Raw genomic sequence first — 72,089 nt, forward strand, 5'->3', positions numbered from 1 at the left:
TTTGTTTTGATAACTGAATTTTTTACAGTGGTTTGAAATCTGCTTTTACATGCATGGACAGCTGCTAAACCTGCACATCTGGCTTAGTCAATTGGTGAAGCTACACATGAATTGTCACTGACTAATTAGCTCAGTGAGATAGAAATTGATTCTTAGTCTCAGAGGTTGTGAGTGCAAGCCTCAGCTGATGCAAAAGGCAGATTGTGTTGCTAAATTCCTAAATGTCTTCCAGTTCTTCTGCTTGTTGCTCAGAATTGCCTAAAAATGCCCGGACCCAACCCATCGCTGCGCAGCAACTATAATATTACATTGTCTTCCAAGGACAAAAAGAAAGCATTTAAAAGACTGTCATCTATATTTTGAGGTGTTGCTCTTTGTTCTATTTTATCCTACAGATGTGACATAATAGTATTATCAACAAAAATAACTGATTCACTCTTTATAGTTAACTTTATGTTTTTCATTACCTGAAGCATTTATTACACTCATTTTACTTTCATAGGCACGGTGTGGATCTTTGGTGACAGCTATGTCCGGCGTGGTGCCCAGAGAGCTGCAGAGATCTTTGAAAGCAACCTCAGCATGCTGGGCGTCTGTGTCTGTTGGTTTGGCTGGGGTGGACTGCAGTGGAGAGGCCTTTTCTCCTTCTTTTCCCACTCCCCGCGAGGAAGAGCAGCACCAGATGTCCTCATGATCCACTGTGGCGGCAATGACATGGGGACGGTCAGCAGTGTCAAGCTGGTCAGCATGATGAAGGAGGACCTGCACCAGCTTCACCTCCAGCATCCTGGCATTAAGATAATATTTTCTTCACTGACCCAAAGGTGCAGGTGGGAGGCTGGTGGCAATCCAGCAAAGATTGATAAGGCCAGGAAATGTGTTTACAGTGTTATGGCTACATTTGTTCATAGTTTAAATGGTGCCATAATTGAGCACCCTCACATCAGACATGACAGTCCTGGGCTAATTTTGAAAGATGGAGTTAATTTCACACCTAGGGAAATTATATGTTTTTAAGTACATTAGTTAATTGTCTTAAAGACCACCTCCAAATACAGTGAACTGCTTACTATTGGCAGTGTCACTGCTTTTGAATTTGGCCTGTAGGACACATTTTGGCAGGCCTAAACATAGCCCAGGCTGTCATGGCTAATTTTGTGTTTTATATTCTTTTTTTGTTAAAAAACAACAACATCTGTAGCCATAACACTGTTACCACTTCTGCTCTTCCTCATCCCTACAATCCCACCCTTTATCCCCTTTTCCCCTACCACCCCATGTACTCTGCAGCCAACCTGATCTCACAGAAATACGTGAAATGACCACGACCTCTTAACACTGCATTCCGTGGTGGCAGCACGTAATGGGTTGAAATTACGTGCCGGTACCACGGAAACAATGCCAATGTAAAGTCAATTAGGATCCTTTGTTGAGGTGGACACACGGATTCCCTGATTCAACAACGTCCTGTATACACACAAAAACACAAAAGTGTTCTTGATATTAAAACGGCAAATATATTCCTATGTTATAATTTCCCACCAATAATAATAATAATAATAACATGATAGTTCAGCTGTACTAGATATTTGATATAGGCCTATTCAAATATTCATTCCCAAAAAGCCGTTTCTACAGTACTAGCTAAATTATCTGAAATTAACCATCATCCTTACTTTTTTTTAACATAGTTCATCTAGGTGCAGTGTCATTACTAGTTCGGCTTTACTAGATATTTGATATATTCAGTACATGTATCTTTTTACAACTCTATTTCACAACAAGCTGCAAAAAAGCTACCGTCCCAAAAATGCTGTTTTTAGAGCACTATCTAAAATATCTGAAATTAGCCAACATCCTTGCTTTTTTCTTAACGTAGTTCATCTAGGTGCAGTGTAATTACTAGTTTGGCTTTACTAGATATTAGATATATTCAGTAGATATATCTTTTTACAATCCTATTTAGAACCCTACTTTGCAAATCAGAAGAACTACAACTATGTTGCTGATATGTCATTAGTCATACTTCTACTGTTATTATACACATATGATTATTGTCACATATGTATACTATCAGATATTAATATATACTTTCAACATATTGTACCACAGTAACCAGAACTATAATTATAATATTATTACTTTCATTAATGTTGTTGTAAGTTGTCATTACCATCTGTCCTGTATCTCTCTCTGTCTCTGTCTCTGTCTCTCTCTCTCTCTCTCTCTCTCTCTTTCTGTCTCATTGTGTCATACGGATTACTGTTAATTTATTATGTTGATCTGTTCTGTACGACATCCAGGGTCCAAAACTAACTTTTTCACTAACCAGCCAGGCTGGCTGGTAAGTGAAATTTTTTACCAGCCAGGCAGATATTTTACCAGCCAACCAAATAATTAATAATTTAAAGGAAAAAAAGTCAAGTCACTTAATGCTGCCAGTGGATGAGACTGGGGGGTGGTGGCGGCGGGAGCAGCAGCAGCAACATTAACCTCCGTCTCTTGGTCGTCGGTCGGTAAAATCTCAGCCTCAGCAGGTTCTTTTGCTTTAGTTGTTTGTTTTTTTGCGGGATACTCCGCAATACCTGGCCAGCATTGCCACATGATACTTTTTCTTACTTCTTCTTCTTCTACGGGGGTTCAGAGCATGGAGGTACATTAACAATAGGTTTGTTTGAGATGAGCCAGGCCTGTGCAGATTCGATCACCAGCGATTGGCGCACAATGCATGCTGGTTGGTTTTGTGTCCGACTTCATCCCGACTTGCTCTGACGTATTACAAAAGTGGACGGTGATAAAACCGCGAAAGCAAGGCGGCCGCAGTTTTTAGAGCCAGGTGCTGCAGTTGCTCTCCACCAACTGCACCGCCTGGCTCTCACCTGATCTAACAGCTGATTGGTTTAGATGTTGACTCAACAAGATGACATTTTAGATAAACTTTTCATTTTTGTTGAATTTTAGAGATTAAGATTGTTTTTGTCTGATTTGAAGGTTTATTCTGTAACAGAAAACATGTTGTGTGATTGATGGTGAAGTTAAGTCATCAGAGACTAAATAGCCCTACATTCATCATAAACTATACAGAGTCTACTGTAGATTAATAATGGACTTTTTTAATTATTGAAGTATTTAGCAACACAGAGACTTGTGGTCAGTGGGATGTGAGGATTCTTAAAATAACATCTGTAGCCTACAGATGTGAAGCCCTGACTGTATCTGACTGATCTTTAATGAAAGCTGTTGTCTTGTATTTTTTTTCCTCTGAAAATATAAACCTTATAGTCAAGCACTGTTTATTTAGCCTGTATAGTTGAGGGGACAGGACAAACTGATATGATGCTGATTTACAGGGGAATTCATATCAAATGGAGGATAAACCATGAAAATAAATTACAGATCACCTGCAAAGCATTTTAATAAATTATTCTATCATAATTAAAACAACTGGAGACTGAGAACAAACTGATATATGGGTCTGATCACTTTTTAAAAAAACTGACATCATTCCAGACAGGATCTAAGTGTGTCTGTGACTTCCTGTACGGACTGAAGGCTGCTGGAAACTGTCAGGAAACTGTCTGACTTCACCGCGGCTTTTTGTCACTGCCCCCCGCTGTGGCCGCCTGCTCTCGTCTACTTTCCAGGCAAGGAGCAGCTCATCTCGAACGAGCCTATTAACAAAGTAGTGGAGTGAGAGAGTGGTACATCCTGTCAGCCGAGGGGTTTCCTATCTGTGCAGCCGAGCACCGCAGCACCTCCATGGACTATTACATCCAGACGGTCCCGGTGTTTCCTCCGCAGGCTCCACTTCACTCAGCGTCACTCAGCTGCCCGACAAACCCGCTGCTTCTTCCCACTTTAACCTGAATAACAAACCGGGGCTCAGTGCTCTGGTTGGATCCAAACGGAGAGCCAGGGCTAGCTGGGAAGCTAGCGGAGGCTAACTGGCTGTGCTTCCCTCTGGTCATGCTGCGGCTAATGCTCCGCTAGCCTCACAGCTGCACCTCGCCAACGAGCCTAACAACAGCTATCCACCTGTGTTAACGTCATGACTGACGCACTTACGTGGCCAAAGATCGTCTCTGCCTGAAATACACATTACTCTGCCAGGAAACCAGCCGATACCAGCATCGTTCTCCAGTAACAAAAATGCATTTTTCGCTGGTAAAAAAATAACTCACCAGAGAGGTGAGTGGTCTTAAAAATTTACCAGCCAGAGACAAAATCTACCCGTAATTGGCGAGTGGCGAGTGTTAGTTTTGGACCCTGACAACATCTATTGCATGTCTGTCCGTCCTGGAAGAGGGATCCCTCCTCAGTTGCTCTTCCTGAGGTTTCTAGCGTTTTTTTTCCCCATTAAAGGGTTTTTTTTGGGGAATTTTTCCTTATCCGCTGAGAGGGTCCAAAGGACAGAGGGATGTTGTATGCTGTAAAGCCCTGTGAGGCAAGTTGTGATTTGTGATATTGGGCTTTATAAATAAAATTGATTGATTGAATTGATATGTATCAAGCTGCATGGCGCGGTCCCAGGGAATTGTAGTTTTTAAAACATATAAGTGTTTTTCCTAGATTTGGAAGTTGTAAACACTGAATTGAGAGTACACTGTGGACTTTAAGGGGATGGTAAACACACTTGTGTAATCAGATTTTAAATATCTAATTTCTAAATGGGTGAAAATTAATTTTATCCATATTTTACCCATATCTTACAGCACCCCCAGTTGTTGACTACACTCACATGATAGTTGAGGTCAAGAGCTCTCTATAACAGTTGGTCCCATGTCTGTACCACTTTTCCAATGATGTATTTGGTTTAGCTCTACAACAAAGTTTTGATTTTTTCATTGTTTGTTTCTTTGCTTGTTTTTTTTTCTTTTTTTACTGTAGATAATTACTAAAATGAGTCATCCTCAGACAACACAATACTACTAAAAAGTAGTAGGCTGGTTCTGTGGCGCTGGCTTGGGGTCCGCTCTCCCCTGGTGGAGTGGAGGGTGGCCGGGTTGCCGCGGCGGCCACCTCCCGATGGGAACTGCCCATTGGTTCGACAGCCCATTGGTTCGACATCCCATTGTTCCGAACATATTAAACTCATTGTTCCGAAGTCCGTTCCGAAATCATCATGATGCCCTGTGGTTAAGGTCTGGTTAGGTTTAGACACAAAAACAACTTGGTTAGGGTCAGGAAAAGATCATGGTGTGGGTTAAAATGAAAAAGAAAGTGACAAACACATAACGTTAAGCCGTGAGCCTGCTCCACCTCAAGCCGGTCGCGGTGCACCATACGCCCGCCGCGAACCGTTCAGCACTGCGGACAGTCGGACTAATGGGATGTCGAACCAATGGGCTGTCGAACCAATGACACGGACCCCCTCCCGATGCAGACGGCTCCATGTGATGGTGTTTCCTCTCTTGCTCTTCCATGCTCAGCCTTATTTTTTTCTTCTTATTTATTTACTTATTAGTGGCGTTTGGATTTGGTTATTGCAGACGGACGGCAATCTGAAATGGAATGAAGCCCACAGGCAGTAGACAGTAGCCACAAAACAGTAGTGGAACGTGCCCTATCCACCCATAGCTCAATGCTCTTAAAGCTCTACGCTATCAAAAGCTGGCAAAATACATTTATTTTATTTTATGGCCTTGACATTAACCTGTCATATTGTTGAGTTATCAAGGACACTTCCATGTTTTTGTGTGTATACAGGAATGTTAAAGATATCATTGAGGAAAACGAGGTTGACGTGACGTTGAATCAGGGAATCCGTGTGACCACCATGAAAAAGTATCCTAACTGACTTTACATTGGCATTGTTTCCATGGTACCGGCACGTAATTTCAAACCATTACATGCTGCCACCACGGAATGCGGTGTTAAGAGGTCGTGGTCATTTCACGCATTTCTGTGAGATCAGGCTGTCTGCAGCTCTCAGGGCCCATGCTGGGCATGGCTGTTACCACTTTCACAGGCCCAGTCTGTTTCGACTAAATGTTGACATAAAAAGTAGTAATTCTCACTATGATAAGGGGTCTTTGCATAAAATGCACTAAAATGTTAAAGTTGGTAAATACATGTCATGTTCCTTGATTGATAAAATCTTCATTTGGCCTTTTGCATCAGGGGAACACTAAACTGCACTGGTGTGTCAGTAATTTCACCTTATCAGTAACAGTACAGAGCAAGCTGTGCCCTAATCGAGTACTTAGTAATGTATGAACATTAGTAATGTATGTAATGCATTTAAATGTATTATGGACAATAATTCATCATTTTAAACTGATGAGTTTCTTCTTTGTGAGGTACTGTATGAAAAAAGGTGTCTTTATCCTGGAGTCAGTGCTGAAGTGATGACTCTCAAAGTGTTCACTGCACAGATGGGAAGTCTTGTTTGGAGTCCAGTTCTGTCTTCTCGTGTTGAGTGTCCACTGGTCCAGTCTCTCTGGGTCACCAAGAGGAAAACTTCACACAGACAAATAGATATTAAAAGTAATATACAGTACAGGCCAAAAGTTTGGACACACCTTCTCATTCAATGCGTTTTCTTTATTTTCATGACTATTTACATTGTAGATTCTCACTGAAGGCATCAAAACTATGAATGAACACATGTGGAGTTATGTACTTAACAAAAAAGGTGAAATAACTGAAAACATGTTTTATATTCTAGTTTCTTCAAAATAGCCACCCTTTGCTCTGATTACTGCTTTGCACACTCTTGGCATTCTCTCCATGAGCTTCAAGAGGTAGTCACCTGAAATGGTTTCCACTTCACAGGTGTGCCTTATCAGGGTTAATTAGTGGAATTTCTTGCTTTATCAATGGGGTTGGGACCATCAGTTGTGTTGTGCCGAAGTCAGGTTAATACACAGCCGACAGCCCTATTGGACAACTGTTAAAATTCATATTATGGCAAGAACCAATCAGCTAACTAAAGAAAAACGAGTGGCCATCATTACTTTAAGAAATGAAGGTCAGTCAGTCCGGAAAATTGCAAAAACTTTAAATGTGTCCCCAAGTGGAGTCGCAAAAACCATCAAGCGCTACAACGATACTGGCACACATGAGGACCGACCCAGGAAAGGAAGACCAAGAGTCACCTCTGCTTCTGAGGATAAGTTCATTCGAGTCACCAGCCTCAGAAATCGCAAGTTAACAGCAGCTCAGATCAGAGACCAGATGAATGCCACACAGAGTTCTAGCAGCAGACCCATCTCTAGAACAACTGTTAAGAGGAGACTGCGCGAATCAGGCCTTCATGGTCAAATAGCTGCTAGGAAACCACTGCTAAGGAGAGGCAACAAGCAGAAGAGATTTGTTTGGGCCAAGAAACACAAGGAATGGACATTAGACCAGTGGAAATCTGTGCTTTGGTCTGATGAGTCCAAATTTGAGATCTTTGGTTCCAACCGCCGTGTCTTTGTGAGACGCAGAAAAGGTGAACGGATGGATTCCACATGCCTGGTTCCCACTGTGAAGCATGGAGGAGGAGGTGTGATGGTGTGGGGGTGTTTTGCTGGTGACACTGTTGGGGATTTATTCAAAATTGAAGGCACACTGAACCAGCATGGCTACCACAGCATCCTGCAGCGACATGCCATCCCATCCGGTTTGCGTTTAGTTGGACGATCATTTATTTTTCAACATGACAATGACCCCAAACACACCTCCAGGCTGTGTAAGGGCTATTTGACCAAGAAGGAGAGTGATGGAGTGCTGCGGCAGATGACCTGGCCTCCACAGTCACCGGACCTGAACCCAATCGAGATGGTTTGGGGTGAGCTGGACCGCAGAGTGAAGGCAAAGGGGCCAACAAGTCCTAAACACCTCTGGGAACTCCTTCAAGACTGTTGGAAAACCATTTCAGGTGACTACCTCTTGAAGCTCATGGAGAGAATGCCAAGAGTGTGCAAAGCAGTAATCAGAGCAAAGGGTGGCTATTTTGAAGAAACTAGAATATAAAACATGTTTTCAGTTATTTCACCTTTTTTTGTTAAGTACATAACTCCACATGTGTTCATTCATAGTTTTGATGCCTTCAGTGAGAATCTACAATGTAAATAGTCATGAAAATAAAGAAAACGCATTGAATGAGAAGGTGTGTCCAAACTTTTGGCCTGTACTGTATGTGTTAGGTTACCTACTTCACAGACACCTTTACATTCAAACAATACAACTTAAATTACTTAAATGTTTAACAGATTAATCAATTTATTTTAGCAAAAAAAAAAAGGTGGTGGCCATCATAATCCTCATATTCTGTCTGTACATTATCTATTGTTGTGTAGCTACAGGCCTTTATCCTACACTAATTTTGTTAATATTTTTCATGTGACAGTCAAATGTGACATTGTTTTTTTTTTTAAATTACACACCTTATTGTAATTTCACACAGTTCGCCACTTTTTAATTTACCTATACAAGTAACATTATAGCCTTAATGTTACGTTAACGTTACATTGCTCATATGACAAATTAAACGTTAAAAATGCGTAACGTTAGCTAACTAACGTGGTGGACCTTTATTTTCAAACCTCATACAGACGCCTTTTGTTCAAAATATTATCTCCCTAAATGCCTAAATTCTAACACTTCTCTGTTAGGTTTTGACTTCGATGCATCCCCGATTAGTAATTGTGACATCTTGCTTGAAGGCTAACTGTTAGCTGGCTAGCTAGCTAAGCTTGTTTTGTATTGTATTGTCTGTTGCCCTGTAACTTGATGTGGATGTTGCTGATCCTGATCCAACATGATTTTACCTGTCCTAAATAAAGGCTTATTAATAATAATAATAATAATAATGATAATAAGCTGACAAGCTAGGTGGTGACCTCAGACACCGATACCCGCTAATCAGTGCTAACATATAAATCAAATAATGTTAGGCTAATACTAGAATTTTCGAATTTCACTCACCGAAAAAAAATGGAGCACAGACTTCTTGGACAGTCTGTTGGTACAATTAATTGAACAGCAAGCCACATTACTCCAATATTTGCCTGAAAAAGATATCCAAAAGGCACAAACACGGCTGAGAGGACAGGTTCAATGACTTGAACATGGCCGCGAATTAGCTGAGATGATGCCTAGCAGACAGCCAGCGGCTAGTTAGCATGCTAATAAGCCACCTGTGATGGTGCCACCTGTCACTCAAAGTGGCCACGCCTTTAATTATGTGCAACTTTAAGCCTTAATAAAATTTGAACAGATGACAGTTGTCATGAAAGGGGAAATTAGCTATAGAGACCAAAACCGTTTTTTTGTACCAGGCTGTAAATATGTTCATTTCTGCTGTAAAGTTGAGTATTTTAACATGGGGGTCTATGGGGACTGACTCGCTTCTGGAGCCAGCCTCAAGTGGCCATTCAATGAACTGCAGTTTTTGGCACTTCCACATTGGCTTCACTCGTCATCCCCGGAGGTTGCCACTTGGCTGTGAAGGGATCCCATGGTCAATTTTTCGGGAGGTTCATGAATCATTTAACAATTTATTTTATGGCCATCTGTTTTAATTATTTAAACTTTGTATGTAAAAAATCATATTTTTTCTTTTAGCATGGTGTACGGCTTTAAACAATACCCATGAGCCTCAGCCAACTACAGCAATGGAGAAGTAGCCAAGGAAGAAGGAGAAGTGTGAGTCAGAGCTGCAGCTAATTCAGAATGCTTTGGCTGAAGCCAGATGTCCGAACTTCACTGCACTTGTAGGCTTGTGGACTTTGCTAGCACGTTCCCGGGAAGTCTAAGGGTGCCGATGGCTGTCCAAATCCACAATTTAACCAGCAAGAGGACTTTCTGCAGACTTCCAGAAAGTCCACTCAGGGTGCAGATTTCACTTGAAGGTTGTCTCAACAGACTAGAGACTTTGAAGGGGGCGTGGTAACTGTCATTAATTTTTTTAATTTAACTCAAAAACTTATTTCACCAATACGCTGCCTGAACCCAGAGCCATAGAATATAACAGAGTCGCAACAACGAAAATCCAAAATGCTTGTGCTTTACTTGACTCATGTAGACTTCAGATAGTTCCCGTAAAGTTACTGGAGGACCATTTGAATACACAATACTGAGAGACAGAATTCCGATTTTTGGTAAGTAGCTGTCAATAACTGCATTGATTTACAATATGTATGTAGAACATCATATGCAGTTATACCCTTATGTTGTTTTTTAAAGTAAAATTTGCTAATATTTTAGGATTAGTGTTAATAGCTAGGGTTAGATAAGACTTTATTAACCCCACAACTGGGTAATTCACCCATTACAGCAGCTCAGAGCTCAGAGCAGAGTCAAAGGCAATAGAAAAAAAGATAAAAGTGATTGAGTGCTAAATAAGGATCATTTAAAGAAATATAAACTTGATATAACTTAAAAGGATAGTGCACCCAAAAATGAAAATTCAGCCATTATCTACTCACCCATATGCCGATGGAGGCCCTGGTGAACAACTTTTTATGTCGCAGCTGCAGCACACTTGGATCACTACGGATGAGCAGTATGGAGATACTTTGTGGATTCAATTTTGTGTTCTTGGACGTTAGTCTGGGGCGCTGTCTGCCATTAGGTGTGCTGCCCGTTCCCCTCGCCGATCTCCGCAAGGGATGTGAGGACTCTAAAACTTCACCAGGGCCTCCGTCGGCATATAGGTGAGTAGATAATGAATGAATTTTCATTTTTGGGTGCACTATCCCTTTAAATAATAGAAAATCTACACCTCTCACACCAAACCAGATACTGTATGCTCATTATTGATAGTTGCACAGGATGATTTTAATACATATGATGTGTAATATTTTTACTGTAAAGATATAGAAATGTATAAATATTCTTCCACAGGAAGTGGAAAAATATTGCACACTGGAATTTGTACAGGACTATTACACATTATGTACACAGTACACAGTATAAATATAAGAGATGTGGGTAAGGACATGCACACATATATATACACATATATATAGTAGGAGGAACAGCCTGCTGAACTCTCCCAAAACATAAATTGTAAGTAAATTGGACAGGTGGTGAGATGGGCCTCTGAGAGTCAGATGTTTATGGCTTTGCCCCCGGTCTCACCTCAAAGTTGATAAACTCTTTCACCGTCATCCTGGCGCCAAGAGTGGTAAAGGTGTCAATTGGAAACCCTCCAGATCGCAGTTTGCTGATTACCATGCTGGGAAAATCCAGCGTTTTGACAACTCAGACTCCAACTCACCTACCACCAAAGAATCATATCTTTGATAAAAACAGACTGTTTTCTTAAGAACTGAATACTATGCCTCCAATAAAACCACATCCTCTCTTCCTTTTGTCTCTCCACACTTCTGTCCCTCTATCTGTTATACAACACATCTATGGGAGTCACCCCAGCTCTATCTTACTCTCACCCTGGTGAAGGTGAGATAAGAAAACCAGGTGTGAGCCATAAATTCAGGATAAATTCCTGAGTAGAGACTAAGTTTATTTTGTTAACCAACTTGAAATGTCTCTTGAAAGTAAACTATATATTTTATCCCTGTTCTTGTAGTGTTTGTACACAAAACATTTATACTTGTGTTCCGCTGATATATGCAGTATAATAATCATATTAAATCTAATTTGATGCTAAGAGACGATTTTTTTACCATAATGGGAAGAGTATATGTCTATCGCACCTAACATGTTAAAGTAATCTTGCAAAATAAAGTTCATTAAGTTTCCTCCGAAATAAAGTAATGTCTAAACTGAGAGACCTGCCTTGCCTCAAACAGAGGAGGAGACCAACAGGTGACTACCAATGACTGTCAAGTGACAGCACAATGGGTCACTGAGCAGCAGCTGCAGTTTATAGACATATATATTTTATGTATCTTTGTCTTTTACTGCAATCAATTAATCTCTAATAAACTCAGAAATGTGACTAGGATGTCAAGCAGTTTGTCTGTGCCCTTCCTTCCATGTTGTCCTCTCATATATAGTCTCCACCATGGTGCTGTGTGGGGATGTTCCAATCAAATTTAGCGAGAGGTACTGTAAACAATACACAATTTTTTTCAACTGACAAGTAGATGAGAAAAAAAATATTTTGGCTTAAGTCAGCAGGAGTAACCTTAGATTCACTACAGACTACAACAACAAAATCTATGTAAGGTTATCATTTTCAAAAACTGCATTAGCACCTTCTATCCACCATTGAGAAGCTCAGTGTTTGGTTAAATGAAAATAAGGAACAGGGAAAGGCTTGCAAAACCCAGGGAGCTGAGATTCAGGGTGAGGGTGCTGTCTTATTGCAGGTAGAATTCAGGCGCCATTGCATCCCTCTGTCATTCTTGTGCTGAAAGAGAGAGGGAATAAAGACAGAGGAAAAAGGGTTAGGGATACCTATAAAGGCCTGGGTCTGAAATTGCCTTGGGAGATGAGATGTGGTCTTTGTTCCCCAACTAAAGGAACTTCATTAGTCGTGAGTAGTATGTTTAACATAGTATGTCAAGTGGCATCAGTTAGGATTGAACTTGATTTAAGTTGTCTCATGTATTTGGTTGTCTTTTTGATATGTAATGAGTGTATATACAGTACAGGCCAAAAGTTTGGACACACCTTCTCATTCAATGCGTTTTCTTTATTTTCATGATTATTTACATTGTAGATTCTCACTGAAGGCATCAAAACTATGAATGAACACATGTGGAGTTATGTACTTAACAAAAAAAGGTGAAATAACTGAAAACATGTTTTATATTCTAGTTTCTTCAAAATAGCCACCCTTTGCTCTGATTACTGCTTTGCACACTCTTGGCATTCTCTCCATGAGCTTCAAGAGGTAGTCACCTGAAATGGTTTTCCAACAGTCTTGAAGGAGTTCCCAGAGGTGTTTAGCACTTGTTGGCCCCTTTGCCTTCACTCTGCGGTCCAGCTCACCCCAAACCATCTCGATTGGGTTCAGGTCCGGTGACTGTGGAGGCCAGGTCATCTGCCGCAGCACTCCATCACTCTCCTTCTTGGTCAAATAGCCCGTACACAGCCTGGAGGTGTGTTTGGGGTCATTGTCCTGTTGAAAAATAAATGATCGTCCAACTAAACGCAAACTGGATGGGATGGCATGTCGCTGCAGGATGCTGTGGTAGCCATGCTGGTTCAGTGTGCCTTCAATTTTGAATAAATCCCCAACAGTGTCACCAGCAAAACACCCCCACACCATCACACCTCCTCCTCCATGCTTTACAGTGGGAACCAGGCATGTGGAATCCATCCGTTCACCTTTTCTGCGTCTCACAAAGACACAGCGGTTGGAACCAAAGATCTCAAATTTGGACTCATCAGACCAAAGCACAGATTTCCACTGGTCTAATGTCCATTCCTTGTGTTTCTTGGCCCAAACAAATCTCTTCTGCTTGTTGCCTCTCCTTAGCAGTGGTTTCCTAGCAGCTATTTGACCATGAAGGCCTGATTCGCGCAGTCTCCTCTTAACAGTTGTTCTAGAGATGGGTCTGCTGCTAGAACTCTGTGTGGCATTCATCTGGTCTCTGATCTGAGCTGCTGTTAACTTGCGATTTCTGAGGCTGGTGACTCGGATGAACTTATCCTCAGAAGCAGAGGTGACTCTTGGTCTTCCTTTCCTGGGTCGGTCCTCATGTGTGCCAGTTTGGTTGTAGCGCTTGATGGTTTTTGCGACTCCACTTGGGGACACATTTAAAGTTTTTGCAATTTTCCGGACTGACTGACCTTCATTTCTTAAAGTAATGATGGCCACTCGTTTTTCTTTAGTTAGCTGATTGGTTCTTGCCATAATATGAATTTTAACAGTTGTCCAATAGGGCTGTCGGCTGTGTATTAACCTGACTTCGGCACAACACAACTGATGGTCCCAACCCCATTGATAAAGCAAGAAATTCCACTAATTAACCCTGATAAGGCACACCTGTGAAGTGGAAACCATTTCAGGTGACTACCTCTTGAAGCTCATGGAGAGAATGCCAAGAGTGTGCAAAGCAGTAATCAGAGCAAAGGGTGGCTATTTTGAAGAAACTAGAATATAAAACATGTTTTCAGTTATTTCACCTTTTTTTGTTAAGTACATAACTCCACATGTGTTCATTCATAGTTTTGATGCCTTCAGTGAGAATCTACAATGTAAATAGTCATGAAAATAAAGAAAACGCATTGAATGAGAAGGTGTGTCCAAACTTTTGGCCTGTACTGTATGTCCAGTAAGTATAAAGTGTTCCCTAATACTGTATGCATTCAGCCACTATGGGATATGTCTGTGGGTAGACAAAAGTGAGTTGTTGTGTGTGGGAAGTAAACTCAACAACTGCAGGCACATTTTGGTAAAAACTAGTTTGCCAAGACCAAAAACGACAAGACTAGACGTAGAGCAGATGCAATTCACACTATATTTGTGCATCATGCTGTGGTCTAAAAGAGGAGCGCCACTGCACCACAATGCACCCCTGGACCTGTAACATCATTGTTATCGCCAGTGTAACATGATCCTCATCCTGCAACACTCCTGACATGAGGATGAATGCGTGAATCGCCCAGATCTGCACTCCGAAGGAAAGCCTTCATTAGACTGTGCAATATCGCCCACTACTTGATATTTCAAGTTAATGAACTGTAATAAATTTGAGCTCTCTGTGCTTTGATTAGCTGCTATGAAACATGACCCTCTTCCATTTTATAATGCCTATTAACATATTGACGGTAACTGGTAATATGCAATGTATTACATTTTGACAGTAACTTGTCCAACACTGTATGTTATATATTACATATTTAATATAATGACTCATATAATGAATATAAAATGCAATATAATACATATTAAATATGATTCCTTATCTCTGGAACTATTTGAAACATACCTTGCAAAGTTTTCAGACTCACCAAGGTCTACTCAGAACTGATCTGCAGCGTCCTCTATCACACAGTAGCAGCATCACTGCTGCAGGACTGAAGGACTGAAAGCACTTTTCCTCTAACTTCCCAAAGTTAGATAAAATGGTTTTAAGAGAAGAAAATTTAAAACTAATAGGCTGTTCAAGGTTAACATTATATGTATGGTATGTACAGTATGTAAAGTGCCCTAGCCTATCTGTTAACATTCCATAAATATACTAATTTAGTGGGGGACAATCCCCTAACAGGCTTTAATGCACATGTTAATGTAGTTAAGATTTGCTGATACTATAAAATTTGAATTTTTAGATGTCTTACCCGTTAAAAGTCTGTCACAACCGGTCTTTTCTGCTGTAACTCCATTGTGCTGCCAGCATGTGCTGCTTACTTCCGGGAACTATTGAGAAGCCTCAAGATCCACCATTGCTGTGAAAAAATGGTCCATTGGAGTGAACGGAGATGCCTCTGCTTATCAACTCCCTGATCATGTTAGAATATGGTAACTTTATCCACTGCTCATTTAAGAAGGAACACCACAAGAAACCGTGTTCTTTGTTTAGATTATTAAACGTATGGAGTGGATGGACCGAAGGCAAAGTCCACCTTACCGGAGGGCAGGGGCACAAAAACCCCAGGGAAAAAAAGACGAATGGCCTGATTCTAAGCCCCAAGGCAGCTTCCAGCAAACCCCATGGACCCCATGGCTGTGTTCTGCACCTCTACCAAACAAACCAGAGGGAGGGGGTCTCACTGGGGTCTGTAGGTTTTCTTCCAATGTCCAAATACCTTTGGATGTGGAGCCTTGGACTTTTTCCCTGGGGGTTCTGTGCCTCTGCCCTCTGGACAGATGGACTTGTCCCTGTGGACCATCCGTTCTAGCATTAACCCTACACAAAGTATCAGCAGATGACAACATTTTTAATTAACATTTTGAAGTGGAAATAAACAACTTTTCAACTAGCTAGGGTGCTTATGTTAGTTGACTCTAGCTAATGCTGGTAGCCAGAAACAAACATCTATATGCAATGTACATTTAATAGTCTAATCTAAACAAAGAAAACATTTTCTTGCAGTGGTAGTTCTAAAATGAGCAGTGGATAAAGTTATTTTATTCTGATATGATCAGGGAGTTGATAAGTAGATGCTTACTGCCAACTAAAAAATAATAATAAAGTAGTTACTGATAGTTGGGCTTATTAAAATACTACTTGAGTCATGTAGGCCAGAAATAATGATGCGGAGATATGTATTAGTATAGGCTGTAGAGGGAATGAAAATGGAAGCACAGGCTAGAAAACTGGCTGAAAAACAACAAAAGAAGGTCCTCTAAGAACCCGAAAAGTTGGTTCTCAGCTGGAACCAAAAAAAAAAAAAGGCAGGTTTTCCTTGACCTGAAATGCTAACCGTTACAACATCAGTGGACGCGTCATATTCTACAGGATGGGAAGAGAGGATGGAGAAGGCAATAATGGAGCAGTCAAGTGAGAAACTGTCAGAAAAAAAGAGTGCAGTGGTCCCACTGCACATGAAAGTTGTATTTTGTGTAGCATAGTTTATTTTATTTGCACATGCTGAAACAATGCACCTCAACAAATAATGTTCAATTGGTTTAAAGTGTTTTGAAACTGTGAAAGTGTGAAAGAGTTAGAAAAGAAGAGAAACCATAACAATGCACGTGGAACGGAAACAAGGACATTGAACCAAAACAATGGACATTGAAACAAAGAGACACTATTGCACTAGGCAAAGTTCAGAAATTAGAGAGTATGGTTCCTGTCTTCATTTCTGCAGACATTTCATCTGTGTTTTTCAGGGAGCTGAAAGGCATCGAACCCAAATCATTTGTTACTGTGGTACTAGCCTTGTGACCTGTAACACATACTTTATTCAGGAATTAGTTGAGCTTACTCAAAACTGAGAAAACTAAAAGAAGACCACCAGAAATAAATTAATGATTTTAAGTATATGCTGTTGCTCTGATGGATGTGTAAGTAGGCAACTGTTTGCTAACATGTAAGTGGTAAAAACTTGAGAGGCTGATAATGTGTCAAGGTTGTGGCTTTTATCTTTTGCTCTCAAGTCACCACAAAAATTGATTAGTGCAGTTTTGACAATTACATTAAGAAAACAATAAGCATTAGAATGCATGGTGACATACATTAAAGCTGCATTTGACATGTAGAAATACATTAGTTTTTGAAGAAATAATGTCCCATATCTCAGACACTGTTACAAAATTAAGTTCTAGTGTCTGTAAAAATAATGGACATAGCTACTGTGATGTCACCCATTGGTTCATGGACTCCTGTTTTGAAGCCTCGAATGTGGCATCTTGGCCGTCGCCATCTTGTTTTTTTGGAGCCAGGAGTGACCGTATTTGGGCAAGAGACTGGAGCTGTGGAGGAGTGATGGGTGGATCTGACTGAGAAGGCGAGGACACTATCGACAGACAGTGTTCTAAAATGCAAAGGGGTAAGTTATATAAAAGCCCTGTACATTTGTCACAAATGTTGAAATCAGCTATAGAGACCAAGACTGTTTTTTGTACCAGGCTGTAAACATGTTTATTTCTGCTGTTAAGTTGGGCATTTTAACATGGGGGTCTATGGGGACTGACTGCCAGCCTCAAGTGGACATGAGAAAAACTGCAGTTTTGGCACTTCCATGATGGCTTCCTTTTTCGGCCCCAGACATTCCTGCTTGGTCAGGTCACATGAGTACTTTCAGTTTGGCATTTCCACCACAGACAGTACTCTTAAATATGGGCAGGATACAGCACCCACTGTATTTCTTCATCACCAGTGACAGATGGAAGTCTGCAGCTTGTTTATTGTACATAGAACGGGGTTGCACGCTGACATTTCAACAAAATAGAACAGGCTGCAGTGAGAGTCTGTCTCAATGGGATATTTAAAAATAGCAGCTTTGTGCATTTAGTCCCTCTCAGGCTCTTTAGGGCGTGCTGATGGACTTGCTTTGTCAGTTCATGCATTGAGTAACATTACAAGAAAACGTTTCGCCTTAAAAGTTGTCAACAGTCGGCCCAGTGAATAAAGTTATTGTTCTCTCAGTCTACAGCTGCTGTGAGAGGCAGCAAAACATCCTTTCATTTTATAGTTATAGTTTACTAATATATGTAAGACTTGCCACGATATGAGCAGTGGTTACAGTAAGCCTCATAACCAGCCACAACTCAGCCCTGAGCAAGAGTGCCTTCTATTGACCAATAAACGGACTGCAGTGTTTCTAGCTCCACCTTTTAGTACCAGATCAGTGTGCTAGGTACCCCAACAGATGGGTGACCAAAAATTTGGGAAAAATGTGTACCAAACTGCACTGAACTCTATTGGACTGCTTGGTGGAAATGAGGCCATGTCGTGTTATTTCTGCCTGAAGACTGACTCTTAAGCATTAAAACCTTTCTGTGTAGATTTTTTTTCTCTTTTGTGGCTTTGCTGTCCTTGATGGTTTGGTAAACCTCAGCATGACTTCATCTAAGAGAAGTTTGACGAGTATGATGTCACACTTTGTTAAATAGCGTCCTCTTGTGGTCATCATGTGTCTGAAGTGAAGTTTCAGTGCGCTATGAAATTGTTTTTGGCAGAAAATATTCAATCAGACAATAGTTGGTTTTTTTTCCTTATTATATTACATCTAATATTAAAACACTTGTGATCATACTGTAGTTATGATGCCTCCTGAGCACCACTTCAAATGAACCCTGTTAGTGCCAAGATCATCCCTTTTCATTGTTAAGGCCATGTCAAATGAAGGGTTTCAGACAGATAGTGGAGTTAACTTCTGCAAGGGTTGGGATCAGCTTCATGGTGCATAACAGTGGGCTGAAAGAAGCTAAAAAATAACTGCCAATGTCATTGCCTATTTGTGTGACACAATGTTTCCTGTGTATCATGGCCCACAGCTAATGGAGGAGGATGATCTCTTTGGGAAATGACGTTTGCTTTACTCTGCAGAGTGAAAATATCTAAAAAGTCTGTCAGACTGCTGTTACAGTCGACAGTAGATCCACTGTAGCGCCTGCCTGCCCACTCAGCTCGGACACACCCACAAAAACACAGTACCTTAATTTCATTTACCTCCTTTTAGTTCATGACTTCTTTTACTTTTTGAGGATGTGAATGGCTGTCTGCTTTTTGGGGGCAGTGACTAACATGTCTGATGTGTCAAAATAAGAAAGACAACTCAACTTTTCTTCCTGCTGTCTAGATTTGTAAAGTGATGGTGCCCAAATGGGAAAATATAAGATTTCAGTATGAAATAGCTGTGATCTTTCCGTCTACTGATAATATGACCAGAACACATATCCTTTTCCACCAAGAGGTTCCATTCACTTTCCTGCACCTAATTTCGAACCTTTTGGACATTTCAGCTAAAAATAAATTGGTTCGGAACCCAAAACGGTGGTTCCTAGCTGGAACCAAAAAGTAGTAGTTTTTTTTTTTTTTGACCTGTAGTGTTAACCATGACACCATCAGTGGGCGTGTCATATTCTACAGTTTGGAAAGAGGATGGAGAGGGCAACAATCAGTAGTGTAGTGGCAGGTGATAAGGTGGCTGCACTACTAGGTAGATGGGTAAATTAATAATGAGGAGGAAGTGGGTATACTCTCTTATACATTCCAGTGGCTCTTTTGCTAATAGGTGGGTATACTATAAATAGCCAGAAAAAGAGGTGGGTATATCCTGTACAAATCTCAGAAAAAAGATAATAACACGCACATCCCAAAGAAATATTAAAAGGGTGCTGGATCATAAACTTAACATGCATCAAAAAAGGAAAAGATGATCCGCACACTGATAGAGCTCCTATTAATCCATTTATTTTCTGTCAAGTAACTGTTCGAGCAACGCAGGCTGTATCCTGTACACCTGTGTATATTCTCCACAACAACACTGGCAACAATAGAGAAGTTAAGTAAGAAATCATTGGAGAAAATGAGCTTGAAAATATCTGCAATAACAGAACAAAATAATAATAGCATTGTGCAACACCCTCCATAAATGACACATCTTTGATTACAATGGTTCTGCTCAAAACTGGTGGAAAGGCAGGCTGGTTCACTCCAATAGCAAAGAGTTCTAAACAGAATTAGTTCAAGAACCAGAACTAATTTGGTGGAGGGTAATAATAAGCAGGACAGAGCAAAAGAGAAGCACAGAAATTCAAGGGTGAATTTCCAATACTTATCTTATTTCTGTGTAATAATAATAATAATAATAATAATAATAATAATAATGATAATAATAATAATAATAATAATAATAATAATAATAATAATAAAGCTTTATGACTGCTAAACATTCTTGGAACGGGACACCAGGGGGCTTTAACTTTGTGGTGGTGATATGCTGACCTCTAAAGGCTAAATGTGTAATAGCACTTGACTTTTAATGGAAAAAAAAATTAATATTGTCATTCATTTCACCGTTGGAAAAGATCACAGTATAGTACAGGCAGCCTATTGTATTTAATTCAAAACTTAAAAAGCAAACAAACAAAAAAAGTGAGCTTTAAAATCAGAAGAAGCAGAAAAACAATCATAACAGCATGGACAAATCACCAAGCGTCACCAAGGGTCAGCACAGTGTCCACAGAGAATCAAATGAGTGAAACTGAATAAAATCAGCAGGGGACTATCATATGCTGAAGCTACTAAGTGAAGAGAATAAGACATGATGCAATGGTATGAGTACAAAGGGAGCTGCAGCAGAAAGTAAATGGAGCAGATCAGAATATCTGGGTGGACCAGAGGGGATTTTTGGCGTTTATTGCCATGGTTGTAAGTTGTGCAGTCGAAATACAGGGACAATCAGAACGGCCAATAGTTTGCACTGTGAAAATAACAAAATCCAGTAGGTGGCGGTAATGCTATGTATTTGGATGGCAACCACCGTAAACCCCACAGAAAAAGATTTTTTTTTTTTTTTTTAAATGATTTTTATTTAAAATGTACAGAACATGTATGCAACATTCACATTACCGGGTACCGGGAAATACAATACATTTCCAAAATGAATAATTGTATAGAAAACAAATATAAACATCATACAATACAAGACTGCACATTTAGTACAAAGGTAGTGCTTTAAACTTAAAGTTCTGAATAGAACTGTAATATCAAACAACAAAGGGAGACAAAGTAATAGAATAATAATAAAATAAAATAAACAACATACAAGGAGCAATATAAATTATCTATTTTTTCTGATACAATTGGAAAATGTTAAAGAATATACTCTTTTGTGCTTTTCTTCCTTTTATCAGTATTAAAGACTTCATGTGCAGTTTAAATTCATTATAAAAGGAAACAGAAACCAGCTGGGGGTGATTACATTACAACAGCATTAATCATTTTTTCCCAGATCATACCAAATGTGACATTGTCTCAAGAGATATGAGCTGGAAATGGTGGAATATTTTGTTTTATCTATTTGTGAATGTCCAGCCAAAATGTATGTATTAACTACATGAGAGAAATATATGGTCTGTGGTTTAATATCATTTTAACAAAATGAGCACGTATTAGGCCTAATCAAGGAAGGATAAATGGCGTTCATAATTTTGAAATGTGTTTCTTTCGTTTTGGGGGGTATAGGTAAAGTTAGATGGTAAGTTCTTAGTTTATTCATTGAGTTTTTATCAAAGTTGTGTAAGGTGTCATTTTTGTTTTGTCTACAAGTTAATAAAAAGAAGATTTCTTTGACTGACACAGATTGAATCTAATCGACTGCTCTGGTCTGGATCAGAGCGATATCTATCGCTCTGGTCTGGATCTCACAGGAGCGCTCTGATTGGTGAACAGGTCCTGGCGCCAAAACCGTGAGGCGGAAGAGTTGTAAACAACACAGGAAAGAAAAACAGGAGACGTCTCTGCTCGATAATTCAAGAAATAGATTTCGTAAAAAAGAAAAATTTTCGGCATCATTCAGGTACAAAATGGATACACAGTCATATCAGCCTGTACAGGCTGGGGTGGGGATGGAGGAGAATTTTTTGTCTCTGGACGATATTTTGCTGTCTCATGAGAGACTTCCCATCCGGACAGAGTGCCGCTTTCCCCGGCTGGGGTTTCTGGAGAAGTCCAGTGACACGCAAGACATACTGGAGGTCGGTGAAGTTACTGGAGACAATGTCATGATAGTTACCCATGTTTGTTAGTGTATTTATTCAGAGTTACCAGTATCGATCAGCAATACAGCTAAAAGAGAGACCAGGCACAGGTCTTTTGTTATGTAAAGACAGTTCATACAACCTCATTTAACATTCAGCAGTTTACTGTTAACGTTACTGTACTGGCATTGTCACATAGGTGGTCGAAAATTAATTTAGACTGCTAAAAAATTAAACAAGGCCACTCTTCAATTTAAAAAAATACGTAATAGTTGCGTTAATTAAATATCAACTTTAGTGACGTCAAGTCATCTTTCGTAGTGGACACTGATACGTTTTGCAGAACTCAGCAGTAAAAATTAAATAATTTATCACAATCAAATGTCTTTGTTCTATTATTGGTTGGCTGAATTGAACCTCAGCATCTAACAACAGAGATAACTTTACGTTACAACTCACATTTCATGACAACGTAACGTTACTTGAAGAAGTAAGTCGTGTTACATTTACCCATATTTGCCCACATATATATCGTCTTAGATTTTGGATATGGTAAGGTTATTAGTGTTGTCTTTTCCTTGCTGAATTTACCACACTGTTCAAGGTGTTGTATTATTTACCTTTACCCGCACAGCATTATATTCACATTACTGATGATTTGGTCAAATATATTGTGATATTAATTTGGACAGACAGACAGACAGATACATACATACATACATACATACATACATACATACATAACAGTGTTTCTCATACATTGACGAGACTGTGGCGGCCCGCTCATCAGAGCAGAACGCATTTTTAAGTGGAATACTGATATCCACTTCGTGAAGCATTCTTGGAAACACCCGGAAAACATCAGTAGAGAATTGTGTGGCTGTATTTAAGACAACTCTGAGCCTGCACAGCAACACACAGCACCATTGAAGTAAGCCCTGAAAACTTTTTCTTTCTCATTTGGCTCATGGTAGTTACATGTCACATCATGTTGATGTAGCGATGTGAAATACGATCCGGAGTTTTCATGGGCGACTTATTTTGAAAAGTGACCGGATACTCTCGTCTTTGCGCCTGACTTCCTGTTAGACTCATTTAGTCTGTGCAACTTGACGCGCCGTTGCGCGGCATCCGTCAAAAATAGCATTTCCTACCTGACAGAGTGAGCTACATTTATAGAGGTCTACTTATAACATTTATAGAAGTAATAGTCCATTCTGATAGATATTTCTTACCTGACAGAATGAACTACTCTACTTATAATTACATTTATAGAGGCTGTATGTCTGCTACTCACACGTATCTGACCCGAGTAGCTACTAAACAATGTTTTTTGCTAGGGTAGGTCATTATGAGTGGGAGGCTTAGTTCATCAGACTAGTGTGACAGGAGTGGGTAGCGCAAACTTTCAGAACACCGGCGCATATTTTTAGCGGAGCGCCCAGCCGCTTCTAGGCCGCTTCTGGTGGAGTAGCTTCCATTGACTTGAATGGCCGCGATTAGCTCCGGGAACCCGCGCTTCGGGTTGTGGGTTGCCATAAATGGGCCTGTCCCGGAGTCATTCAGCTAACAGAAGGCTTTTGATATCTTCTTCTTGAAGCCGTGTAAAGGCCCTGATACACCAAGCCGACGGTCGGCCGTCGGCCCTTCGGCGTCTGCGGTTTTTCGGCCGATTGAGCATGTTGAATCGGCGGCGGAGCTAGTCGGTGAAAAAGATCACTCTGATTGGCTGTTAAGTTTTATTCACTCGCCCCTGTAGCAAGTGAATCTGCCTGTAGTGAAACTGGGGCTAACCGCTGCTTCCTCCTTAGGCTCCACTTCACTCAGCTACCCGACAGATCCGCTTCTTCTTCCCACTTTAACCTGAATAACAAACCGGAGCTAGCTGGGAGCATGACCAGAGGGAAGCACAGCCAGTAAGCCTCTGCTAGCTTCCCAGCTAGCCCTGGCTCTTCGTTTAGATCCAACCGGAGCACCAATTTGCCCTGGTTTGTTATTCAGGTTAAAGTGGGAAGAAGCAGCGGGTTTATTCGGCAGCTGAGTGAAGCTGAGTGACGTGGAGCCTGCGGAGGAAACACCGGGACCGTCTGAATGTAATAGCCAGTGGAGGTGCTGCTGTGCTCGGCTGCACAGATAGGTAACACCTCGGCTGTCAGGATGTACCACTATGTCACTCCGCTCTCTCTCACGCAGGCGCAGAACGTACGTGCTACTTGGCCGTCAGATCTAGTCCATGTAGTGTGTTCAAATGCAACTGACACAGGGCGAAGTAAGACGACATAGACGATGCAACAGTTGGCTTTCGTCGCCGCTAGTTCTTTGATGTCGGTTTGGTGTGTCTGCACCTTTAAATTAAATGCTCTGATTCAGGGTGCCGTACTTGCAAATCGTGAGGGAGGGAGGGAGGGAGGGAGGTAAGAAGGAAAACAGTAATTTGGGTCTGTTTGTGTGTAATTAATTTGAGTCTTGCCTTTTGTTTTCTTTTCGTGTATTTTGTATTGTTTTGCGTATCTGTAACTGTTTGTGAGTGTGTGTGAGAGAGAGAGAGAGTTTTAAAAGAATATTTTGTTTGCACATGATTTAAAATAATAAAATAGCCCTCCAGAGGCAGACCAGTACATTAGTCATTTTTCTTTTGATTACTGAAATGTTTAACCACTAATCCGTAGCCGTATTTTAAGTGTAACACTTCACTATAACATACCACTAGTGTTTTTATCAGTAAAAACAGAAAAAAGAACATTTTTCACATAAAAAGTACAAAGATGTCGAAATCTATAACTTGGCTCTCAGAATTCACCAGATTGATGCCTTTAAATCAAATATATACAAAATTTTCTCCCGGGGGAGCATGCCCCCGGATCCCTCCACACTTTCATACTGCTCATCAGCTCAGTGAGGTCTTGCAGGGAAATGGGTGAAAAAGAGTCCAAAATTGATGGCCGGAATAGGGTAAGTGGAGAAGTGAGTAGAAGAGGGGGTAATGCTAGCCTGGAAATGAGTAATTTTATCTACTAAGTATGAGAGAAAATTACTGCAGTTACAGGCAACACAGTGCGTTCCTCACAAGATGGCACCTCGTCTAAAAAAATTAACATGACATTAACCTCACATTATCTGTTGTGCTTGCTGGCTCACTGTCCATTATTATCGTTAACAGCTGTGCTTTTTCCAGTGCCATAACAAGTCAGAATGTTTGCTGTGATTAAGTTAAATAAAAACGCAAAGAGCATTTCATATGAACGTGTTGCTTTAAAACTAGACAGAGTGGACACAGACCTATGCCTGCACAGACACATATACCTGCAGTATGCACCCCAGAGAACAGAGGTCTTGACAATTTATCCTCTTCTGAAGTCTGTTTCCTTAATCTCAGGGTACAAAGATGGAGCTTCCTCTGTGGCTCTCAAAGGGTTTGTATGAGAGGAAGAGGAGAGTGTTGACAATCGAGCTTCCAAAGGTGTACAGAGAGGGCTGGAGGACTGTGTTCAATGCCGACCCCAACGTGGTGGACCTGCACAAGATGGGACCCTACTACTATGGCCTGGGGTCCCAGATGCTGCACTTTGACAACCCAGAGAACCCTGAGATTGCACAAACGCTGCTGCAGGTGAACTTCATGCACAAACATCAACACAAAGAGTTCATTTAACACTAGAAAGTACCAAAAATCACTGATACTGAATGTCAAACCTCATTGTTGGTATTGGCATGAAACAATTTATAATAGCACCCAGGCAGGTCTACACTGTTGAGACCATTAACAAATAAATATTTAAATCCAGCAGGGGGGGCTTGTTTTACACATTACATTTAATTTACAATGATTTCATTAATTTATCAAGCACACAGCATGTCTCTGCAGACCCTTTAATGCAGGGTTTGAAATTAACACCCACCAAGCGCCAAATGCGGGTAGATTTTTGTTTGGCAAGTATATTAAAGAGGGCTATCCATCACACTGGCAGGTAAATGTTTATACCGAAACTGACATGTAATAAAATGTCTGCTGTGTTTTGGTGTCATTTAGGAACACGCTGCTCTGCTGTCAGTGTCGGAGTTTCACAGATACACACACACACACTACAAATGTGTTTTTACGCACATCTATACGGTGACGTTGTTGATCGTCTTGAGCTCTCCTAGTTTTGCAGCACTATTTACTGTGCGGGACATCAGCTGATCCGCTAAAATATCACTTGCCGCCAGTCTACTGCTCGCTACTGCGATGCTAATGTATAGCCGTGTGCGCACAATTATCACGGTAACAAAATATTAGCACGAAGGCTCTGTAGTCTGAATTAAAATGACAAACTCTTAATTGCCTCCCACATTATCAACGGCAGCACATTACATCTTCGCTCTTTCCATTTTTACCTTTAAGAATAAAAGCCATCATCAGATACACTGCATCACTGCTGATCAGAGGGAACGTATTCTCATACTGAGACTGTGGTGATGAGCTGTTCAATACATGAAAACGTTTTGCTTCAGATTTTGCTCTGGCCTCTTCTTTAAGTTTGTTTTCAACAATTTACCTTATTATCTCAATGAAATGTACTGAAACACATGTATATGTGACGCAAAGAGGCAATTTATTATTTTGGCCGTTAAAAAAAAAAGGCTTGGCTGGTGGAGTTTTTCTTCTACCAGCCCTCTACTCTACTTGGCCGGTGGTGAGTCAGAAAGTTAATTTAGGACACTGGGTACAAAAGAAACTTTAAGTGTTAAAATATAGGATCTTAACTCTTTAGTGGGACCCTGTTAAAATATTAGTAATAGTGTAAGAACATTGTTTAAAATGTGTCTGGAGAGAGACTTTAAGGGCCCTATTTAGATGGTCTAAAGCGGACAGCGGAGGGCGCATAATCTACAGTACAGGCCAAAAGTTTGGACACACCTTCTCATTCAATGCGTTTTCTTTATTTTCATGACTATTTACATTGTAGATTCTCACTGAAGGCATCAAAACTATGAATGAACACATGTGGAGTTATGTACTTAACAAAAAAAGGTGAAATAACTGAAAACATGTTTTATATTCTAGTTTCTTCAAAATAGCCACCCTTTGCTCTGATTACTGCTTTGCACACTCTTGGCATTCTCTCCATGAGCTTCAAGAGGTAGTCACCTGAAATGGTTTTCCAACAGTCTTGAAGGAGTTCCCAGAGGTGTTTAGCACTTGTTGGCCTCTTTGCCTTCACTCTGCGGTCCAGCTCACCCCAAACCATCTCGATTGGGTTCAGGTCCGGTGACTGTGGAGGCCAGGTCATCTGCCGCAGCACTCCATCACTCTCCTTCTTGGTCAGATAGCCCTTACACTGCCTGGAGGTGTGTTTGGGGTCATTGTCCTGTTGAAAAATAAATGATTGTCCAACTAAACGCAAATCGGATGGGATGGCATGTCGCTGCAGGATGCTGTGGTAGCCATGCTAGTTCAGTGTGCCTTCAATTTTGAATAAATCCCCAACAGTGTCACCAGCAAAACACCCCCACACCATCACACCTCCTCCTCCATGCTTCACAGTGGGAACCAGGCATGTGGAATCCATCCGTTCACCTTTTCTGCGTCTCACAAAGACACGGCGGTTGGAACCAAAGATCTCAAATTTGGACTCATCAGACCAAAGCACAAATTTCCACTGGTCTAATGTCCATTCCTTGTGTTTCTTGGCCCAAACAAATCTCTTCTGCTTGTTGCCTCTCCTTAGCAGTGGTTTCCTAGCAGCTATTTGACCATGAAGGCCTGATTCGCGCAGTCTCCTCTTAACAGTTGTTCTAGAGATGGGTCTGCTGCTAGAACTCTGTGTGGCATTCATCTGGTCTCTGATCTGAGCTGCTGTTAACTTGCGATTTCTGAGGCTGATGACTCGGATGAACTTATCCTCAGAAGCAGAGGTGACTCTTGGTCTTCCTTTCCTGGGTCGGTCCTCATGTGTGCCAGTTTCGTTGTAGCGCTTGATGGTTTTTGCGACTCCACTTAGGGACACATTTAAAGTTTTTGCAATTTTCCGGACTGACTGACCTTCATTTCTTAAAGTAATGATGGCCACTGGTTTTTCTTTAGTTAGCTGATTGGTTCTTGCCATAATATGAATTTTAACAGTTGTCCAATAGGGCTGTCGGCTGTGTATTAACCTGACTTCTGCACAACACAACTGATGGTCCCAACCCCATTGATAAAGCAAGAAATTCCACTAATTAACCCTGATAAGGCACACCTGTGAAGTGGAAACCATTTCAGGTGACTACCTCTTGAAGCTCATCCAGAGAATGCCAAGAGTGTGCAAAGCAGTAATCAGAGCAAAGGGTGGCTATTTTGAAGAAACTAGAATATAAAACATGTTTTCAGTTATTTCACCTTTTTTTAAGTACATAACTCCACATGTGTTCATTCATAGTTTTGATGCCTTCAGTGAGAATCTACAATGTAAATAGTCATGAAAATAAAGAAAACGCATTGAATGAGAAGGTGTGTCCAAACTTTTGGCCTGTACTGTATGTCGCAAATGTCATTGCTATTTAGATGCAGGCGCAGTTGTCATTTTCACGCCCTGTGCCCTCGTCGTCTAACTAGCAATGAACTTGTGCTTCTCTGGGTGTGTTGGTCTAAAAATGAGGAGTGGTCAGGCGCAGTCATGGCGCGTTGCTAGTTAGATAACGTAAAAAGCAAATGTGCCAGTGACCAACAAAAACCTGGTCTAAAGTCAACGGTGCAGTATTTCGCTGTTAAACAAGTTGGTAATACGCGTCTCTAGGCGGGTGCACAGCACGCATGCACTCTGCTCAGACACACACGGAGCAGCCACACATATGCAAAAGATAACAAATAAAAATATGATTACAATGTGAAAGGTTATTATTGTGCACATTCAAATATTTATCAGAAACACATCTTAATGGTCAGTCATTAATCAGAATGATCTTATCACAGTAATAATGATCATCATAATCCGGGAGGTCCAAGCTCGCAGTGTCCGAATATACGGAACTGTGAGCAGACCTCCACGGGCTGATGATGCATAGCCTGAAAAATGAACTTGTCTTTTCCAAATGAATTGTGATAATTTTGGCATGTAATCACAAAATCAAAGATGTGAAAACGTTTGATAAACTTTTTTTTGACATAAACACAACAATAACCAGCTTCTGTGAACTAAAAACGTAAACTTATAGCCCACAAGTACAAATGTACATTTAAAAAAAAAAAAGCTTTTAGAACGTAAAACTGAAGATCATCTTGTCAGGAGGAGGATGCACAGCGGCCACACAGCCCGCCGCACAGCCGGGGGCACCCGGGAGAAGCTCCGCAGCCCGCGCGCAGCCAGACCAGACGGCCCGGGTGCAGCCACGGGACCAGCCCTTCCTGGACCTTCGGGCGGGGGGGTTCAGGATGCTGGAGAGGGAGCTGGGCTTTCTAACCTCCTGGGTTAAAATAAAATTGAATAACTTAAAATTTGTTGACAGCGTTTCTCCCGTGCGCTCTCTCTTTCTCTCTCGCAGTCTCACTCTGTTTCTTTTCTTTTGACTTTTCTAAGATGACAGATGCTGAATATATACTCCCTATCTGATGCTGTGTCTGTTTGTGGTTGGCTGAGAGGGATGTGAACTTATTAGTCTGCAGCTGTGTTAATCAAATCAGGTTGAGTTTCCATTACGCGTGCCAAACGGTGCCAATCCCCTTTGATCTGACATCAAATGTGACGGGACAGTCGATATAGAGATACATTTATCGTCTCCTCAGCTGTAAAACGCTCACTCTTTCCAGTTGGTAGGTCCGCCATCTAACTAGCTCTCCGCCGTGCGCTCCAATCGCGCCTCTTTTAAAGGGAATGAGAGGTGACGCTCTGATTGGCTTATTGAATGATACACCCAAAACACACCCATGACTAATTCACAGAGTAAGTCCAACCCTTTTAGACTCTCCGCCATGGCGCACAGTCTGGGACCCATGCGCCGCACGCCTGCCGCTTTGCGTTTTAGACCATCTAAATATGGCCCTAAGTGTTATTGTTCACTTGTGTTTTCATGAGAGATTAAGATTTATTTTTCAGCTTGTAATAGCCAAAACAGCTTGTTGTTGTTTTTTTTTGTTTTAAGATTTCTCCATAAACGTGTGGTCAGATTTCATATAAATACATATTGCATTGTGCAACAGCCCAGATGCTTTGCTACAAAATTTCACAGATCAACAGACGGAATGTAGATCTAAAACAGACACAGGTGGTGTTATTTGAGATGGTACAACTAGGGGGTGCAATCAGATCAGAAAACATGGCAGACTACTGGTTGTCTGATGCAGCTGTTACCAGGCAGATTATCTCTAATCTCACTGACAGACGAGCACAAACAGAGTGGTGTTGCACGCTGTAAGACTCCTATATAGCTTTATACATCACAAGGTTTTCACAGAATTTAAGTTGGAAAAACACCCTCCTGGTTGTTTTAAACCACACAGGCTTGAAAAGTAATTGGCCCAGTAAAGAATAAGGGTTTCAAGTTGACCAGAAATGAAAATAGGATGTGCATGAAATGTTTTTTGTCTTTGTGAAGATTTTATTTACTTAAAACTAAAATCTTACTTTCAGATATTGTGTCCTAGGTGTTTTTTTTTTTGTTTGTTTGTTTTTTTTGTTAAGATATTTTTTTGGGCATTTTTGCCTTCAATGGACAGGTAAGCAAAGGAGGGGAGAGAGAAATGGGGGATGACATGCAGCAAGGGGCCGCGGGCTGGATTCGAACCCGGGCTGCTGCAGCAACAGTCTTGTACATGGGGTGCCTGCTCTACCCACTAAGCCACCGACGCCCCGTCTTAGGTGTTTTAACTGAGAATCATATGACAACATCAGGAAAAATGTCATGCGGGATGAGGCTAATGAATTCTCAAAGTAATATCACATTAATTACATCACTTTTTAAATTAATAATACTCAATTAATATATAAAGTGAGACAGGTAGCCAAAATTTAGAGCTCAGGAAATAAAACTTGTGCAACCATTTGCACACATTTTCATCGCAGTGTGTTTTAGGCTTCAAAATGTCTGAAAATGTCTTACAGCTAAAATACATGGGGCATGAAGTGTAGATGGAGCAGAGCAGGGTTTTTTACCTGCTATGCTAACTCCATCTCTGCAGCGTGTGGTTGCTGCCAGCTTCACTGTGTGTATTGAGTTTTGCCAAGTGATAATTCAGTTGGTTTGGATGTATATAGACAAGGGGTGTGTCATTTCATATTGTTTATGATAATAGCGGTATAATTTTTAATATCTATAACAGAAAATAACTAAATAAATTATGTATTTTTATCCAGTATGACCAAACTCAGTTTGAACCTTAATCAAACAGTTGTTTTGGCTACCTTGAACTTAAACTAAGTATGAAAATTCATAACAATGAATATATTAAAATCAACATTCTTTGTTTTTTTTAGTATTATTCCAAATGACACAGGATTTTACCCCCTAGTGTACCAGTGAGCTAAAGGGTACATTGAGAGACTTAATAACCTTTCTCCATTGTTGGGCCTCTTTCAGGGTCTTCCTGATTATGTAACATCCTGTGTGATAACATGTCAAAATAAATTGCCCCATTAAACTGCTGCCAATGGCTTGTTATCCTGCATGACGTTGGCTGACTACCAGTTTGGGGACAAAATTCTCCAATGCATAACAATCAACTGGATGTCATGATTTTAGTAATATTTGGCAAGTTGATATCATTCATTATGTTTACATGCATCTTGAGAAAATCGAATTATTGGCTTAGTCCGACTGAAACCGGACTTTTAAATGCAAGTAAACAGCTTAGTTCAGTTGAAATTGGACAATCCGTAGCTCTACTAACACACCTAGATAATTAAAATCGAACTATTGCTGCATATATCCACTTAGTCCGAAGGGAGTCGGACTCTGTGTTCTCCGCATGCACCACTTTTTCTTTCACGGGTTTTCACCCAGAAGAAGAAGGAGATGACACAGCAGCAGTTCAGTATATAGTAGTGTAGTAACACCTGGGGGGTATTCCATCAATGTGGCTAAGAATATCCAGACTAAGGTGTAATCTTGAAATTTGACTAAATGCCAACTCCCAATGTAGCGCCAACCCGTTCCATCAGATGAAATCAGCTGGCTCCAATTGACGCTAATTGAAGCCTCACCTGTTAAGCCTCAACTCATGCACGCGCCCAGGGAAAATAAAAAGCCCACACTAGTCGAGTGTCATAAATGTTGCAAAATGTCAAAAAGCAAAGGAAAGGAGCGAGCAAAGGCTTTTTCTGCGGCGGAGCAAACGCTCCTTGTGGAAGTGTATGAGGATTATAAGGACATAATTATGAACAAAGGCAATACTGCAGCAGTTAATAAAGCAAGGGAGGTGGCGTGGCAGAATATTGCTGACAGGCTAAATGCGCAAGTGACAAAGAAAATTCAGCATTTCAGCCTGATATCATGTTATATAAATCCTGCATCAAAGGGACAAAATATATGTAGATAAGAACACCTATTAAATCTAACAATTCAAGTATGCCTAATGAAATTCACCAATGTGTAAATTAATATTAGTGATAGACTGTGATTCCTATGTACATTTCAGATGATGCATTTAATCAAACTACAAAACCCAAAACCAGTGAAGTTGGCACGTTATGTAAATCGTAGATAAAAACAGAATACAATGATTTGCAAATCCTTTTCAACTTATATTCAATTGAATACACTGCAAAGACAAGATGTTTAATGTTCAAACTGAGAAACTTTATTTTTTTTTTGCAAATAATCATTAACTTAGAATTTAAAGGCAGCAACACATTGCAAAAAAGTTGGCACAGGGGCCTTTTTACCACTGTGTTACATCGCCTTTCCTTTTAACGACACTCAGTAAACGTTTGGGAACTGAGGAGACCAATTTTTGAAGCTTTTCAGGTGGAACTCTTTCCCATTCTTGCTTGATGTACAGCTTAAGTTGTTCAACAGTCCGGGGTCTCCGTTGTCGTATTTTACGCTTCATAATGCGCCACATATTTTCAATGGGAGACAGGTCTGGACTACAGGCAGGCCAGTCTAGTACCCGCACTCTTTTACTATGGAGCCATGCTGTTGTAACACGTGCAGAATGTGGCTTGGCATTGTCTTGCTGAAATAAGCAGGGGCGTCCATGAAAAAGACGTTGCTTGGATGGCAACATATGTTGCTCCAAAACCTGTATGTACCTTTCAGCATTAATGGTGCCTTCACATATGTGTAAGTTGCCCATGCCTTGGGCACTAATACACCCCCATACCATCACAGATGCTGGCTTTTGAACTTTGCGCCTATAACAGTCCGGATGGTTCTTTTCCTCTTTGGTCCGGAGGACACGATGTCCACAGTTTCCAAAAACAATTTGAAATGTGGACTCGTCAGACCACAGAACACTTTTCCACTTTGCATCAGTCCATCTTAGATGAGCTCGGGCCCAGCGAAGCCGGCGGCGTTTCTGGGTGCTGTTGATGAATGGCTTTCGCTTTGCATTGTAGAGTTTTAACTTGCACTTGCAGATGTAGCGACGAACTGTAGTTACTGACAGTGGTTTTCTGAAGTGTTCCTGAGCCCATGTGGTGATGTCCTTTACACACTGATGTCGGTTTTTGATGCAGTAGCGCCTGAGGGATCGAAGGTCACGGGCATTCAATGTTGGTTTTCGGCCTTGTCGCTTACGTGCAGTGATTTCTCCAGATTCTCTGAACCTTTTGACGATATTACGGACCGTAGATGATGAAATCCCTAAATTTCTTGCAATAGCTCGTTGAGGAATGTTGTTCTTAAACTGTTCAACAATCAGCTCACGCATTTGTTCACTAAGTGGTGACCCTCGCCCCATCCTTGTTTGTGAATGACTGAGCATTTCAGGGAAGCTGCTTTTATACCCAATCATGGCACCCACCTGTTCCCAATTAGCCCGTTCACCTGTGGGATGTTCCAAATAAGTGTTTATTTGTTTATATATATAAGTATTTCCTCAACTTTCTCAGTCTTTTTTGCCACTTGTGCCAGCTTTTTTGAAACATGTTGCAGGCATCAAATTCCAAATGAGCTAATATTTGCAAAAAATTACAAAGTTTACCTGTTCGAACATTAAGTAACTTGTCTTTGCAGTGTATTCAATTGAATATAGGTTGAAAAGGATTTGCAAATCATTGTATTCTGTTTTTATTTACGGTTTACACAACGTGCCAACTTCACTGGTTTTGGGTTTTGTATTTATCAGGGCTCGACAGTGCAAGCATTTCACTCGAATTTGCGACCAAAAATAGGTGTGTGCGAACTGTAAAAAATATTTAGGGGCACACGTGCGCATAAAAAAAATCAGCCGAAGCAGCCTATATTTTTGTCAATAAAAAAATGATACTCTAACCGCAAATGTTGGAGGAACTCCAGCCGCCTTCCCTCTTCCCTCTTCCCCGTGTGACACGGTTATGGGCGGTTTTCCAAACCACTGTCGGCGCAATGAATATAAGTCCCACTGTCGGCTGGGTGGAAATAAGTCAAAGTGTGGTGGAGATGGACCGGGTTAAGCGGCGGACCTCCGGGGAAGCCTGCTCCGTTCTCCCCACAGTTAGGGACCGTTCTCCACGTCCAGGCTGTCGGCTGGGTGGGAATAAGTCAAAGTGTGGTGGAGAAGAGGGACCAAGAAAAGCGGCGGACCTCTGGGGAAGCCTGCTCCGTTCTCCCCGCAGTTAGGGACCGTTCACCACGGTATGGTGGAAATAAGTCCTGCAGAGTTTCAGAGGACCTGGAGAATGTTTTAGGATAGTAATAACATTATATAAGATAATCATATTGCAAAGATAATATATATAAGATAATAACATTAAAGACAAAATTAAATTGCAATACTTTTTCAAAACTTGATGATTTTACCTTTCTGTACATTTTATATACAAATTCATTAAATAATTTTGCTTGTAAATGTCTATTTGCATCGCGTTTATTACAGAAAACACATCATTTGATCAATTTACATTGTGCCCCTAAAGTTCTTTGTGCGCTCCTAACTTTTTCAACTGTGCTCCTTGGGGAAAAAAGCTAGCGTCAAGCCCTGTTTATGTGAATCATCGCATTTATCACATAATTGATTGTAGATTATGACATTTCCGAAATGATCAGTTTATAGGAAATAAGCACATGACATTTATCTATTGATTGTAGAAAATGACATTTAGCAAATCCATCAATTCAGTGGATATGAGGAAACCTATTAAGTGAATGTAGGTGATAGTGAATCAGTTATCTATTTCTCATCATTTGGCAATTGTAAGCTCTGTCCCTTATTATATCAAAATAAGGAAAATCCCCTTAAATGTATGGAATGTGCTCAGGGCCGCCCCTCCGTAAACGCAGAACACGCGCTGTGCATAGGGCCACATCTTCCATGGGGGGGGCCACATTTTGCGCAAGGGGACGCATTTGCGCATATGTGCAATAGATGCACATATGCACTACCGTAAGGCGCGCGTAGAATCAGCTCGAGGAAGGAGAGAAGAGACCTGTAATCTGACTGCGCATGCGTCACTGCAATGATTGACAGCACTCGACATCTGACCAATCAGAGGGGTGTGCCGGCAGGCACTTGCAGAGCTGCAGCAGGTGAAGAGTTGTTGACATGTCGTCCCAAAGAGCGGAGAGGGAGGCTCGGGGGTATGTGCGGGGCGGGACGGCAGGCTCCACGGAGAGGGAGACCCGAGCCTCGGGAGTATGTACAGGGCCGGGAGGGTGGGCTCCGCAGAGAGGGAGACCCGAGCCGCGGGAGTATGTGCGGGGCCGGGAGGTCAGACGCTCCCAGAGAGGGGAGAGGGAGAAATATAACAGAATAAGATTAAATAGGCAAAACCTGTCTGTCTCCCTCTTTTATTTTATCCAAATAAAATTTCGCTTAGGGCCCCAATTTGGTCAGGGGCAGCCCTGAATGTGCTATAGGATGAGGACCAGACAAACCACAATGGTGTGTGTCCCATCTTCATCCCTCACTGTTATGTCTCAACAGAAGCAGTCTCAGTAGCCAGAGGAGGACTTGGCAGCAGGTCAAGATAAAATATAAGAATATCCTGCTTGCTCTGTCTCTGTGTCTCTCTGGGTGTGTCCCTCTTCTTCTCTGGGATGCACTCCTTATATGGCCGTTGTCAGTTGATCTTAATTGGCTGTGAATTTGCTAGCCAATTGGAAACAAAGTGGGGTGGGGATGGGAGGGCAATCACATATTCATGTGGTTTGGTGTACATATACAATCTTTTTTTTAATGCCTCAGTTTCATTTTATTATAGTTTTGTTATTAGTTTGATTTGGCTTTATTGTTGTGTTTTTTATCTTATTTTTATCTTGTTTTTTAATAGTTAATGTTTTCTGATTAATTATGTTATATACGTGTCTTTTAGGTGTCTGTTCTTGTCTATTGAACATTTTTTGATCATAGATGGAGCTAATCCATACCTTAATCCTGCTACAGACCAGGATTGCCTGGCAGTACAAGTTACCATGGTTACTAGGCTGGGATTCAGGTTAACCACCTTGATGGAACGGAGTTGTGGCTCAGGTTGATGGAATGGAAACCAGGGTTTAGCTCGATGTATCAGGCTTAGCCAGAACCATGGTTTCCATGGTTACCGATGTGAGGCTAATCTTAGCCACTTTGATGGAACGGAACTCTGGCTCACATTAGCCAGACTTGGCCATTTAAGCCTGGATTTGCCTTTAGCCTGCTTGATGGAATACCCCCCAGGGCGACTGAGAAGCAGAAGACCTACTTCTGGACTGACGAGGAAACTACATTCATGCTCCGACAGCTAAAGGAGCTAAACATCTTCATTTGTTGTTAGCTTCCTCTTCGGGTCAGTCGGAACTAGATCAATACACACTATATTAAAAAGGACACAGCTCCGCATATCGAGGTGGAGTCAGACATGCTTGGTCAGAAATTCGATTTTCTTTTCTGCATGTATACTCAGACAAGACAAGAAGTCCGACTTGACTGATTAGCCGAGCTATGAGCTTAACTCGACTACTGTGTGCATGTAAACGTACTGATTGGCAACAGTCATTCAGTGATGATGCCTGTGACAGAGATTTTAGGTTTTATTTGATTTTTAACACTTTTTGTAGCTTTTTTGCATTATACCATGACCTGCAGACAGTTATCCAGCATGACATTTTGTGACAGTAAGTGATTGGATTTTTTGCCAATATGCCGATATTATCAATATATCCACTTTTTCCTTACCTAATTTTAGTGATCATTAAGTCTCTTCTGTAGTGGAATTAACATCATATTATACATGCATACTCTTATCTTGATGGCCCACCAGCAGATTGAGACATGAAATGGAATGGTTTTCAATGTATGTAATATTTATCCATCCAGCCATTTTCATCTGCTCATCCAAGGCCGAATCACAGGGGCAGCAGGCCGAGCAAAGCATCCCAGACATCCCTCTCCCCAGCAATGCTCTCCAGCTCCTCCTTGGGGACCCCAGGGCGTTCCCAGGCCAGATGAGATATGTAATCCCTCCAGCGTGTTTTGGGTCTGCCCCGTGTCCTCCTACCAATGGGACGTGCCCAAGAGGCATCCTGATTAGATGCCCGAAACAGATCAACTGACCCCTTTCGACGCGAAGGGGCAGCGGCTCTACTCCAAGCTCCTTACCCTGTCTCGAAGGCTGAGCCCAGCCACCCCACAGAAGAAACCCCTTTCGGCTGCAGTTATCTGCAATCTCATTCTTTCGGTCACTACCCAGAGCTTATGACCATGGGTGAGGGTTGGGACATTGCCAATAAATCGAAATCTTCCCCTTCCGTCTCAGTTCCCTCTTCACCACTACCGACCGGCGCAGCGCCTTCATCACTGCAGAAGCCGTAATAAACCGCCAATCCATCTCAAGCCCCATTCTGCACTCACTCATGAACAAGACCCTGAGATACTTGCTTGAGGCAGTAACTCTCCCTCCATCAAGAGGGGGCAGTCCACTGGTTTCTGGCAGAGAACCACGGCCTCAGATTTGGGGGTGCTGACTCTCATCCCAACCGCTTCACACTCAGCTGCAAACCGCCCTAGTGCATGCTGGAGGTCACGGTGTGATGAAGCCAACAGAACCGCATCATCTGGAAAAAGCAGATATGCAATTCTGAGGTCCCCAACCCGAACCACTTCCTTCCCCAGTCTGCACCTCGAGATCCTGTCCATGACAATCACAAACAGGATTGGTGACAAGGGACAACCCTGGCAGAGGCCAGCACACACCGAGAACATGTTTGACTTTACGACGAGTATGCGGACACAGCTCTCACTTTGGTCATACAGGGACCGGATGGCTCCTAGCAGCAAGCCCATTACCCCGTCCTCCTGCCCTCCCACAGAACCCCCACAAGACCCCACGAAGGATGTGGGCATAGGCCCTCTTCAAGTCCACAAAGCACATGTAGACTGGATGGGCAAACTCCAACAACCCCTCCAGCAGCTTTGCAAGGGTAAAGAGCTGGTCCACTGTTCCATGGCCAGGACGGAATCAGCATTGCTTCTCCTAAATCTGAGGTTCGACAATCGGCTACACCTGGTGCCTTGCCTTGTAATAATTATTCATAGTACAAAATAAGAAAAAAACATTTGGCCAATTCTGATAGTTCATTTTAAAGCCAATATTGGCCAATACTGGTGACGTACGTAATATTGTGCATCCCTGACACTACTGTCTAATACTTCTCATACGTTATAATACCTCAATACATTTTCATTTCACTTGATAAACAGAGATTAAAAGATTCAATAAATGGGTTTTTTCATTAACATTTCTGTTATTTTTACTTCATAAATGGCTTTGGACATCAAAATTGCACATCACAGCATTGACCAAAATACATTTTGCTATCATCCCTATTTTCCTAACTTAACAAATGTTTGTTATGAAGACTTGTTTATTGCATGCAGTACAACACTGTTGCACTATACAGTTAGATAAATGGTACATAACTGCATTTCTGTAGAGACCCTTTTAAAATGTGACTTGTGCGGCAGTGCGAAGACTGAAGACACTGTAAAAATCAGTAGGAAACTATGATTTCCATTTGATTGCAGGTTGATTAAGCAATATCACACTTGAGCTTCGGTACTCGGCCTGCGGCCTCGTGCCTACGACCGAATCACAGCCGTGATGATACCACAGTACAACATCACAAGCTCGAGTGTGATATTGTTTTAATACAACAGTTCAACAGTTAATTAAGCAAGGCTGATTAAGAAATGTTGAAAAATGAGGACAAAATAGATAATTTAAGCATTTTATTTGTCTTCCGCCAACAAAAATAGTTCCCTCAGGACTCCGCTGTCACCGTTGCTATGTAACGCAGACATGGTGCGCCAGGCACTTACTCTTTATACACATTTATCTGCACATTTCCATTAATTGTGCAGCCGGTGAAATAAGTTTCTGGTGACTGCATGGTGGACTGTGGCTTCACAGGCACAGCTGACTCTGCCTTCTGATCTGACAGTATGTTGCTTTTCTCCAAGTCATTGAGCTCTGCTGATGAAACACTGACAAACCTGGATGTGTGCTAAGATGGATTCAGCTTCTCCTCTCCCTCATCTTCCTCTGATGACCATTCATAGTTCAATTCAAAACTTATTTTTGGAAATAAATCCATATTTTTGGCTGTTTGACAGTGGATGAATTAATTAGCCTACAACGCAACTGCTGACCTAACTGACACTAACCGTCAGTTTTGATTTGATTGTTGATTGCAATCAGCTGTGAGGCGGAGTGATACATACACAGTGAAATAACCGTGATGTTGCACTCCAATATCGTCACAGTTTTACTGTCTCTCGACCAATCAGATTGCAGGGCCGGAACTAACTGTTGTATAATAGACTGTATACTAGCTGTACTTGTAAAATGTTAGAACTAGAGGGGCCAGCTCTTGACACACACTCTTTGATGTTTCAATATTTTTAAGATCCATTTTTTTAAGATGGTTTTGCCTGAGGCAGGCAACATGTAATTATACATATCCTAAGTTTAACATAAAATTTAACATCAAAGGCGTATGCTGGTTCATGAAATAGGTTACTCTGATTCAAAATTTCACCAGGATGCCTTCATGTAAAATAACTCAGCTGAAATACTTGTGCCTGCACCCCTATATATGTCTTTGTTTTCTCATCTAAATGGTGGCAAATTGTTGATATCGTCCTTCATCTAGACATTCATCGGTCGCTTCAGAAGGAACATGGACTCCTCCCAGAATGCCTACAACGAGGACACCTCTGCGCTGGTCGAGCGTCTGGACTGCCTGGAGAGGGTGCTGTTCACATCAGGGCAGAGTGGCCTCAACGGTTTCCAGAGCTGGGAGAAGGGCCAGGCCTCACAACTCACCGCCTCCAGTCTTGTTCTCAACTACCGCAAGAGAAAGATCGCGGATGTACAGCCCTGACCTTGACCTACAGTTTAAGGAGAGAGACGCTGTTCAGAAAAGAGTCAGTAATTCAGAGCAAAACGGCAACCCTGACTTTTGCTATCATTTCCATTTCCACTCACAAATCCACCCTCTTCCTCTTAGCCATGCTCTCCATGATGGGATGATCACTCTTTGTAGACTGTATGTTATTTATTTTTGTCATGTTGTATGAGCATCATGTGTTCCTGACAATTTGACAGTGTGTTTATGGTCACTAGATGTTTCACCACTAATGCTGAAACCATTGATTAATAACTTGATTTCTGATGGACATTCAATTGATTTATGAATATGAATAGTTGGTTGTTGAAATTTTGATTGCTGATGAATTGTTTTAACTAGGGCTGTCAGTAGATTAAATAAACTAATGAATCTCACATTTTGAAATTCATTAATCTAGGTTAATCGAGATTAAAACTTTGCTTTTCCTCTAATGACTAAATCGTCTTATAAATTAATGAGTAATCACTTCAGACAGCGTGTATTTTAGACACTGTTGTTTAATTGTATTTTTTTTTTTTTTTAACAACACAATACTAAACACAGAGCTGTGTTTTCAAAGAGGCTCAGCCCTATAACTCAGACCTATCAAGTGCCAACCAGGTATCTAAATATCCTGTATGATAAATTATGTACAAAAAAAGAAAGACAGAGATAGAGAGAGATGCAGGACATGAAAATGAAAAGAGGAAGATCTCTGCTACTTTAGCTGGATTGGGCCTAGTCATCTTTGACTTTGAGCCAGTTGCTGAGACAGACAAGTCTGACATTTTCTGGAGCCGGTGATGCTCTCCTCCTCTGGACAATGTAGCCTGAGAGTGAGAACAGCCGGTCACAGGGCACTGTGGTAGCTGGGGTTGACAGGTGTTTCTTTGCAATTGCTGCAAGCTTCTTATGTCTCTGCTGCCTTACTGACCACCAATTTAGTGGACAATCCCCCATCTGCAATTTAGGCTCGGCTCTGTAGCGGTCCAGAGTCTTGTCAATGGACTCCTCCTCTTCCTCTGAATCAGTGTCAGAGGAGGCCAACAAGAAGGAAGACCTCTGCTTTTTTGGATCCTCTGCCCCTCAGGTTCAGAACGCCTCCCACCTTTGTCTTCTTGCATCAGGTTGCGCAGTAAAGCCCACACCTGACCTCTTTCCTCTTTGGGGAGGCACTTCAAGTCCTTAAACCTGGGTCACACAGTGTTGCAATCTTCAGCCATGGTTGATTGGTGTTCTCTTTGCGACTGGCAAGGTCTGCAGTATGGTGGCTTTGAATTTCACCACGTAGATGGGATTATCATCGGACAACTCCATCACTCTGGACAGGTGGCACAAGGCTGGTAAGACCACTGAACAGGAAACATACTGCTCTCCTCCCAGTAGTTCAGTCACATATCTGCAATAAAAGGCATGTTTTAATAAGGGCCTTAAATCAATCACTCACTCATATACACACACAGAGGACAGGGGAAAAAGGATTAAAGAAAATACTAGCAGAGTGGAAGCACAAGTGGAGAGAGAGAGAGAGCGAGAGATGGGGGATGGGAGCATAGAGTATGAATATAGGCCCCACTCAAAAATAAAATACTCGAGGGACAGCACAGACACATAGCTTACACACTGAGGGATACAGACGGAATGAGAGACTGAGTAGGCCACACTCAGAAAATATTAGCAAAGGGAGAGGGTAAGTAGGCCTATACCAGGGGCGATTGCTCTGAGACAACAAGGGAGGCTGAACGTCCCCTAAAATTTCATAGAAGAAATGGTCAAATATGCACTATTGAATTTCCATTAAAATAAGAATTTACATTGCATTAAACGTGTGCTAGGATGCGTTTAACATCATGACTATGATGTTCAAACGTCAGCTGTTCATCACCAGTTTTCAAACCCCTTTGTGATTGACAGGGCTTTTGAAACACACCCCGGCATTGTTGCATTTCGAGCACAGTCCCCTGTGGATATTTGGAGTCTTCTGACAGAGTGCCATCTGGAGTTCCTTATTTCCATAAGCGATATAGCTCATTTTCACCTTTTGTACAGTACACACACAACCCATCTGAAGAGAGAGAATGGGGGCAGGGGTCATTGAGTAGCAGAGGAGGCCCAATCCCAATACCCCCTCTTGTCCACTACCCCTTAGCCCTTGGCCCTAGCCCTAGCCCACTACCCCTTGGCCCTCGAAATGAAGCAACGAGGGGTGGAGGTGGAAATCTTTCCCTAGGAATTGGGACACCACTCACTACGTCACCGCGCCAGTTACGTTCACGCATACATAACTATTTTAAACAGGAAGCCGTGAGCCATCTACATTTCCAACCGGCATCTACAATGGAGTCTGCAGTTGAGTTCATCCTACCATATTCACCATGCTTCGTTTGATGAACGACAGACGACGAAATGATATGTACGACAGGGGACTTCTGCTAGCTAGCTAGCTTGGTCTTGTGCTGGGCCAGGGCGGCAGCAAGCGGATCCTTGTTTTGCCAAATCAATTTGATCATCTCCAGGGCAGAATTCCACCGGGTTGCAACATCCTGAACTAGCGACTCTTCCTGCTTTCTGTGTGCAGTTTGCTGGGCTTCAACTCTCGAGCATTTGACGGGCTGTGTTTGAAGTGCCCGACAATCTTCCGACATTTAGCAAAGACGTTTTCAAAACCACTGTCTTTTAGGGCAACAGTGATTGTCCTTTGCAGTCTGTGAGCCAGTGTTCAAATGGAATTAGCCCAGCAGCTGCCATCATATTATGGGCACTCTAGACTGCTTAGAGTGGTTAGCTTGTCACTTATTTTCCACTCATTGGAGATGTTGAGAAATCCCTCTGCACAGGTCTCAGCAATTGGTCACGCCTCTGTTTTTTTTTTGACGGTCAATGCAAACGATCGCAATTTCCAGTCATTGTCAATAAAATGTGCCTTGACACCCAGGTAGTTGTCATTGCCAACTGAGGTCCAGTGGTCACCAGTAAGGGTGACGCTGACAGCTTGCTCAAGCAGGTTCATTTTGCATGCTTTCCCCCGTTAAAGGGTTTTTTTGGGGGAGTTTTTCCTTATCCGCTGTGAGGGTCCTAAGGACAGAAGGATGTCGTATGTGTGTAAAGCCCTGTGAGGCAAATTGTGATTTGTGATATTGGGCTTTATAAATAAAATTGATTGATTGATGCTCTCTTGCCGTCTTACAAAGAACGTATGCGTGACACAATGGTGCCCCTCGACGGTAAATCATACGAAGTGTCCCCTGAAGCAATTCGAATCACCTCAGTCAGCCCACCGTTCTCTACTATGTTGATGGGCTGGCAGTCACCAGCAACCCAAATTGCCAAGGCGCAAGTGTAATTTTTTCATGAACAGGTCTAGTCATTCACCTACTGTAGTCATGGAGTGTGGGTTGAATTTGGCGAACAGTAGACCTAGTAGGACTGCTTTCCGCTGGGTGCTTTGCATTGAGGTGGTAACTTAATGATGAACTGCTTCGGTGGTAGCCGAATTCAGCATGGCAAATGTTGCATAAAACTTTTGTTTTGTCGATGGTTCTGTCGCTTAGTTTTTTAAAGTGAAACCTTCTGCCCAACAATCCTTCACCTCTCTCCATCTCCAGCAAATGTCTCTGTCTCGTCTCTCCTATCTGACTGGCAGGCAAGCCTCACGGAGTCTCGCGCGGATTGTCGGCTTCCTTGTCAGAGGTCACCGCACACAGGAAGTAAACAAAGTTGTGTTAACTGCATTAAAATATTTTAGCACGTTAATCTTTGAGTTTGAAACTTTTTTTAACATACATCAAGTAAAGATTCCCAACATTTTGTAGCCTGAGCACTGGTGATAATGGACACAGCTACATCTAGTTCTGAATAAACACAGCAGTCCAAATTACCAGTTCAAGCGCTATTACAAGCAGTTTTATTAGTTCCTCTTTTCTTTCTGCCTTAAAATCATTAAGAAATAATTTAGTTCCTGGTCCTACAAAAAGAGGCTGAAGGGAGAGAAGACAGTCAGGGGGGCAGCACAATGTGGCACCAAAGGCAAATAATTACAGGTTAACCACAAAACACCCTTCACCCAGTCTAAAGGTGGTCGCACTCCATTAGCACTACATACCACAACTACAAACCCTAGTGTCACACCGCAGTGTGACACAAGTGTCCTTGGTGTCCCCAGTGGCTGCCACCTGGAAACCCTACAGAAGGACAGGAGGACCAGAGTTAATTTTCTCAGAATTGTTTAAAAAAACAAAACAAAACAGCAGTACAAACAAGAAAAACAGGTGGATAATATTCGGCACTTGACTGGAATTAAAAGACAAAGACAGATAAATTAGCTTTAGCTAATTTTCATCATTTTTGATTAACACACATTTTCGATAAATACCAGAAATTGAAGTTCACACAACCCTGGCAGCCATAAGGGTGTGTGTCCTCCAGAAATCATTTGGGCTTACCAGCTGCTATACAACAAAAGAAATGAATCAACCAATCTTCAATACATATACTCTAACATTGCATAGTCTCCATCAACAGAAAACAAATTAACAGCCCTGGTTTCCCCTGCATAGTTATCTTCAAACAATTCCTAGTAGTCATGGTAAATATAATGACATTCTTCTGACTGACATTAATATAAAACCATGACTTACCTAAAGTATTTTAATGACCACAGTTGTGTATTTTGGGTGGGAAGGGAGCTGTGTTAAATCAGCTTTCCTTAGAGGAGTAATGATGCAGGTGTGTTACTTGATTCACATATAACACTTAATAAAAATCAAATCACCACATGCTTCTTACCCTTGATCTCAGTGCATGTGCCCCAGAGGAGGTGAAAGAAAAAGAGGCCTACACACTTCTGACTTGGCCTTTTCTAACCTAAGCTCCTCCCACTGACACCCTACTTCCTCATCTATCTTCTCCTAATCCACCCAATGTCCTGGGTCCTGAAGTCCTACTCACTACAATTTGCTTTACAAACAGATGCTTGTTTTTTGTTTTATATCATCACAGATGGGTAACCTGAGGCTTTTTAGGCTGGTCCATAGGGGTTGGTAGTAAAGATGTATGTTATTTTATGTCATTGGATCTTATACTAATGCATGATTTTTCTGAATATAAAAAAAAAAATCTACCACATATAAACTCATACATAAGTAACCCCTCTTGATCATCATCACCACTCTCAGTTTGTGGCTTTGTATTTCCCTAAGTTACTGTGCCCTCTGCCTGTGGTTTCTTTTTTTTTTTCCCCCTCATTTTCTGTGCTCTTGATGTTTATTGGCATGTACTCCGACAGTGCACAGGTGAGGTTGGGACAAAAAGTCAGCGACCACGTGCAGCAGGCATCCAAGAGATACAGAGCCAGGAAAAAAAGCAACCAAAAAAACTCAAACTTTGCGAGGCAATACACCAAAAAAGAGTTAATCAGGAGATGGCTTTCACTTTGCCTTGTGTGCGTATTTAGCAAGTAGGCAGAGCTGCAGTTGGAGCAGCTACATGACTCGCTCACCATACCTACACATCCTTCACTCCTTGGCCCGGAATCAGAAGCCCCAACAAAAATGCTAAGTTAACAATTAGCTAGCTATAATTTATTAGGTTAAAAGAGAGGTGGTAAAGGTTAGGATGAGGGTAATAGGATGGGCTACATCTCGTTACTTATGCTAATGCTAAGTGATTAGCTAACGTTAGCTATTAAGTATTACATTAAAAGAGGCGGTTAAGGTTAGGATAAGGGTAATAGAATGGGTTACATCCTGTTACGTATAAAGTAAATCACATCTTCATGTATCATGAGTTATAAAGTAAATTATTGCCACATTGCAGCAGGTTTCAAGTAGCTGTCCTGGTGGTGTGTTTGTCTTGTACTAGTGGTGGGCGTGGTTTGGGCGTGTTATGTACGCTGCAAATGGAAAGTGTATACAGCTGTACATGTCTCACATTTAAAAAGAGTAAACAACAATCTTGCATAGTAAACCAGGGAGACGCTTTTTCTTCACTCTGGTTACTTTACATTTTGGATGACTTCTAAATGCCAACTGTTACTTGCAGATTGAGGAGAATCTGCAATTACCACCTGCCAGGCTGAAATGCTGGTAAAATTTGTCTCAGGTAGAATGATCACTGAGGGTCACCCACCACACTAACTAAATGATTGAGATGGTAACATTTGGAATGCATTTATTACCAGTGTTTAGTCTTTCCCTCGGCTTGAACTCTGCTGGAAAACACACTGATCGTGAGCTGATTGTATCCAAGCAAAACAATGTAGTAAACAGGCTGTTGATTACCTGCTGATTCTGCTGATATTCTACACGTTGGCATAGTCTAAACTACAAACATTGCCTTTACTTTCTTCTCTGCCTCAAGTGGAAGTTTTCTATAATGAGATGAGATGGATAGTCGTCAAATGAAGTGAAGGACAGGCAGCTGATGTGAGTAGAGAGATTTCACCTCCCTCATGGAGGCATAGTTGTTGGGGAACATGACTTACCCCTGCTGCTAGGATAGATTCTGACCTCATTCCAGGGGACTGTGACTTTATGTAAATATTTCTGTTAGTGAGTATAAATCTGAGTTTAGCTTCTTATGTGATACTATATTATGTTAGAAAGCAGTGCAGTAAATGAAATTAATGACGGCTCTGGTCTAAAGAAATGTTACAGTAAGCAATGCGAGTGAGCCAGCATGCACAACAGGACCCTGAAAATGGGCCATCTCAGTAGAAAACCATGAATAAAAGGAAAACCATTTTTACACAAATAGTGCATGGTGTTATATGTAAAGAAAAGATGTGACAAAAAGTATTTATCAAATAAACATGAAGCTGCAACACCTGCTTGTATGGTATATAAAACACATATCAGACTCTGCCCACCATTACATGACAAGATTTAGCCACAAAGCCCAAAGATCACCCTGGAAACCAGCCAGTAACCCTCATTGCATTTCACCCTCTTTGCCAGTGCTTGTTTAATTGATCTTGTTACATCCACTTTAACAGATGGTGATGGAAACATGCATGTTTATTTATTTATTTATTTCTGTATTTTAATTTGGACATTAAGAGCAACTGCAAGTAAAATCTGACTGTATGAAGTGACTGCATGTCTATTAATAAATAATAAGATTTTTGTCAATATTTGCTTAAAGGTCCAGTGTGTAGGATTCAGGGGGAAATATCGGCAGAAATGGAATATAACATAGAAAGTATGTCTTTTACATGAAAATAATAATAATAATTGTGTCATGAGCAGCATTAGAAAAGTGCACAAATATGAAATAGATTTTTTCAGTGTGTTTACTGGTTTAAATCACCTGGTCCATATGTTTTGGAGGAGAGGAGTGCTCTGTCGATAATTCAGCTCCTGGTCAAAACCTCCTGAACTTCTGGATCTTTTGGAGAGGAAGAGGCCTCTGTGGATAGACCAACTTCTGGTAAAAGCCTCCTGCACAAAGAACATTGAAGGAATCCTAACTGGGTGTTCATGCTTGGCACATGGCAGAAGCTGGTTGTAATCTGCAGTCCTTCCCACTAGATGTCACTAAATCTTACACACTGTTCCTTTTATCTTTAAAATACTTTTAAATAAATAATAATTTTAATAACACTATGGTCACTGCCACTTTCAGCAGAGCTTCAGTTAGTGAGTCCTGTTGATATTTGAAATGTTTAAGATGAGTCTGATGACACAGAAACAGTAAAACTTTGCTGTATGAAGTGCATGAAGACTACATTGTGTAAAGGCACAAGCAAACAACCAGAGACAACTAGGCTGTATAAATACTCTTCCTGCACGTTCCCTATGAATTGAGATCAAGTAACAGCATCAGAAAACAAATTAATCAAAACAATTAAATGACAGAATTTACAAAAAACAAATAGTCTTTAGGAATCTTTTGTTCTTCGTTGATCTGAGCCCACCAGCACCATTGTACAAGGGCAAAACTCATGCTGTGTTTTTGCTCAGCACTTCACATGCTAAAGGTCTAACACACTGGAGGCTTAAGGTCTACCAATGTCACTTTATTCTCCTCAAACTATCAACAGTCTCACTTATTCAAGTTGTCTTTTTTAGTAGGTGTTAATCAAATCAAATCAAACTTTATTCATATCGCACCTTTCATTCAATCACACAGCCCAAAGTGCTTTACAGAGCAGGATTAAAACAGCACAGAAAAAAATAACAAGTAAACAACCAAAAGCTGCAAGCCCTCAAAAAAGAAAACGAATAAATAAAATAAGATAAAATGAATAAAATTAATAATTTGCAGCCCTGACTGGTGCCCTTTCCTCATGCTCTGTCTTGAAAATAAAAAAAAAACCAATAAAGAAAAAATACACAACCCCCTGTTGTTTGTCTTTATTTGACCTGGCCCTGAACCTGTCCTGCACCGTGCTCAGTGACGTCACTGTGGAAAAGGGGGATGGGACGAGTAATCTGCGGCAGGTAGCAGTTGTGACTGACAGACAACAAGAGGTCATAATTTGTCAAATTATTGGGTTATCATCATGAAAAGACTGTCTAAGCCCTCAGGTGTGACATACAGAAAGTGTAGAAAAGAGGAGGCGGAAAAGAGGTCCCAGTATAGAGATATGTTGTCTTTTATCCACCTTATTCCTGAGGGCACTACTGTAGAAATGATTACGTGTGCTACTTCCTGTGAGATAGTGGAAGTAGCAGTAAGCTAGTGAGTCCCATAGACTGTCTGTGGTTAGTCCTGGTGGCTACTCTTGGTGGCTAACTCCCAAAGCTGGTTCTCTTCGAAAGTATCTTGCCTTCAGTTTAGCAAATACTAATTCATTTTTAAAAGCTTTACCATACACCAACTTGGTGCTCCTGGAAACATCTTCAGTGATGTAACCTGGGGTCATTTGGTGTTTAGGGTCTTTCAAAAATCAGACACCCCCTCCCAGGCGACCCAGTCAGGGTTGATCAAGCCAAATTGTGTCCAGGTATCTCTACCCCACCCACAGCTCTCCTCTCCTGATCCACAGCCACCTCTCCTACCTCGGTGGACTCTACAGAGGGACTGGCCCACGAACCCTCTGCATCCCACCTCGATAGGCTCACACCTTACTCTTGTACAGTAGGTGGCAGTATGCACCTTTAAATTGCTTGCAATCCGCCAATAAACCGAGAGAAGAAGAAAAAAAAAAGCTGTCTAAGCTGTCGTTCCGATTGAGACTGGCCAACAGAGACATGTCTTACAGCTTTCAGTTTAGGCCCTGCCCACCAGGTTCAACTTTTTACTTGCAAAATTTTTTGACTTGCAAATGAAAGGATCTGCATTTTTTAATCAATCATTTTTTACTTGCATTGAAACATTTTTTGATTCCAATATTGATACTTTTGCTCTCAAATCTTTTTTTTTTTATTGCAAAACCTACTCTGATTGAATAATGAAGAAACAAATGTAGCTCCATATGCTCGGACCAATCCTATTCACTCTATACATGTATATGCTTCCTTTTAGGTAACATCATTGGAAATCACTCTGTAAATTTCCATTGTTATGCGGATGACACACAATTGTACTTATGGATGAAACCAGAAGAAAGTAATCAGTTAACTAAACTTCATAATTGTCTTAAAGACATAAAAACCTGGATGAGCTCCAATTTCCTGATGTTAAATTCAGACAAAACTGAAGCTATTGTTCTTGGCCCCAAACACCTCAGAGACTCTTTATCAGATGACATAGTTTCTCTAGATGGCATTGCTCTGGCCTCTAGCACAACCATAAGAAACCTTGGAGTAATATTTGATCAAGATTTGTCTTTTAATTCTCATTTAAAACAAACCTCACAAACTGCATTTTTTTCATCTGTGTAATATTGCGAAAATTAGGCCTATCCTGACCCGAAAAGATGCAGAAAAATTGGTCCACGCTTTTGTTACCTCTGGGCTGGATTACTACAATTCCCTATCATCAGGTAGCTCTAATAAGTCTTTAAAAAGTTTGTAGTGTAATGTACTGATTTACTGTAGTGTTTATACTGTACCTTTAAGTTGACCTTTAAAGATACATGTTGAAGCAATGTACTCTGTGCACTGACAAGTCACACACTGGTTTATTATGTTATGTATTCCTATGACACACATACACTCATTGAGCACTTAAGCATTGTGGTGGAGAAGTGCCTAGGATTCACTGTGCATCATTTTTTTTAAAAATAGCATGAGAATGGGCTCAGAAATATTGGTGGAAAATTAGGGGAATGCTAGCTTGGCCTGATATGACTGGTAATAGGAGGCGGTCCTAGACTGCCCAGAAAAGCATTACACGGTGAAATTGGCTCCAAGGGCGAAAAGGAGAGCGGAGATACTATTATGTACGAATGCAAATAAATAGGCGGGCTTCAGGGAAAGAACGGAGAAGCCGTGACACTGTTATGTTCAGCCCAAGCGGGTAGGATGAAAGAAAAAAGTGGAGACTCAGCAGAAATGTGACACCGTTATGTTCAGCCCCAAGTGGGTAGGGTTAAAGAAAAAGACGACTCAGCAGAAATCTTCACAATAAAAGCAAGTGCACAGACAAAGAAATTCCAGTCTTGCTCTGGAGCATGACTCATTGAGTTGATGTGCTGATGCCTGCGTGCACATTAAACTCTGTTGTACCCGATTCTATGTGTCTCCAGTGATTTTTTGACCTTTTGAGTGTTTGAGTTTTTGATATTTAATAGAAAACAAAGAATGTTTGTTCGAGAAGATGGGAACGAGGTCGCGAGCTTTCTGGCCCAGCTCCAGACCTTTAAATTCATGTTTCTACAAGTCTCCAGCTAATTCAGAACCCAGCCTCACATGTACTACCAGGAACTAAGAAACAAGATCATATTTCTCCTGTTTTAGCTTCTCTGCACTGGCTCCCTGTAAAATCCAGAATTGAATTTAAAATCCTACTGTTAACTTAAAAAACTTTAAATGGTCAGGCTCCGTCATATCTTAGAGAGCTCATAGTGCCATATTATCCCACCAGAACACTGCGCTCTGAGAATGCAGGGTTACTCGTGGTCCCTAAAGTCTCCAAAAGTAGATCAGGAGCCAGAGCCTTCAGCTATCAGGCTCCTCTCCTGTGGAATCATCTTCCTGTTACGGTCCGGGAGGCAGACACCATCTCCACATTTAAGACTAGACTTAAGACTTTCCTCTTTGATAAAGCTTATAGTTAGGGCTGGCTCAGGCTTGCCTTGTACCAGCCCCTAGTTAGGCTGCCCTAGGCCTAGTCTGCCAGAGGACCCCCTATAATACACCGGGCTCCTTCTGTCCTTCTCTCACTCACTCTCTCTCTCTCTCTCTCTCTCTCTCTCTCTCTCTCTCGTGTCCTATTACTGCATCTTGCTGACTCGGCCATTCTGGATGTCACTAACTCAGCTTCTTCTCCGGAGCCTTTGTGCTCCACTGTCTCTCAGGTTAACTCGTATTGCAGCGGTGCCTGGATAGTGTGATGTGTGTGGTTGTGCTACTGCCGTGGCCCTGCCAGATGCCTCCTGCTGCTGCTGTGATCATTAGTCATACTTCTACTGTTATTATACACATATGATTATTGTCACATATGTATACTGTCAGATATTAATATATACTTTCAACATATTGTACCACAATAGCCGGAATTATAATTATAATATTTTTACTTTCATTAATGTTGTTGTAAGCTATTATCATTACCATCTGTCCTGCATCTCTCTCTGTCTCTCTGTCTCTGTCTCTCTTTCTGTCTCATTGTGTCATATGGATTACTGTTAATTTATCATGTTGCTCTGTTCTGTGTGACATCTATTGCACATCTGTCCGTCCTGGAAGAGGGATCCCTCCTCAGTTGCTCTTCCTGAGGTTTCTACCATTTTTCCCCTGTTAAAGGTTTTTTTGGGGGACCTTTTCCTTATCCGCTGTGAGGGTCCTAAGGACAGAGGGATGTCATATGCTTTAAAGCCCTGTGAGGCAAATTGTGATTTGTGATATTGGGCTTTATAAATAAAACTGATTGACTGATTGATTGATTGATTGATTGACTGACCTGTTGTCTGTTGTCTTCCTGGTCCGGTGTCTGACCAAAAGAGTCCTCAGGGGAAGCGGACACCGGATAAAGGTTCTGGGAGAGTAACAAAAAGAGGGAGGTTGTAGGAGGGGTGTTTGGTGTTTGGTATTTAGTTGTAAATATTGTAGATATTTATTTGTAATATTAGGTTATTTTCGTAATTTGTAAATATCTTCCATATATATTATAGGTGTGTAAACGGTTAAAATAATCTTTAATGTAGTTGTTGTTTATGCTTATCCCTGTTATCATAGTATAGTCCCGATCACGTGATCACTACCTTGTCTATATAAACAGCCATTTTGTGTTTGAATGTTGTTGGTGTCAGTTGTATTGAAATATGAGTAAATAAAGAAGGCTTCTTTGCTGCATTTTTGCCTGTCACCTCACTTTATTTGGTAGAACGCCTCGACTGCTTGGCCTGCTTGACAGCATGCATGATCTGATGTGAATTCTGCTACAGAAGAGACTTGATCACACTAAAATTAGGTGGGGGAAAAATTGGATATATTGATATTGTTATTGGTAATCGGCCAAATGAGTTGTTGTATATCCAACTCCAATATCATGCATCCCTATTCTGATGATATCGCCAAGTGGAAGCATGTAGAGACTAAAAAAGACCGGACCTAAATAGAAACTTGAGGGATCCCACAGGTTGTATCTGTTTTCTCTGAAAGTAAAGTTATACTATGCAAGGGCCTATTGCACAAAACTAGGAAAAGGGATTAAGCCGGGATATCTTGGTTATCCTGGCTCAATTTATCCGTGATCCGGTTGCACAAAAGCGGGATAGTGGAAAGCGGGATATGTTATGACATAAGTTACCACTGAGATTTATTCTGTGGAGCTAGCCTGCTCCAGACCAGGCTAAGTTCCAGGATCTATTTAATCTCATCCCTTATCTCAGTCAGCAGTCACCACAAACGGTCACCAATAGTGATTCCACTGCCCACTGCACATTATCACATTCAACCAGACCCACTGTCATTATTTAAACATTTGTGATCATTAATTGCAATCATTTTAGATAAATGATGATTTTAGATGATTTTGCAATCATTAGATAATTTACAGTTTCCCATAGAATATATATAAAATACACATCCCATATAAATATAAATACACATCAAAGAGTAACATGATGTTCCTTTATTGAATAAGGATAAATCAAAGCAAGTAAACCATCAGCTTCTTTCAAAACTTAAGTCACACAGTGACTCTACAAGATAGAAAGCACAGATTTAATTTAACACATATTGGTCCCTGACCAGCCGACCACTGTCGTCACCAGGGAAGATGGCAGGATTGTCCCAGTCCATGTGTGATGGCACTCTGGGGGCCCTCTCCTTCCTCAGGCAGGCCACATTGTGGAGGACAGCACAGGCCACAGTGATGTCACATGCCCTCAAAGGGCTGACCCTTAAGTGGTGAAGACAGTGAAAGCGTGCCTTCAGGAGGCCAAAGGTCATTTCGATCCTGGCCCTTGTCCTGGCATGGGCATGATTATAGGCCTGCTGTGGTTCCTGAGGGTCTGTGTATGGTGTGAGGAGAAAAGGCTGGCAGGCATACCCCCTGTCCCCCAGCAACACACCAGAAAATTCACCTGTCAATACAAAATCTTATCATCACAACCTCATAAATAGAGTGACATTCTTGACACAGCCATGATGTGTGTTGGTGTTGGTGGCTCCAACAGTGTGAAGGTGCTGCCAGAAACTGCAAGGCAAACCAAAGTCAGATAGTCCAAATGGATTCGATATGAATGTGGTTATGTCCTATGTAGAGATGGAAGAATGTACCTTGTATGAAGCGGGTGGCATCTTGGGAGGGACATATGTTTGTGTCTGTCCCCCCAGGGATCCCCTCCAACACAGGCCTGCCTTTGTTTTGTGCCAAGGCTATGTCCTCTGCTGGGGTGAGGTCAGCTGATGGTGACCCACTGCCCGTGCCTTGCTTTTGGGTTTGTTTTTTTTTTGACTGCTAAAACATAACAGACAATGTGTGAGCTGGCACCTCCTGGGTACAATGTACACTTGTGCATTGTTAAGTATTAGTCAGGGCACTTACCATTCTACAGGATGTTCTTGTATTTAATCTTGACTTGCTGCCATGTCCGTTTTGGCCCAGTCATGTTTAATCTATACACACACAAACGTATATATATATATATATATATATATATAAATATATACATATATACACACACATACACACACACACACATTTATCATAAGAATATATATATATATATATATATATATATATATATATATATATACAGTACAGGCCAAAAGTTTGGACACACCTTCTCATTCAATGCGTTTTCTTTATTTTCATGACTATTTACATTGTAGATTCTCACTGAAGGCATCAAAACTATGAATGAACACATGTGGAGTTATGTACTTAACAAAAAAAGGTGAAATAACTGGAAACATGTTTTATATTCTAGTTTCTTCAAAATAGCCACCCTTTGCTCTGATTACTGCTTTGCACACTCTTGGCATTCTCTGGATGAGCTTCAAGAGGTAGTCACCTGAAATGGTTTCCACTTCACAGGTGTGCCTTATCAGGGTTAATTAGTGGAATTTCTTGCTTTATCAATGGGGTTGGGACCATCAGTTGTGTTATGCAGAAGTCAGGTTAATACACAGCCGACAGCCCTATTGGACAACTGTTAAAATTCATATTATGGCAAGAACCAATCAGCTAACTAAAGAAAAACCAGTGGCCATCATTACTTTAAGAAATGAAGGTCAGTCAGTCCGGAAAATTGCAAAAACTTTAAATGTGTCCCCAAGTGGAGTCGCAAAAACCATCAAGCGCTACAACGAAACTGGCACACATGAGGACCGACCCAGGAAAGGAAGACCAAGAGTCACCTCTGCTTCTGAGGATAAGTTCATCCGAGTCACCAGCCTCAGAAATCGCAAGTTAACAGCAGCTCAGATCAGAGACCAGATGAATGCCACACAGAGTTCTAGCAGCAGACCCATCTCTAGAACAACTGTTTTTTTTTTTGTTTTTTTTTTATTTAACCTTTATTTAGCCAGGTTAGTCCCATTGAGATTAAGAATCTCTTTTTCAAGGGAGACCTGGCCAAGACGGTCAGCAGCAAAAACACAAAGTTGCAGACAGAGACATACAGGGAGAACAAGTACAATTCACAAGCACTAAAATTTGCATAAAGAAAAACTACCAATAAATCAAAACGAGTGTTTCTGGGAGTAATTTGTACAAACAGTCAAGCTAAAAACATCGACATCCCATAGAAACTGCTTCCAAGTCCTTCAATTTAGATTTAAAAACATGTAACGACATGAGTTCCTTCAGTTTTAAATCATTCTGCAACAAATTCCAGGCTGAGGGTGCAGAATACCCAAAAGCCCTTTTCCCAATTTCAGTCCGAGCATTTGGGACAGAGAGCATAAAGAGGTCCTGAGAACGCAGTGAATACTGCCCGGTGTTTTTTTGCGTGATGAAAACACACAGGTAATATGGAAGCAGACCAAGAATTGCCTTATATATAAAGGTGTACCAATGTAGGAGCCTACGGGTCACCAGGGGGGGCCATCCTACCCGAGAGTACAACTCACAGTGATGAGTCAGTGCTTTACAATTTGTAATGAACCTTAGGGACGCATGGTAGGCTGAGTCAACCATATGGAGACATTGAGCAGAGGCATGCATGTACAAGAGATCACCATAGTCTAATACAGGTAAAAAAGTTGCAGCAACTAGACGCTTTTTTACATTAAAAGAAAAACACAACTTATTCCGAAAATAAAAACCCAGTTTTAGCCTCAGTTTTTTCACCAGGTTCAGCACATGATGTTTAAAATTAAGGGAGTCATCAATCAAGATACCCAGGTACTTGTACGAGTTAACAACTTCGATCTCCTTTCCACCAACAGTGACCACCACAGGTACATTTTGTAACCTAGCCTTTGAGGTGGTAAACAACATAAGCTTCGTCTTATCTGCATTTAAAATGAGTTTCAGCTCATGCAGTTTATCCTGAACAACCACAAAAGCATTTTGCAATTGCTCAACTGCCAGTGCAGGAGATGCTGCACAGCAGTATAAAACAGTGTCATCAGCATAAAAATGGAAAGTAGCATTTGACACATTTTGACCCAGATTATTCACATAAATAGTGAACAAAAGTGGACCTAATACAGAGCCTTGTGGCACACCTTTGTGGATCGACACAAAATCTGAGCATAGACCATCGTACCTAATGCACTGAGACCGATTACTAAGATAGTTTGAAAACCAAGAAACTGCTTCTTTTGAGAGACCTGAGTTCAGAAGTCTAAGTTTTAAAACATCGTGGTCGACTGTGTCGAAAGCTTTGGACAAATCAAGAAAAAGTGCTGCACAATGTTGCTTCTTATCAAGACCTACAGAAATATCATTTACCACCTTCAGTGCAGCCGTGATAGTACTATGCTTTTTTCTAAAACCTGATTGATATGTTGATAAAATATCATTGGTGTATAAAAACTCCTTTAGCTGAGCACTCACAAGAGATTCAAGAATTTTAACCAGTACTGACAAATTAGATATTGGCCTATAGTTATTTAAAATACTTGGGTCTCCCCCTTTCAATAAGGGGAGGACAAAGGCAGATTTCCATATTCTTGGAATTTCCTTAGTCAGCAAAGTTAGGTTAAAAAGATATGTAAGAGGCTCGGCCACAAAATCGGCTGCCAATTTCAAGAAATGAGGATCAATCAAATCAGGTCCTGAAGGTTTTCTCGGGTCTAGTTCTTTTAGAGCCCTACAAACTTCCTGTGCAGAGAAAGGCACAAAGTTAAAAGACTGACCAACACAGACAGACACATCAGTACTGGGTTTCACAGACGCACTGCAAGCAGAGTCAAACAGGGAGCCAGTAGCCACAAAATGCTCATTAAAACAGTTCAAAATTTCCATTTTGTCATGAATAGCAACAAAATCCTTCATAACAAGGTTGGGCACTGTTAGGGAATGATTGCTGACAGAAAAGGACTTTATGGCTTTCCAAAATTTCCTTGGATCATTTAAATTTTTTGTGGTGACAGACAAATAATATTCTGATTTTGCTTTCTTAATAAAAGAGGAACATTTGTTTCTCAGTTGTCTGAAAATAGTCCATTCAGTAGCAGAACCTGTTGCCCTTGCCTTTGCCCAAGCCACATTACGTGCATGAATAAATTCAGTTAGTTCAGGGGGAAACCAGGGGTTATCACGCCCCTTAACTCTGTATCTTTTAAAAGGTGCATGTCTATTTAAAATTTGTGTAAAACGATCATAAAAAAATGTCCATGCTGCTTCAACATCAGGGATCTGCTCTATTTTACTCCAATTAAAATTGAACAAATCATGAAAAAACCCCTGTTCATTTAAGTGTTTAAGATCCCTCTTCAAAATAACACGTGGCTTGGATTTAGGGATTTTAGTGTTTCTAGTAGCAGCAACAACACAATGGTCACTTAAATCATTGCAAAAAACACCAACAGCTGAAAATTTATGAGGAACATTAGTCAGGATCAAATCAATTAGAGTGGATCTCTCGGGCTGTTTAGGATTTGGCCGAGTTGGTGAATTAATCAACTGGGTAAGATTGACAGAGTCACAAAATGATTTAAATTCATCTGATACTGGCTTAAGCCAATCCCAGTTAAGATCACCAGCTAACACAATTTCATTATAATTTAGTTTGGATAAAAGGTGCATCAAAGACTGCAACGCATCACTCAGTGCAGATGGGGGTCTATAACACCCAACAACAGTTAAACAGAGACCCTTAGACAATTCTAAACTTACTGCCAGAAATTCCAGCTGTTTGCTTAGTGATTCAGTCAGAATTACCCTAACACAAAATTTTGATTTTACAAAAATGGCCACACCGCCACCTTTCTTTGGTCTGTCAGCACGATAAACATTATATCCATCTATGTTAATGTCTCTGTCAGTGACTGATTTTGTCAGCCATGTTTCTGATATTACAACAATGTCCGCATCTGTTGATTTAACCCATATTCTGACCATATCCACTTTAGACAACAAGCTGCGCACATTGAGATGAATGATTTTTAGCCCTGACAGAGATTTAAAATCAGATGGTGTCTGAACACACTGCAGCTCAGGGCCCGGGTTAGGTTGCACATTACCAGATATAAGCAACAGCAAAACAATCAACCACCTCCGTTTGACACAGTTACATGTGGAAACCTTCGTCATCTCATATTTCTGGTCCGACTGAGATTTCTCATTCAATGTAAAACAGTCATTTAAAGTCAGAAGGCTTTGAAGGCGGAGCAAATCTTTGGGCAAAGTTTGTGAAATGTTTATGTCCTGTGCCAAACACTTCGGGGTTTGCATGGATTTAAACACAGTCAAAGCGCAAGTGCATCCATACGCAATGTCCTGCAGGCAAAACACATTGTTAGATGTACTCACCCAGGAGAGATCACTTGCTCGCAAGTCCCAGACAGATAATGAGAAAAGTAGAGTCACGAGAAACGCCATTCTCATGGTCCAGCAAGAGATAGTGTGTGCGTGTGTGCGTACCTGTGTATATATGTATATATATATACATATATACAGTACAGGCCAAAAGTTTGGACACACCTTCTCATTCAATGCGTTTTCTTTATTTTCATAACTATTTACATTGTAGATTCTCACTGAAGGCATCAAAACTATGAATGAACACATGTGGAGTTATGTACTTAACAAAAAAAGGTGAAATAACTGAAAACATGTTTTATATTCTAGTTTCTTCAAAATAGCCACCCTTTGCTCTGATTACTGCTTTGCACACTCTTGGCATTCTCTGGATGAGCTTCAAGAGGTAGTCACCTGAAATGGTTTCCACTTCACAGGTATGCCTTATCAGGGTTAATTAGTGGAATTTCTTGCTTTATCAATGGGGTTGGGACCATCAGTTGTGTTGTGCAGAAGTCAGGTTAATACACAGCCGACAGCCCTATTGGACAACTGTTAAAATTCATATTATGGCAAGAACCAATCAGCTAACTAAAGAAAAACCAGTGGCCATCATTACTTTAAGAAATGAAGGTCAGTCAGTCCGGAAAATTGCAAAAACTTTAAATGTGTCCCCAAGTGGAGTCGCAAAAACCATCAACTGCTACAATGAAACTGGCACACATGAGGACCGACCCAGGAAAGGAAGACCAAGAGTCACCTCTGCTTCTGAGGATAAGTTCATCCGAGTCACCAGCCTCAGAAATCGCAAGTTAACAGCAGCTCAGATCAGAGACCAGATGAATGCCACACAGAGTTCTAGCAGCAGACCCATCTCTAGAACAACTGTTAAGAGGAGACTGCGCGAATCAGGCCTTCATGGTCAAATAGCTGCTAGGAAACCACTGCTAAGGAGAGGCAACAAACAGAAGAGATTTGTTTGGGCCAAGAAACACAAGGAATGGACATTAGACCAGTGGAAATCTATGCTTTGGTCTGATGAGTCCAAATTTGAGATCTTTGGTTCCAACCGCTGTGTCTTTGTGAGACGCAGAAAAGGTGAACGGATGGATTCCACATGCCTGGTTCCCACTGTGAAGCATGGAGGAGGAGGTGTGATGGTGTGGGGGTGTTTTGCTGGTGACACTGTTGGGGATTTATTCAAAATTGAAGGCACACTGAACCAGCATGGCTACCACAGCATCCTGCAGCGACATGCCATCCCATCCGGTTTGCGTTTAGTTGGACGATCATTTATTTTTCAACAGGACAATGACCCCAAACACACCTCCAGGCTGTGTAAGGGCTATTTGACCAAGAAGGAGAGTGATGGAGTGCTGCGGCAGATGACCTGGCCTCCACAGTCACCGGACCTGAACCCAATCCAGATGGTTTGGGGTGAGCTGGACCACAGAGTGAAGGCAAAGGGGCCAACAAGTGCTAAACACCTCTGGGAACTCCTTCAAGACTGTTGGAAAACCATTTCAGGTGACTACCTCTTGAAGCTCATCGAGAGAATGCCAAGAGTGTGCAAAGCAGTAATCAGAGCAAAGGGTGGCTATTTTGAAGAAACTAGAATATAAAACATGTTTTCAGTTATTTCACCATTTTTTGTTAAGTACATAACTCCACGTGTTCATTCACAGTTTTGATGCCTTCAGTGAGAATCTACAATGTAAATAGTCATGAAAATAAAGAAAACGCATTGAATGAGAAGGTGTGTCCAAACTTTTGGCCTGTACTGTATATATATATATATATGTATATATATATATATATATATATATATATATATATATATATATATATATATATATACATATATATATATATACATATATGTGATCAATCAGCATACACACACACGCACGCACACACACAAACACACACACACATACTTGCATACATATAATAAAACAGCAGAGGAGCATGGAGCATGAGGAGCAAACATAAGGAACTTTATTTATCCCAAAGGGAAATTCAATTAAGTCATTGAGCTCATCTATTTATCAAAGAGTTATACAGTCTGATGGAGTTACATTTACACAATTTCACTCACATCTGGAGCCAATTTCACTCACAATTTCAACCGATTCATAATCAGAGTACAACTACGTTTTTGGAGATGTTAATTAACTATTTGGATTGTAATTGTGATGGTTTCAGCGGAGCAGTGAGTGTGTATTTGTGCACTACTTACGCATTCAGGCGGTCTGCAACTTTGCCACGCTTTCTCTCGTTGTTTTATAACTGTGGTGGTGTTGCTTTTCTTTTTGATTTGATCCTTTACCTCTTCGTAAGCCTCCTTGAGGATTTCTGCCTCCGACGGGAAAAAGTATGCCGCTCTTGTTGCCATGGTGAATCGGTGAATCTGTGATCGATGGCGGGGTCTATTTGAGGAAGGATTGGTTTCACCTGGCTTGATGAATCCGTGTCTGCTCATCCTGGCTTGGTCTTTGTGCAACCAATTAAGCCTGGACGCTCTTGTTTTGGATTCGTTGAACCCAGCTCAGTCATTTATCCTGGATGTCTGAATCCTACTTTTGTGCAACAGGGCCCAGGGATTGTTGGTTATTGTTTGTAAACAACATTCTAACCTGCCCCCTCCCCCCTATACTGTTTATACATACACTGCAACCTACTGGAAGTTTACATTTGTTGTAATGGAAAAGGTGATACTTTAGCGAGCCAACTAAGCTAACAGCGGGCACCTACCCGTCCAACAAAAAACAGGCCAACTCCACATCACTCCAGATCCCCATCATCTCCTTCAGTGCTCACCAGCGAAAATGAAAGCCAACCCCAGTTTCACTCTTGTTTTGGAAAAAGCTTTGTCTGCCTAGCATTTTACCTCACTATATTTGCGTTCTTTTGGCACTGTCTCCGCAATTTCCGTAGATTCCTCTTGGATGCGTGTTGCTCCTACCTGACTGCTACCTTTTGATCAAGACCTCACCTGCATGCTGTTACCAGGCTGGGGGCTACACACCTAAAAACATCTTGACCACAGCAAAATAAGAGAATAGGCAGAGGGCAGAGTCTCTGCAGACAAATACACCACCACACACTACAAGTGGGTCATAAGTAATGATTGAGAGGGATAATTGAACATACATGGATTTATGTGGAAAAGGCATTAGCGTAACAAAGCATGACAGTGGCCAAATCTCAGTTGATGGCTGATGTGTTAAATGCGGGTCAGATGATGAACAGTGAGTCAGGAGATAGGTCACTGGTGATGAAAATATTGACCTCGCCTCTGGGCTGTAACTATTGATCCTGATGTGATTGTCCTGACAGAGGGAGGCCTACACACAAAGATCTTACATTAAGCTTCTAATTCTTCATGTCTTTTGAGTTGTAATAGAGTATATTGCATGAGGTCTAATTTTAGAATAAAAAAATTATGATTTTTTTTTTGGTTAGGTTTAGTCAGTTTCTTCACCAGCATTAAGAGGTTTAATGGTAATTAATTGTAACTGCTTGTTGCAATTAATACCCTTTTCAACTGTTATACATCAGTAGGCTATAATAAGCCATTACTCTGTTTCCAGGTTTCCAGACAAAATCTGACACTGAAATCAATGCCTAACCCCCTGTGAATTTTGAAGCTTTTCTATGTCTTAAAAAAGGTGGTTGCTAATAAGTGGTTAAATTAGACTACAGAACATCATCAAACAGAACGTTTGGTTACATTGTAATCTCGGTTCTCTGAGTGAGGAGATTATCTCCCCACCCACTGGTTATATCATAACTATGGGAATTATTCCCACCTGGGACAATCGATGTGGAAAATTAATAATCTTTACAATCTTGACTTCTTGACAATGCGCAAGGTGGGGCTATAAAAGCCCCACCTTGCGCATTGTGACGGTTTGACTTGAGAAATTGTTTTTTAAGGGGTGCCAGTCAGGTATCTCTCCTGACATTTAGGATTGTTATTGTTTGTTTGTTTGTTTGTTTCAGTCAAACACACACACCAGGACACACACTCAAAATATGCACCCTCAACACTGAATAAATAAATAAATAACCCAGCATGAAACAAGAACACAATATAATCATAGGAAACACACAAACACAATATTTCATTGCACATCCAGTGTATTCAGAAATTCTCCACCGTTGTGGAACATTCAGAGTTCATGCAGAATTAATTCACAGTTCATCTCCAGTGCCCAAAAAACAAAATAGAAGAAAAAAAAGAATACTCCAGCTCAGGTTTTCCTGAAGACCTCAGCACTCCAGGGGTAAACCCGGTGCCTACAGGAAACACAACCAAACAACCTCAGTTTGGAGGGCCATTTGAGCAATACACCAACACAGTGTGAAAAACACATTTTAACAAGATACACAGTACAAAACAAAAGCATTACTTTTAAGTCAACACAAAATCATTTACTCATGGTCATTAGTCACATCAGTCAGTACGGAATCTGTTCCGGATTTTCCTTCTGTTGGTGCCTTTAGACTGACTCCGCAGATAGTGACGTCAGCTGACAGCCGGAGCGATACGGCGCTAGAGGTAGTGAGTCAATATTAAGTAGTGAGCAGCCTGATCATAGGATGATGGTTTGTCAGATGGTTTGTCAGACATAACCAGTAAGAAAAAGTCTCACCATGGGTTTCTTCCTCCTCCTGCGTGGTTCAGTCTCCTGCTGCGTGCTGCTGCAGTGACTCCTCTCACAGAGTGCCAGGACTGAACACGGAAGCAGATTACTTTGAATGAAGCCGCGAACCATGGACAAATCAGTGAGTAGTGGGTGTGTAAATAGGTGTGTCCAGGGGGGTACGTCAGGCACCTGGCTCACAGGCTGTCACAACATGCACCCACTGATTAACACTGATTGGAACGGGTACCGAGCGGTCTTGAGCCTGAGGAGATAATCTCTTCACTCAGAGAACCAAGGTTACAATGCAACCGAACGTTCTCTATCATATCGGGATTATCTCCTCACCCAGTAGCTATATCATAATTATGCGAACCCTTTAAGACACATAGCAAAGGGCCCTAGGAGACAAAGCAGATGCAGGTCCACAAGCGGCCACCTGGTATTCGAATGAGACAACCCCTCCACCAGAAAACAGAAAATACCCAATAGGTGTGTATATATGAAAAAATACCAATAAACTATAAACAAATGTAAAACATTTTGTGCATTCAACAGTCAGTGACACCGCCAGACGCTATGTGCCACTGTACCAATGCCCAGGCGCCAAACGCAACCATAAGCATGACCAACCCCACCAGATACAGGGGTTGGGTGCAGGAAGGCCGCTGATTTGGTCAGCCTGCTGCCAGGCCACTGACAATAATACACCCTGGCTGGATAAGGCCCCAGCTCAGGGCCATGGAATTACATAGCCTACTTTGTGGTGGCACTCAGCACACGCTCCCCAAAGGAGGTGCCAGTGGCCACATTCAGGCAGTAAAATCTGGCAAATGTGGATGGACTTGACCATGTAGCAGCTGCACAGACCTCGAAGAGGGTGGCATCCACCACAGTTACACCTTGTGTTGAGTGTGCCCAAGCACCCGCCGGTACTGGCATGCCCCTCTGTAAGCCTGCTGAATTGTCTCCATGACCCAATGAGACAGCCTAGCCTTCGACACTGGCTGGCCCTGGCAATGGGCCTTAAAGCAGACAAAGAGTTGGTCTGTCTTTCTAAAAGCTGCAGTGCGCCGGACAGAGATTTGAGTCTTTTTGACCCTCACTACCCGTCTTGGAGGATCACTTCACTGAATGATTCAAATGAAAGTCTGTGAGTACTTTTGGCAGGAATGTAGGGTTTGGATGCCACATGACACCAGGGCCATCCGGCAGGAAACGACAACAGCTCTTATCCACTGACAGGGGGTGCAGTTCCCCCACTCTTTTGGCTGATGTCACTGCCAAGAGAAAGAACACTTGAAGAGACAGCCACTTAATGCTGACTGACTCCAGAGGCTCAAAAGGTTCCTCCTGCAGGGCAGCCAACACCTGACAGGTCCCACAGTGGAATGGCTGGCCTCCTGGTGTGCAGTGAAAGCCTCTGTGCACCCTTCAGGAACTGAGAGATGAGGCTGCAGTCACCATCTGCACGACCATGCCTCTAAGAGTTGAAGGTGATTTTCCTGCCTCAAGCAGCCCCTGCAGGTACCGGAGCACCTCTGGGGCTGCGCATGTCAGTGCATCGATGTGATAAGTTGGCACCATGATGCAAAGAGCTCCCAGAAGTAAGAGTATGTAGCCCTCATAGTCCCAAATCTAGCAGACCAGCCCTCTCAGGGGCCAGGCCCAAAGTTTGAGCCCCTGTGGAAATGGATGGAGAGGACCCCCTCCGTCTGACTCAGAAGGTCCCACCGGATGGGGAGCTCCCATGGCCTCCCAGCCAGGAGAGGCACCACCTCCAAGAACCATGTCATGTGGGGCCAGTTCAGGGCCACCAGGATCAACTGCACTTCCTCCTTCCCAACTCTCTGCAACGGGGGAAACGCATACAGCAGGCCTTGAGGCCACTGATGTGCCAAGGCACCGATGCCCAGGGGGGGAAAGTCCCACCCCATGGAAAAGAACAGTGGGCAATGGGCATTGTCCCTGGCTGTGAACAGGTCAGCCACTGCTCTGCCGAAGTGGTGACAGACCTCCCCGACCACCTCCAGGTGCAGCCTCCAGTCCCCTGGACTTGGGCCTCCCCTTGAGAGTAGGTCCACCCCCTGGTTCACCAATCCAAGCATGTGCATGGCCCTGAGGGACAGGAACCGTGTCCATGTCCAGGTCCAGGTCCATAGCCTGTGTGCTATTCTGCAGAGAAGCCCAGGCCCTCTTGCCTATTGACATATGCTGCTGCCACTGTGTTGTTGGTGCTTACCAGCACGTGACAGCCTTGCAGACTCAGGAGAAAATGCTGGAGGGCCAGGTGAATGGCTCTCGGTTCTGGAGCACTGATATGCTGGCCCTTCCAGTGGGCGCTCCAGACCCCACTGGTGCCCCTACCCTTGTGGAGTGCGCCCCACCCCTCTAGGGACTCATCTGTAGAGAGCACCTGGCGACACAGTACTGGACCAAGCATACACCCCCTCGAGATGTTGACTGGGTCCTGCCACCACTTGAGGTCCGCACAAAGCTGCACTGCTGCTTGCAGTTGTTCCTGCAGACAGAGCCCCAGGCTGAAGAGATGCCTTTGGACTGGACGCATGTGTAGAAGAGCCAATAGCACCACTTGTACCGAGGCTGCCGTAAGACCCAAGAGGCGGAGACACAGCCGTCACGTGACCCTGGCACCCAGCCGAAAATGAGAGAGGCAGGTCCTGATTGAAACCTGCCTCTCCTGTGACAGCATCACCAACACTGCTCTGGCATCCAGCCACATGCCCAAAAACTTGGTTGCCTGTGCAGGCTGGAGACTGCTTTTTTCTCTGTCTGTGCACAGCCAAATAGTTCAGTATCCTTAGACCCTGCTGCCACAGAGGCCCCAAGACTACATCCATGCACCTGGTGAAGGTGCGGGGTGCAAGTGAGATGCCGAAGGGGAGGACACAGAATTCAAAGGTTTTTCCCTCAAAGGCAAACCTGAGAAACCTCCTGTGGTCCTCCCAGATTGGGATTTGAAAATAGGCATCCTTGAGGTAGGCGGTTGCAAACCAGTTGCCTACCCGGACAGCCTGGTTGACCCTGGACACGGTCAACATTTTGCACTTCAGGGGCCGGGGGAACTTGTTCAGCCCCCTGAGGTCTAAGATAGGCCTAAATAGTGGGAATAAAATCCTGCCTGCTGATCTTCTTCCTTAACTTCCCTGATAGCTGACTTCACCATGAGAGTGCAGATTTCCGAGCACAGGACCTCCCTGTGCTGGTGGTCTGCAATAATAGAAAATGCAGCCACCCTCGTCAGAGGAGGAGCGCTTTGGAACTGTAAACAATACCCATGGGTGATTGTTGAAACAATGCAGGGGTCTGCCCCCAGAGCCTCCCATGCTGTCTGAGGGCAAGGGAAGGCTGTGGATGATGTCATGTGTGAGGCGTGGGCTTGGGTGGCCCCTGGCCACTGCCACGTGTTTTTGCAGATACAAAATGCATAAATTAGCAAAACTGCTTATTTCTCTCTAATAAAGGGAGGAACATAGGGAATAAAAACTAATATTCCCTCTCCAAACTAGGCTACTAGTTGGGTGAGACATCAACAAAACCTGTGGGTTGTCTCTTTGTAAAAATGCATAGCACAGTTTGACAGCAATTACTTACAAGACAACACTACAAGTACATTGTCCACTGCTGTAAAGGCAGATGTTAAAATCTACCTACTGACATTTTCTATCCAGTCTAAAAAACAGCCAGTAACAGCAGTAGTCAATTCTGCAGGGAAAGAGAAATACATGAAGACCAGGATCACTACATCACAAAACCCTTTAGTAAGCCACCTATTTGGATGATCGGCATGAAGCTCGGGCAATATTTTTGTCAGGGCAGGGCAAGTTGGTTAGCCACCTGTCATGGCACTGCCTGAGGAAATGAATCAAAGCTCTACAGCTTATCACTCAACTTGGATCACCACAGCAGCACTCTTCGGGTGAAAAAACTAGGCTGTATGTGGCGGTGGTTCAGGGGAGCATCCAGTGTGGTGTGCACATTTAAACACAGGAACCGGCAGTCTGTTCTTGGCAATTTATTTGCGGTTACAAGGATGAGCAGAGTGGAACAAAGGGTGGTGGATGATTTCCTGCACAGAATAAACATCGAGGATAAGTCATGAAACATAAATTTCCACCTTCACACAGATGTTAACAATAAATCAAGGTCCATGAACTTATCTTGCTTCACATTTATGCATCCACAATTTACCATTATAGAAAAGGAGGGTACTTCAGGCGGCTTTCTTTGTCTGGTGGTTTTGGAGGGAAGGAGAGAAAAGGAAGGGCTGAGGTTCGAGGCGGGCTTATATCACCTCAGGAGGTGGGCGGTTCCAACAGGGTGGAGTCGAGTCTCTTGTGATTTTTAACAGCCGCCCCTTCCAATGGTACATTTGAATCTGATACAGAAATCACAAGTTAATCAGGGTAAGATTCAACTGATGGAAGAACTATGAGCCTGGTTACCGGTCTGGTGTAGGTCTTCCCCCCACATGTGACTTCGGCAGTACGGGTTCTTCCATCCTGGCTTGTTAAAGCATGTGCCACTTTACCAACTGGCCACATACCACGGGGTAGCTGGGGGTCCATCATCATTACCACAGCTCCCTCTGTCAGCTCTCCAGCATCTTTCTGCCATTTGCCACGCACCTGTAGGTTAGGCAGGTAGTTCCTGATGAAGCAGGACCAAAACTGGTTTGCCAGTATCTGGCTGTGTCTCTATCTCCTCTTCCCCAGTAGATTGGTGTCTGCATACACAGCTTGGGGGAGAGATGCATCTTGCCGCCCCATGAGCAGTATATTGGGAGTTATCGGGTCCGGATCTGCGACATCAGAGGATACATAGCCAAGTGGTTTTGCATTCAACAAGCCTTCTATTTCTATTAACCCTGTAAGAAGTACTTCCTCAGGAACAGTTTGGCTTCCTATAGTCACCCTGAGAGCAGCCTTAATTGATCTGATCTCCCTCTCCCACAGTCCTCCAAAATGAGGGGCATTAGGTGGATTGAAACGAAAGTGTATTTGCTGTTGACTTAGCTGCTCTTTCAGGTGTGGGCTCCTGGCCATGAATGCATCCCTCAGCTCTTTGTCTCCTCCTTTGAAGTTGGTCCTGCAGTCAGAAAGGAGCTCATAGGGATGTCCTCTGCGGGAAATGAAACGCCTGAGGGACATAAGGAAACTGTCAGAGTTGAAACTGGTCAATAGTTCTATATGGGTGCATCGGGTAGTCATGCATTTAAATAATATTCCCCATCGTTTCTCCACCCGGCGCCCAACTTTGACATGTAGGGGGCTGAAGCAGTCTACCCCTGTAGACCAAAAGGGAGGCTTCCATAGCCTCAGTCTGGAAGAAGGTAGGTTGGCCATCTTAGGACGGACAGGTTTACCATGCCATTTTCTACATCCATTACATGCCCACTGATGCTTTTTTATGGCTTGTCTACCTCGCAGGATCCAGTATATCCGCTGGATCTCAGCGAACACTCAGTCAGGTCCTGGATGGAGGAGGCGCTCATCATAGTTTTGTATTAGAAGCAGTGTTAGTGGGTGTTTAGGATCAAGCACAATGGGCTGTAGGGTATCAGGTTCAAGGTCATCACTCAGTCTCAGTCTACCACCTACTCTTATGATATCAAGAGTCTTATCAAACTCTGGGGATAGAGGCAGAAGACGACTACATGTGGGGGTTTCCTTTCCGGATTTCAGAGCCTGGAATTTGTCTGGGAAACTCTGAGATTGTGCATGGGAGATCAGGGCAATTACAGCTTTACTTCTTAATGAGGCAGGGGGTACAGAGTTACTGGTGGCAGTTTGCATTGTTTGGTATGTGGCCTCAATTAGATCTGTCCAGGTTTTGTAGTGGTTCGGGTCAGGTAGGTCAAATGGCTTCGTGGTCTGTGTGAGGCCACAGAGCAGGGGTTTTCTTAGCTCTGAGGTTATATCTTCAGCAGGGGCAGGACAAACTGGCCACTCACTAGAGGGGAGGTGAAGAAATACAGGTCCTGTGTGCCATTTAGGTCCTGTGTACTGTTTAGGGTTTTGAGTGGCTTACCCCTAGTGATGTCGTCTGCTGGATTCTGTTTTGTGTCCACATACCTCCATTCATCAGCTGAGGTTAGGTCGAGTATCTCTGCAATCCTGTTGGCAACAAAGGGCTTATACCTGCAGGACTCAGAATGAAGCCAAGTTAGTACCACAGTGGAATCAGACCACAGCCAAGTTCTGGTAATGGACACTGTCAGTTCGGTTTTGATTAGTTTACTCAGCTGAGCTCCTGTTAAAGCTGCAGACAGTTCCAAGCGGGGTATGGTCAGTTGCTTCAAAGGAGCTACATGTGATCTGGCCATAATGAACGAGATATTGGTCTCCCCCATCTGATTTGTGGTTCTCATGTATGTTACTGACCCATAAGCCCTCTCCGATGCATCACAGAAAATATGCAGCTCTCTGTCTGTTACCATTAAGGAAGAAGAGGTGTGAGGGTTACCGCCATACCACTTGGGGAAGGAGATGCGGGCCAACATCGGGAGTTCACTCTCCCACTCCTCCCAAGCACGTCGTAGGTCCCCTGTAGGTACTGGCTGATCCCATTGTTTGTTGTGGGACCATAACTGCTGGAGGAGGACTTTGGCCCGGGTGGTGAATGGGATAATGTATCCAAGGAGGTCATACTGTGAAGCCAACACTTTGTAGACATTTCTCAGGGTTAGGGTCTGATAGTAAACGGGTCTATGTTTATGACCTAGGGTGTCTGAAAGACAGTGCCAACGCAGCCCTAGAGCACCCTCTACAGGATCAGTCTGGTTATGATTCAGCCAAAGCTCAGCGGTGTCTGATCTGGCAGCTGATGGTAGGTGATCAACAACAGATGGAAAGTTACTTGCCCACTGTCTGATTTCAAATCCACCTGAGGATAGCGGAGCACATATCTTGAGGAGGAGTTTCTTTGCTTGGTCAGGGCAGTGGGGGGATTTAAGGCAGTTGTCAACATAGAATGACTCAGAGACAGTCTCAACTATATCCTCATTACCCTCACGGTGATCCTGTACATGTTTTTGGACAGCGAAAATTGCGCAGCAGGGGCTGCATGTTGTTCCAAAGGGGAGCACTTGCCATTCATAAACAGTAGGGGTCTCTTTCCGTTTCATATCACGCCACAGGAACCTGAGAATATTTTTGTCCTCAGGTAACAGCCTCACTTGGTGGAACATTCCTTTAATATCTCCACTCATAGCAACCCTGTGCTGGTGGAAGCAAAGCATGACTCCAAGCAGGGATGGGCCTAGAATGGGCCCAGGAAGGAGGTGGTCATTAAGGTCTTGGCCTTGGTATATAAAGGAACAGTTAAATACAACACGGTGTTTGTTATTGTGTTCCACTAAGTGGTGGGGGATATACCAGGATTCTTGGGTTGTGGTGATCTGCCTAGGGTTAGTTTCTGCAACATAACCAGCCTCCTTTAGTCTATTAATTTCTTTATTGTAGATTTCAGCCAGAGCAGGATTTTTCTCAAGTTTGCGCTCAGATCTGCGGAGAAGGGGCATTACTGACTCAGCTGGGGCATACAGTGCAGGTGCATCTTTTTTTCTTAGCAGAGGGGTTGCATAGCGGTTAGTGCCATCTATAGTCACTCGTGTGGTTTTTGCATACGGGAGATCTATGGCCTCGTTATCTTGTTTCGAGCGGGTTATCATCTTGTCACTTCGAAAGGGGAGAGTATCAATCTGCCACAGTTTTTCTACATCATGCTTCAGTTCAGCATACTGACTGGCTTGCAATGTGAATAAACACTGGGTAGAAAGGGATTACTCACCCAGCCAGGTAGGTCCTTGTAGAGCCCACCCAAGCCTTGTCCTCACTGCAGCAGGAGATCCTTTCGGGCCGTATTGGACTCGCTCTACTGATGTGATGAGGAAAGGGTTGTCCGATCCAATGAGGATGTGTGGCTGAACTTTCATGAAGGATCTCAGTGGAAGACCATGTAGATGGGAATAGCGCTGCTTTAATTTATCAATGGGATAACTCTGTTCAACGAACATTATGGTATCAGAGGTGAAAGCCCTGTCTATTGAATATTTTTTCTCAGGGCACGAGGCAGCAGATAGCTTTAGGTTTACAGTTCTTCCTTCAAGTCTCTCAGTCTGTTGCCTCACTGTACTAGCTCAAGTTGCTCAGGCTCTCCTTCTAAACCTAAACATTTAGCTGCACCAGGTAATAACATTGTACGTTCAGATCCATCATCTAAGATGGCGTAGGTATCAAAGTTAGAAAAAGTTAGAAAGTCTCACTTTAACAACTTTAAGTAGGACTTTAGGTGACATGCTTTGTGGGGTTATGTACAATACTCTAGATGCCGCCTGAGTGGTATTCACTTCATGCAATACACCGAGGTGCTGGCCATTACATTTGGGGCAAGGTTTCCTCAGGGTGCAATCTACAGCTCTGTGAGTCCTCCCACATCTCCAGCACCTGTTCTGCTCCTTCAGCCATTTTGTCACTCTGTCTGGACTT

The 72,089-nt window shown here is 42.2% G+C and overlaps 1 protein-coding gene across 1 annotated transcript; it reads left to right on the forward strand.

The window, feature by feature from the left end:
* The first annotated feature begins 21,712 nt into the window (after window positions 1–21,712).
* On the forward strand, window positions 21,713–40,860 carry gins3 (GINS complex subunit 3). Its single transcript, XM_033634038.2, has 3 exons — window positions 21,713–22,000; window positions 25,380–25,613; window positions 40,229–40,860. The coding sequence occupies exons 1-3, from the start codon at window positions 21,830–21,832 to the stop codon at window positions 40,457–40,459; spliced, it is 636 nt and encodes a 211-aa protein (XP_033489929.1). The 5' UTR covers window positions 21,713–21,829; the 3' UTR covers window positions 40,460–40,860.
* Window positions 40,861–72,089: the final 31,229 nt, after the last annotated feature.

This window comes from Epinephelus lanceolatus, chromosome 5 (assembly GCF_041903045.1).
Source record: "Epinephelus lanceolatus isolate andai-2023 chromosome 5, ASM4190304v1, whole genome shotgun sequence".
Lineage (NCBI taxonomy): Eukaryota > Metazoa > Chordata > Actinopteri > Perciformes > Serranidae > Epinephelus > Epinephelus lanceolatus.

Excerpts from the sequence above, each read along its gene's own strand:
- gins3 (XM_033634038.2), top strand. The coding sequence starts at position 21,830 with ATGGATACACAGTCATATCAGCCTGTACAGGCTGGGGTGGGGATGGAG. Across the intron at positions 22,001-25,379 it reads ACACGCAAGACATACTGGAG|GGTACAAAGATGGAGCTTCC; the intron begins GTCGGTGAAGTT and ends CCTTAATCTCAG. Across the intron at positions 25,614-40,228 it reads TTGCACAAACGCTGCTGCAG|ACATTCATCGGTCGCTTCAG; the intron begins GTGAACTTCATG and ends TCCTTCATCTAG.